Below are 72089 nucleotides of genomic sequence, written 5' to 3' on the forward strand. Positions count from 1 at the left end.
GCAGGAATGGCTGATTTATTTGTAGTTGTGTTAGAATGTGCACATGGGTAAACGAGACGTTATTTTTTAATTGTTTCGATGCAATAATTTTTTATTTATAACAAGTGTTAAAGATATGAATAAAAGTTTTTTTAAAAATTGCTGAATACTAAGACTTAATAATTGTAATCAGGTTTAATTCATCTTTCATCTTTTTAAAACAGATATTCATTGATTTATGATTTTATGAAAAGTTGTTGCACGAACTGCAACAACAAAGAGATATAACTCTAAAATTTTGGTAAAGCTTGTGTTTTTTGATATTGAAATTAACGGAAATTTTCCTCGTGAATCAAAAAAAAAAATCCTTTTTACAGGTAATATAAATTATTATTTTACAAATTCTTACTATGGATTTAGCTTTATCCCCCCCCCCCCTCCATCCCCCAAAAAATAAGAAAAACCGACAAAAATTATGCTCTTTTTTTCATTAATTTTGATAGGTTTTACAGCTACATTTAAAACAGTGTATATTCAGTTACGATTGTAAACTTTATACATGTATGCGTAAACCATTAGAAAAGATTTCAGCTACTTTTATCTATATCCAAGAATATTTTAAAATATGCTTATGCTTTCAACTCCAATTCCAATGGAAAAGATACTAGTAATTCACTTATTTATAAAAAGAGCTGAAATTAAGAGTAATTAACTATTTCACGCTGGTATTAAAATTATTATACAATTATCATTGCAATCTGACTTTATAGCCAAATTGACAATTGTATTGATTTATATGGGTGTAAAATGTAGACGGGAATCGTGAGTTAGGGTGCGTAGTTCTTTAATTAAACTTACCGCAATGTAGTTTTTCTAACAAAACATAGATTTCTAAGAGAGAGGGTTCGGTATAATCAAGGATTAAGGTTAAAATGTATAATTTTATAACCAACGACAAGATGACCAACAGGTTTTTTAAACATGTTGTGACGAACTCAACACGCGTTTTACGATTTAAAGTAAAATTTAACAAATATAAAATATTTAAAATTACAGTCAAAATTCTTTAAACACATAAATATCCCATGGCAACATTTTTAGCTTGGGTCTTTAAGACTTGGTTGCATAATATATACATTTACGTGTATATATACGTTCTACCGGCACTCATTTTAAATACCATTGCTCCGTGAATATGATTTTGTATACCAAAACTTTTGAAGTGTTTTAAACTTTCCATAGATTGTATTGGTTGATACGTGCTCAAAATCTTTGCCATGGGTTAATCAAATAAAAAACTTTTCTAAGATGGTAATTGCATTTTATTTATATCTCCCTGATTAAAATTTTACAAAAATGGATTGAAGAATCTTTAACAATTGTACATGAACGTGCTTTAAATACATTCTATGATGTGTTGCTAAGGAGAAATTGCTGTTACCATGGAGATATGAAATTGTAATATGAACTTAATTTGCAGAAAAGTCTCAAAATTTTAATTTATTGTAAAATTTATTTAAATTATTGAAAAATGAGAAGTTATGTGATTTACGACTTCAGGAATGTACATATTTTCTCTTTTTATTCATAAAAACATCCATTTTTGTTGCTTGGCAACGAATAGGAATCTCAAAAAATTATACGTTTCTGAATTCATATTCTAAGAAAAAAAAAATCCTCTCCTTTAATATTATAAACATACGATGTCTGTATTAGGTCCATCATTTGAGTAATTGGACATTGAATAATTTCAAAATTAAGGAAAATGCTAATCAGCAAAAAAGGTAAAACATGTATATATACCCATATCTATCATACAAATATCTGACATCATATTTCTATGTCTTTGATTTTGAAAGCACTTAAGATGTTTATCTTGAGAATAAAAGCAATAAAAAAGAAATTCCTCTATTAATTACATTTAATTAATGCCCCCAAAGATAAGGGATTTTTTCGTTAATCCAAGATGAAAATTGGCTAGTTGCTAAGGAAATTTCTTAACCAAAGTTTCCATAGTAACCACGTAGCAAAACATTTTTTATTTTGCATACATGCTTCATGGTGCAAGAGAAAACTATTTGTGGAAAATCATCAAATTCTGAGAACCTTCATATAACACCCTTTTCATGATTTTTACACGGAGCTGTACTTAATTACTTATTACTAAGTAAAACATAACTATTATTTTTTTCACTTTTCAAACAAATATTTTGAATCAGAAATGCCTTTCGTATAAAATAAATAAATGTATGAACGAATTGAAGGAATCATAAATTTATAGCTTCTGAAAAATACCAAACTTAATGTCTAACTGATGTTGCTCAAAAACGATTTATAGTCATAGAGCTTTCAATAATAAAGTGAAGATATTTAATATGAGGAACTCACTCAATTTGTTTTCAATATTTATCATGTTTTTTTTATAGAATGCATTCTCTACTGTTGATTCTGGTATTTGGTTCACTTTTTTCCATCGTTAACACTGACAAAGTATCACCACGACCCAGCCTTAAATCCTTCAGAGACGACTATGACAGTGTTGCTGAAACCTGTGTGGCTGTCGGATACGTAAAAAACCACTGCAAAATGAATCTGGACAGGAGTAAGATGCTTACCCAGCTACATCCTTGATATGATGAATATGTAATGAGCTCACATGTTCAATTTGCCATTTATATATATATATATGTACTTTATTTGTTTTTAGAAAATACGGTAATAGCATATGCATTTAACTCCAAAGCCAAAAAGAAGTGCTTGGGAGTGTAGGTTTTTGATTGGACAATAATGACGCACATGAACAAACCGGCGTATACCTCTCTGGTCTTGGATGAAAAAAGGACATATAACAATTGCCACAACAACAACTATGGTATCCATATGTCATGCAGTAAAATGGCTGTCGTCAGAATGGAAGCAGGAGATAAGGCTTGGATTGATAGCTTTGGATCATCATCTGTTTACTTCTTATATTCCTCTTTTTCTGGTTACATGTTGTAAATGCTCAGTAGAGATATGCAGTTAAAAATTAAAATGTAATTTAATATAACAAATTTGTTGTCTATCTTAGGTTCTACCAGAGTAATTTGAATATATAAGACTGACAATGTAATTGTAAATATCCATGTTTATATTCTGATTCCATTGCAAAAGGAAAGTATGCTGTCAAAAGTATTTTTTGCAATATGAACCATTTAGCTGCTTTTTTTATATATTGACCCAGCTAACGTTTTCCGTGCAAATTAGACCCCACCTCTTTATTGTAGCTCTAATTATGCTGCGTTCAGATAATGAATGAATGTTTTTAGTTTGCGAGTTAATAGCGTGTAAATAGCAGAGATTTGTCACGTAGAAGATTCCATCAAGCGCGCTAACGAAAAACAAGAATTCTGAATGAATTTTATTCTATGCATCTCGTGTAAATATATTCGAGGTCTATACCAGCTTCCATTTGGATAAATATTAGAGAATGTTTTTAAAAAAAAACTCTCCCTGTTTTATGTCATTTTAGCCCTTCATTGTTTGGGCGATCCATATAGAATTAAGGATAAAATTTTATAGTCGTTACATAGAAATGGGGAAAAACGGCAAATTTCAGGGGAAATTTATGCAACACAACGTCAATCCACATGACTGAATTAATGGAATGTTTGGATGTTTTGCTCATATCTTGAGTTATCTAAAATTTACTCAGGTAAAAATGAATATTGAAAATTCATGGCGCTATTCCTCTAACTGTTTCTAATTACCATTCGTAAATCGGTAGAGTTCTAAACATTCAAAAAGCTTGTTGTCTATTTTTACTGTTTTCAAATGCGGAGTTTCAAAAAAATACCTGTATTCCTTTCTTTCATTAAGTGAAAAACTTCTATGGTCGCTGAAAGAAATTATTTTTGTAATATACAATTTTACTCATTTACTTTTTTGCTATATTAGCATGATACATGTATTTATGTCAGAAATAAAACTACAGTATGCGACTTCACGACGTAAGCTTCACAACGTATTAAGTCCAGACGTCTAAAAAAACGGACAGAGTGGTATAAAAAAAAATAGCCTCCCCCCTTTTTTATTGCTGCATAACATAATGATGATACTATATACCCAGACAATGAATTTTATGGCATATTTATGTATCTACAACCACTTTTGAAATACTTTTCGTGAAATTTGGGAAAATTTCAGAAAAAATATTTTTTGTTGCTGGTATCAGATGATATAATTGCAACATGTTACCAAATGATAAGGTAGCACGCTAGGAATAAAATATATAAAAGCTGATACTAAAAAAAAGGATGCATCGTCATTTTGTGTTATCAAGTATTCAAAACGAAAGGTAAGAAAACGTTTTATACTAAGAATTAATTAAGAACAGTTTGATTAAGAAAAAAGATGGTAACTTTGTATGGAGTATATTTAAGAAATAAACAACGTTATTCAGTGAACATGGCGTTATGAATAGCAATTGCTCTGCTGGCATATTCCATGATGCGCGCTAGCGCATCATGGAAAATATGCCAGCAGAGCTATTGCTATTCATAATGCCATGTTAACTGAATAATCGTTGTTTATTACTTATATTTGCATTCTTTGATTTTTTTTTTCAAGAGTATCAGAGGAAATCCTGACTTACATAAGGACGCAGCTTCTTGTCTTCAGCAAAGAAAAACATACAGCTTTAAAATCAGTAAATCTGATTAATGCTCCTTTCCTCTAATAAATCACAAACAATTTATAAAGTATTTCCTTCTCAAACACAGTTATCTGAATACAAGCAGCGCTGCCATCACATTTTTGTTTTGATGCAGATGTGACGTCATCGATCAACGTTATTAAAACCCTCTGACAAAAATCAATAATTTAACACTATGACGAAAAATGAGAATGCTTTTATAATGATTATTACTCCAGAATGCTTTTCTATAATTCTTTTTTAGTTTTTCTATTTATTTTTGATAGCTGAAATCATTCTTGAAATAGATATACTATAGTTAAAGAAATTTTCTCTTTCTGAATGTTATTACCCAGTGTGAAGAGTTCTCGTTCTTTGTACAAATATGCATGATACGAAAAAATAAAAATCTGGCAGTTCTCTATAATTTTAAAAAGTTTTATTATACAATTAAATACATTGACCAAAATTGAATTTTTAAAGATATAAATCAGCAATTTCAAATATTCTGAATTTCCTTTTTTCAAAGAATATTATTAAAAACTTATTTTTATTCCTCTTATGAAACATTTCATATATATACTTCTCAACACGGCGTATAAGAGTAGTAGAGATTGTTCTACACGAGTATGATAGAGCAATTGCACTCATAGTAGAAGCAGTTGCGTCTATAGTCCTACGATCGCAGTTGATGCCTAGGTGTTCATAGTGAGAGAGAGTAGTGGATATATGCAAATATAAATTATTATGGCGCTATACGTAATAAAATGTTTTGGCATTAACTTATCACTAAGTAAAACATACCTAATAATTTTTTTTTTGAATTATATTATTATTAGAACTTTTTAGAATCAGAAATATTTTCATATAAAATAAATAAAAGTATAAACCAACTTAAGGAATCATTAGGTTATAACTATATTTTGTCTGAATAAGACTTTTTTTCTCATATCTCTTCATATTTCAATTACTCTGAAAACTACCACAATTAATCTTTGACCGACAATTGACATGATATGTTTCTCAAAACGATTTATAGTCATTGAGCTTTCAATAATTAAAATATCGAATAAGATAAAACTAATCTTTTTTTTCCCATTGCTTATTAGGAATTTTATAGAATGTATTCCCTAGTGTTCATTGTGGGATTAGTTTCCATTTTTGGCATCATTAATACTGACAAAGTTTCACCCCGACCCAGCCTTAAATCCTTCAGAGACGACTATGACAGTGTCGCTAAAACCTGTGTGGCTGTTGGATATGTGAAAGACAACTGTAAAACTAACCGGGACAAAAGTAAGAAATTATTGGCTGCAATTTTATGTAACACATAAGCATTGATCAAAAGTAATTTTTACATGTGCATTTAACATTTAAATTTTAGAAAATATGGTAATAGCATTCAATGCCAAAGCCAAAGGAAGTGTTCAATCAGTAAGTGATGGTAATATTGTCATGTTTGGAGAAGTCGATCTGAATGTAGGAGGTGGTTACAACGCGGTTAAAGGAACTTTCACCGCTCCCAAATCGGGAGTGTACGTCTTTGATTGGACAACAATGACGAACAATAACAAAATTGCTCACACCTCACTGGTCTTGAATGGTAAAAGAAGGGCATATAACCATTGTAACAACAACAACCATCATATTAACATGTCATGTAGTAAAATGGCTGTCGTCAGAATGGAGGCAGGAGATAAGGCTTGGATTGATAGCTATTCAGGAGCATCATCTGTTTATCACAAATACTCTTCTTTTTCTGGCTACATGTTGTAAATGCGAAATAGAGATATACAATTAAAATTAAAATGTAATTTAGTAACAAATTTGTTGTTTATCTTAGGTTCTACAAGAGTCTAATATGCATTTATGTTATATGACTGTGAATGTAATTGTAAATATCCATGTATATATTCTGATTCCATTGCACAAGGAAAGTTATACTATCAAAAGTATTTTTTGCAATGTCAGAAAAAGGGCTAAAAAAATTTCATCAAATATGCTGAATAAGCTTGAACATTTTGACTTGTCCGGGGTTAGCTTAGATATACATAGGAAGGTGAAAGAAACTACGTTGCAAGAAATCATGGTAATAATATACACATTGTTACAAACCACGGCTAAAATGTATGATCTTCTCCCATTCTGTTACGCAGACTCCGAACCGTGGTTGCAGACGATGTTTTTACATCACTTATTCCGTCTCTCGGGGTGACACAGGATGTGATTGAAAAACGGATAATTACTTAAAAGTCTTTTTATAAGTTTTCGATTGGCATTTTTTTTCTTTTTCTTTTTTTAAAAATGAAAATCAGGCTAACTGTATTTTTCTCAACTTTATCAGTATGAATAATACAGTATTAAAGTACAAAAGTCTATCATATTGCAGAAAAGAGAATTTATTCTAATACTGACATTTTACCTAAGTCATTCAAAATTAATTATCTTCTTCACTCTGTTCATCCGCAAATAAAATATTTCTTTTCTGAACTATAATTGAAAAGAGACTAAATTCAAAATAAACAAAACATTTATTAGTTAAAAGTTATATACCCAGCTTAATACAAGATATTTCAATGGTTTTTTTTCCTTTATATAATGTACAATTTAAAGTTTTGTATACAGACTTCCTCAACAGACTCCGGTGTTAAAATCTTGATCTATATTTAAGATTTAATGTACAATTCTTAATATATTCTTTAATTTTACTTCTAATGTACGAGGGGCGTAGCATCGCTTTTGAAAGTGGGGGGCCAGCCAGAGATTTTTTTTTTTACTTACCTGAAAAAGTTGACAAGCCAAAAAAAAAAAAGGGAAAAGTTGCCAAAAGTCGAAAATCCTATTTCGTGGGGAGGGTGGGGGGGGGGGGGTTAAGGTAAACTTTTTCTCAGTGTTAACTAGGCCTACTTTCATTACCAATTCTAATACTACATTTTCGGTACATCACTAAAAGTGGGGGGGGGGTGCAACAAGGCTTTCAATTAACATTTGCTATAGTATAAATACGCCCCTGAAATTATTATCATCCTTTGAAAATATAGGTCCACCACTGGTATGTAAGGTAGGAAATGACTAGAGGAGTTCCGAAACGTCCACTGTAAACATGGCTGAGAAACTTCAGAAAGGTAAACACGTGTTTCATAAAGATATATATTTTTCCTTTGATAATTTCTGATATGTTGTTTCATTTTTAAAATTTACGATACTAATAGATTCTCCAAATTCCAAAATAAATAAATATTCCAATGATTTGAATCCTCACAACGCATCAATGTGTAGTGGTAATATTTAGCTCGAGTTTCCTCGATGAACAAAAGACTTAGTAAGTTTAGTATTAGTAAGTTTAGTATTAGAGTTAACGAAAACTTTCTTATATGTACAAGTTGATTAGAAAATATATCATGAAGATATTTAAATGTTTGTGTAATAATAAAGTTAATAGAAATAATTTATATCACACGATTTTGAAAAAAGGAACATTCTGACATCAAAACATTCATATTAACTGATTAATCCCATTTTCAGTATAACATCTGTTATACTAGTACAAGTTGATATTCATTTTAAAAAATGAATAATGTCAGCTATCTAGGTCTTATCAAGGGTGAACAGGCATTTACCCCAGTTTTTATTCCATGTACACCCTGAGGCTGAAGAATATATGGAATACAACCTCAGGCCAGTGGCGTAAATCCTGTCCATTGGACATGGATCTACCAAATGAAAATAAATAATTTGCAATCACAATTAAGGCCAATCAACTGTTTGGGCTGTTGAGAAACTTACTGTTCATACTAAAATGTATTGTGACATCAATTTAGATTGATTTCATCATAGAGAAGTTATATACATGCATTTTGACTTAATTTAGCAGGAAACCCTGACTAAAGTCTGATTCACAGAGATACATATTATATCCCTATTTACAGAGGAGTTGATGGAGGATTCTGAGGAGGATGAGGAGTGGGAGGAATGCGATGAGGACACGGAGGACAGCCAGGTCACATGTCTCTTCTGTTCCCAGACCTTCACCTCCCCCGAGGTCACATTCACACACTGTACGACCTCACACGACCTTGACCTCGTCAGATGGAGCAGACAACACGGAGTAGACTGTATACAGTATATTAAGATGATTAACTATATCAGACTCAAGGTTTGTGTGTTATTTGGTATTTGCACATTGAATGGTTATCAAGTTTTCTGTTCATAGAGTTAGAGAACAAAGTCTTTGAAATGTTGAACTTGAGTCAGATACTTTGCATAGATATAATTTGATTATATATCCCAAGTATAATAGATTCCCAGACAAGAAGGTAGTTAAAGAAATCACTGAAATTTGAAATATTTGACACACATACCTCATGTACTTGTAAGACTTCAGTTAGATTGATTGTATATTGTTTAACGTCCCTCTCCAGAATATTTCACTGATATGGAAACGTCACCATTGCTGGTGAAGGGCTGCAAATTTAAGCCTATGCTCGGCACTTACGGCCTTTGAGCAGGGAGGGATCTTTATCGTGCCACACCTGCTGTGACACAGGGCCTGGGTTTATACGGTCTCATCTGAAGGATCGCCCCATTTAGTCGCCTTTTACGACAAGCAAGGGGGTACTGAGGACCTATTCTAACCCGGATCCCCACGGGTACTTCAGTTAGAACTGTTCTTATAAATGTTTAATAATTTTTTACTTTTTTCCTTCCAAATTACAGAAACCTTCACCAGCAGAAGTCAAATCCTCATTCACACAAGGTACCAGGCCTTGGGAGAGCAATGAGTTTATGAACCCAGCAGATCCAGAGGATTTATTACTGCAGTTTGGTGTGAAGTTTCAGTGAAAGATACAATACATTAGACACCTTGAATCAGAATCATAAAATCAGTGATATAACTGTTTTACTTTTCAAAAAATGAAAAAAAAATGAACTATTATGAACTAGCTATTTTAATGCTTATCTTGAAAAAAAAATCCATCAGTTTTGTTAAACACTTAAAAAAATGAAAAATTCTCTCTGTTTTGTTAAAAAACCTACAAAAAATATGTATACCAATTGATGCTATTCTTATATATGCTGTAAGTTTAGTTTAATCTCATTTCTTTTCTCCTAGTAGTTTTTTTGTATAGCCTCTTCCAAGTATAAGTTTGGAAGTGTTAATTAAATGTGATGCAGTATGTATATTATATCAAAAAGGAATTGTATTTTTTATAATTTGTAGACATTGAAGATGAAGATGATGGTGGCATGTGTGGAGTTATGGGCCCTGGAGGCAGTATCACTTTTGATGGGCCTCCATTAAATATGGAAAAATTAACCAATCAAAATGCTCCACAGAACAGTTCTTCGTCAGAGATGAATGGTGTCAGCCAATCAGAATTGGAGGCCACTTGTGCTCGTCTTAAGGGCGCAGAATGTCGAGTTAAACAATTAGAGGAAGAATTGAGCAGAGTTTTGGGTGACTTTGAGAAAGTGAAGTGAGTTTTAATTAGCAGAATAAACTCAAAAAAGAAATGGTTGCTGATGTATAGATCAAATATTTGTCTCTGATCATAACATATATCTTTTTGTTATTTATAGAAAGCAGTACTTTTATAAGAAATTTGATCAGATTACTGAGTTGTCAAGAGTTTATACATTGAAACTACACTGTAATCATATATGTTTGCCCAAAGGTTCAAAAGTGAACTCAACGGAAGAATATTCAATTTTGTGGTTAATACTGTATAACGGGTATTTTTTACGTGCTGCTAATTTTTACTAATTTTTACGAGTTTTATAAATCCGTAACATTTAAACGCGTAAAATTTCACAGAAGTGAAAAACGCCTCGCCTAAATTTTCAACATCTTATTATGAGAGTATTACAGTGTTATCACTGCCATTTAGCTAAGTACCAGGAGGCTATAGAATTAGTACTGACAACCTTTGGTAGATTTGGGGACTTTTTTTAATTGATCATAAATTAAGAGCAGACAAGGAAATCTTAATGCACAAATTATACAATCATCGTCAATTACCTGGTTACTCTTACGGGACGCATATATAATTTCTAATAATGGCTTAATTATTACAGACTGAAGCCTTCAAATTATATCCTTTTTTAAAGACTTTTTACTTTCTTCCTTTTTATTTGCTTCCAGTAAAAACTTGGACATTTTAGTACAATGTAATCCGTGCCCCATGTAATTCTGTCAACTTAATCATGATGGTTTGAGTTGTCTCTCTTTGTTTCCATTAAAATAAAGACAGGCACGTGGTGCACAACAATAATTATACTAGACGCGTGTATTAATTGGAAACAGGAATAAATGCAGGGCATGTGATATACAAAGGTATTTAAATGAATAAAATTAAACATATCATCATTTAATGATCAACACTTGTTATCACGGGAACAATTTCGTTTTTATTTGTACATCAGGTCGTCTAGACACATTTACATGTTAAAACATGTATTTGTATGTAAACGCATTTAAAATGCTAAATCATTCATCTGGAACTTCACCTCCGATGATTTTAATTTTTACGGACATGCTCAATTCGTAAAAATTTAACGCGTAAAAAATTAAATCACCCTACATGTATTCAACCGAATTTCGCAAAAATTCACAGCAGTAAAAATTACCTGTTATACGGTATGTATATGACTTTTTTCACATTTTATAGACCTCAGACTGATCTATAGAAGAAAAAAAAACAATCGTGGATTTATTTTAAATCTGAACATTTTAGGCAACACTGGATCTTCTCATTTTATTTGCAGAAAAGTCACCCAAGATCTGCTGATGTCACAACCCAGCCAGCCAATCAAATCAGAGAATGCTGTACAGATGTTGACAGAGGATGAAGATGATGTTTACTTTGGATCTTACGCACATTTCAGCATCCATCAGGAAATGTTAAAGGTATTGTTAAAGAGTCATTCAATTACACAACAATAATAGTTCAGCACATTTGGGCACATCAGTTTTGTAGGCCAGTAAATTTGTGGACACACTTTTTAATATAGTTTACACTGTTTACAATAATGTTGCTTTTAATATGATTATAATTTAAAGCAGACATCAATATTTTGTTGATACTTTGTGTAAGGTAATATGTGATGTGTTAAATTGCTATAGTTTTCATCCAAATTTTAAAGGAAAACCCTCGAAAATTAAATTAATTTTTCAATATTGAGAATCATTGTCCAAAAATTATAAAGATATTGTTAACAGAGACATGTTCATCTTTTCATGTACATTTTTGTTTCTATGCAGGACAAAGTGAGAACGGAAAGTTACAGGGATTTCATGTACAAGAATCCTGACCTGTTTAAGGACAAAGTGGTGTTAGATGTGGGCTGCGGGACTGGTATCCTCTCCATGTTTGCTGCTAGGGCTGGTGCCCGAAAGGTCATTGGGGTCGACCAATCAGAAATTGTTTTTCAAGCAATGGACATTGTCAGGTTTGTTGTAAAATGTGGGACATTACCCTTCAGAAAGTACCGTTTGCTTGGAAATGTTTTACCATGATTTCATTTTCATCCGATTTGCTTGTGTTTTAATATCAATGAAGCTAAAAATTTTAATGCAAGAATTTAACAGAAAAAAGAGTTACCTCCCTTTTAACACAGCTTAATTTTTATCTGCAAAATGTTAAAATGGAACCAAGTGGATTTATAGTGTTATGGCTGTGATGCTTGTATTTGTAATAAATACATTTGTATGTGCAGTGCACTAATTTAAAAAATATAACATTCTTTTATGACATGCAGAGAAAATGGGTTAGAAAACATTGTGACTTTGATCAAAGGTCGGATAGAAGATGTGGATTTGCCGGTGGATAAAGTGGATATCATCATCTCGGAGTGGATGGGATACTTTCTCTTGTTTGAATCCATGTTGGATTCTGTACTTTATGCCAGGGATAAATATCTACAGTCTAATGGAGTTGGTAAATACATGACACCACTATATTAAAATCCCAAGCATATGATTATATGCTTGCAGACCATCTACATTGTAGTAGTGCAAAAATCTTTGTGTTTGGAGTGCTCATTGTTTCTTTCAGTCACTTACATATTCACTGTATTTGTTGAGTAAGGCAAAAATTATCTTAAATTCCTCTGCAGATTTTAGTACAGTGTATAGCAAAATTTTGAAAGATAAACAACTATTCTGTTTATTAAATTAATGATTAAGTAGTGTTAAAATTCTATATATTCATGAATCTTAATTTTTTTCAGTCCACCCAGACAGGTGCACAATCGTGTTAGCAGCACTGGATGACCCTGACCTTCACACCAATCATGTGACCTACTGGGATGATGTGTATGGATTTAAAATGACTTGTATGAAATCTGAAGTGATCAAAGAAGCTAGTGTGCAGATTGTCAAGGCAGAGAAAATTTTGTCGGATCATGTGATTGTCAAGGTTTGTTTACCTCTACTCTTTATTTGGATCTGTCTTCCTTATTTGAACTTTCATTAGGACAAGTACGCTGATTATTTTGAGTGTTGTTCAAAAACACAAGATGGTATCCTTCTTAGCCTTAATATTTGATTATAGTAAATACTTTGTGCAAAGACTTATTCTAACTTCAGTGCTGATGCTGAATGTAATTGTAAGGTGTATGTCACTGTTTCAGTGTTTGATGTGACATGTGCACAAAATAATGTGAGCATTTCACTGCAAACAGAAAGTTTATCAACAAAATTATAATATCACATATATATATGTAGCATTGTATGATTGTAAAAGTTGTGTCTGTTTTGATTTGATCTTAAAAATAAAGAATTTTGATTTGAGTTCTCAAATGTCTCTTAAATTAGTATTTTGTAATTCTGTATAAAAATATCAACATTTATATATTGTAGGACCTAGACACCTGCACATGTTCTCTATCAGATCTACAGTTTTCACAAGACTTCATCCTCACTGCTACAGGGGAGGGACAAATAAATGCAGTCGTTGGCTACTTTGATATTTTCTTTCATAAAGGTTGTTCTAACAAGGTAAGATGGCTTATTCTGAAATATTCAAAGCCCAGATTAGATAAAGAACAACAGAGTTCAATACTTCTAAGGAGTGCATAACCAGAAAACGACTGTATAAGGGATTTGTCCTTAAAAATTGGTATTTTATTTTTAGCGAGACGTAATTTTGGCAATTTTACAATACTCAGTATAGAAAATATTAGAAATAAAATGCAGTTGATTTTAGGCGATCTTGAATTTTGGCAATCTTAGCCCCCTTGCCAAAAATGTCCTCTCTAAAAATTCTCCTGATAAGGTATTTCAAAACATGTGTAACTGGAAGTAGGACTCTTTTGTAATAAAATATCCTGGTCATGGCACCAGTTGTATCAGCTAGGAGAGGAATAAAAAGTGACAGACAAGACTGATTTGATCCTGGGATCCCTGAATCTTTTGACAAGGTGCTCTACTGAGCTACTTAGTCACTTGAATTCAAACCTGTTTGCCACACATGCCTACTTCTACCACTTTAAAATCATGTAACAGTTAAAATTGAATTATTTCATTTAATCCTCTGTATTTTTGCAATTAGAGGTAAAAGCAGTGTTAGATATTTATATTTTCTTTTACCTTGGAGAACTGCAGCATAAAAAAATAATTTATGTAAAGATATCAGTTAAAAATTCTCCATTATTTAAAGGTTGTATTGTGCTTCAAGTTGGATTTGTATGTTTGTATTGTCAAATGTATTGTTAGATATCATGTGATACTGTCAGAGACTTAATTGCAATTGATCACCAAGAAATCATTCTATAATTTCAGGTGATGTTTTCCACTGGGCCTCAGGCCACAACCACTCACTGGAAACAAACAATATTCCTTCTAGAGAAATCATTGAAAGTCACTACAGGTACATATTGAATTGCAGAGTACTGTTGTTTATTAGTTATGACACGTACAAGTCAATTTAAATACAATAGCCTTATTGGCAGAAACAACATTTCCTTTGTGTCCATGGAAGTGTATTGGAAGATGTTATCCCACATTTATTATTTATAGTTCTTTAAAATGTCGTTCATGTGTCTGGCCAGTTACGTTACGTTAAATGTAATCCTACAGGGTCATAATTATGCAGAATCAAGATTCGTTTTCTCTGTGGTTAGAAAGTGACAAAATCATCTTGTATTATCATTGTATACATTTTCAATGCATTTAAAGAAGACAATTTCCACACCAAAAAAAATGACAGCATACATAAATTAATCTCATGCTAGAAAATGTACTATATGTGCAATGTAGTATATATGTTTTGCAATTCAAAACTTTTTCTTTTTTTTTGAATAGGTCAACAGATCAAAGGTCACATTGTTTGCAAGAAGAACAGACGGGACCCGAGATCACTTGTGATATCATTGACATTAGATAATGTCACTCAGAATTTTTTAATGCAATAAATAAAAAAATTTTTTTGTTTCTTCATTACCTCAGTGGTCTTGTTGCAGTAGTTTAAATAGAGCATCTGTGCTATAGTCATGATGTAAGGAGTTGATCCTTACATTACAGGTTTGAATCCCACTGTAGAAACCGCAGACCCATATTGCAGTGGGTGCTGGCACGTTAAAGATCCCTCCCTGCTCAATGGCCCTGAGTGCCGTGTATATGACAAAATTTGCAACTGTCCACTGGCAAGTGGTGATGTCTTCATGAGTGAAAAATACTCCAGAGGGATGTTGAACAACAGACAAACATCGGTGAACATCTCTTTTAAGTGATAACATATGAGTATCCATTATTGCCGAGTGCCCATTATTGCAGATTTACGTTTGGTACTTGCACGTTACATTTATTGAGAATTTTTTTGAGAGAAAGTTTTAATTGTCCACAACAATTAAGCATGATTACATATGCAGGAGATTATGTCCTGGTCATATATATAGACTTAAACCTGCATGACCTCTATTCCATACTGGAAGATTTACTATAATCCTTGATCCATTTTGTATGCGTACTTGTGAAAAAATATTTTTTTAGTTACCCAAGAAATGTTTATTGATATACATGCACATGTGTATGCAGTTGAAATGATCTCAAACATAAATATTTCAAATGCTTGGCATAACAACATATGTTGAAGTGTGATTCTTATTTAGATGTAGGATAGATATTGGATTATCAAGTTGGAAATGTTTGGCTCTAAATATGTATGAATCATGAAGTCCACTTTTGAATTGAGAATTAATCTATTAAGTGCTTTGCAAGACTCTTAGAATGTCTCATAAAATCCCTATTTTTTTCGTTACTATGGCAACAAATCAAAGACTAATAAATATTATAATGTATCTCTATGCAGATCTTCAAGAAAAAAGTCAGAATTCAAGGTTAACTCCCTTTCTGGAGAACATATTTCTGTCCTTAGACCAGTGTGACTCATATTTCACATAAAGAGTGTCTTTTTTTAGGTAAAAGGTATGCAGTGATAACCAAATAAAAGATTTTACTGAACCAAAAATTACAATCCCTCTCCCCTTTCAACAATGTGAAATGTTTTCTGCATAGAAAATTATTGCCATCTGAGGGGTATCTAATTAGAACTTCTTAAGCTTGAATCAAGATAAAATAATCAAAAACTGTATATAATCAAGAGTATTGTTTTATTATAAAGGTAGCAGATATCAACAGTAAGTAATAATTTATGTACATTAACAATAAAGTGAGACCAACAGGGAAAAAACAAATTATATAAATAATACAAATATTGGATTTCCTTCTTTGTGAATAAATTGTTAAAATATTTCATTTATGATGAATGTAAACATGGATTGAATTTCATCTTATCAGAATGAAATTTGGAAACTTTACATAGTTTCAGATTCATAAAACTTGGAAAGAAGTTTAGAACCAGAAATAATATACATCTTTACAAACATGCACTTTCAATTTGGATAGGCTTTTCAAACTATCAAATCTTCAATTTCTCTTTAATAACAAAACTATATGAATGTACAACTTCAAAGAGATGTTCTGTTGCCATCATCTGTGTGAAATGTACATGTAATCTGAAAAAAATTCAATGAAGGCAAAAATATGCATTCTTTCGACACAGTTGCAGACAATAATGGCCTAAATATGGCCTAGCTACAATGCTAGTGTTGAGCAAAGTTTCATTTTCTACATGTAATTAATAATATAAATAGCACATGGAAGTGAATGTAACATCAAGAAACATATTCAACAATGATTAAATACAACCAATAGTAACCATGGGAACAAACGTAAACAAGATGAGTACAAAAAATAGTAAATATTTTAGAGCAAGTTCTTTGCAATATATATAAGGTTTCAGATCTGATGCAGGTATATGACGTTAATAACTTATTAATATAAATATCAATAATATATTACCCATTTGTAAATAAAAATAATCAATTTTAGATATTTAACATAGAATTCAAAACCCCTTGGAGAGAAACCAACCCTGCAAAGTCCACAATAAATAATAAATAATACGAAATTCTGTGACTATTAGTCATAACATATCATCAAATTTTAATTAAACAAACCAATATATTGAAAGTTGAGTTTTAAAACAAAGTACAGCAAAACTTGTTTAGTACGAACACGGATATTGCGAATTTACGGATATAGCGAAGTCATCTTGGATCCCCAACTATATAACTTTAATGAATTTCTTGTATGGTTATAACGAATTATGGATATAGCAAATAGTATCATACAGGTCTCAGTGACTTCGTTATAATCGAGTTTTGCTGTACAACACACAGAAAATATTTTTTCAATATAGAACTCAATTTTCACATGCCATACTTTATCCCATAGCCATATCATAAACATTTTGTTTTTTGTACATGAAATATTATGCATGAAATCTTTCATTGCACAGATCTAGTTTTGAACAGTCATTCTCTGACCGTAGTCAATAAGAAAATAAACTTACATACAATAACTTCAGCATTTTATCAATTTGAAATTGCCAAAAATAAATATTGAAATTCTTTGTCTTGCTGATGAATTCGAATTCATGTGTAAGTTTCAACAATGAACTACTCATTACATCAAAAATATTATCAGTAACACTTAAGTTGCATGTCCAAAATGAGATATGTATATCATTTTAACACAACAGCACCCCCCTTATCCCATCCCCCCCCCCCAAAAATTCCAAAATTTTAAGAATTTTGTGACTTTTTAACGAAATGAAGGGGGTCTATCAGCCAATATTCTTATTAAGTCCTATTCTTTTGCTTAAAATGCTAATATGTAGAAAAAAGTACATACTGCATTATGTAATTTTTAAAAAAGCTATCTAATATTTGCGTTTATCCATGTTGGGTCGTAATATTAGGGTACATTTGGGTATTTGGGTTGGCAATGTTGTCTAATATTTGCGTTTGTCCATGTTTGGACGCAATGTAAGAGCACATTCTATCCAGATATTGGGTCAGCCAGCGATTTTGTCTAATATTTGCGTTTGTCCATGCTGGGTCATAACATGAGGGCACAGCCTATCCAGATATTGGGTCAGCCAGCGATTTTGTCTAATATTTGCGTTTGTCCATGTTCGGTCATAACATAAGGGCACATTATATCCAGATATTGGGTCGGTGAAGTTGTCTAATATTTGTGTTTGTCCATGTTCGGTCGTAACATAAGGGCACATCATATCCAGATACTGGGTCGGTGAAGTTTCTAATATTTGCGTTTGTCCATATTCGGTCGTAACATTAGGGCACAGTCTATCCAGATATTGGGTCGGTCCAGCATGGCCTGCCACATTGAAATCTCCTCTCCATGGGCGTCCATCCAATCCACTGGCTTTCCATAACTTTTACCTGAAATATAAGTTTTACTTTAGAAACAAAATTGCAACAAAATAAAACTAACTAAATGAAATCAATCTGATTTTTTTTTTTTTCAAAACACAACCTGACCAATATTTAATCTAAAATGGTCTTTGAATTTGTCTAAGAACACATATGACCTTGACATATTTGCTTTGAAAGTCACTAAATCCTGATCCAATATCAGACAATGATCCTTATAAAGAGGCTCGAAGTTGTAGGACATATGATGCAAAAGAATATCAAAGACAAAACATCTTTAACATACCCCCCGCCCCACCACATTCACAGGCGCAGACTCAACAAAAACACAAAATCCAACTCACCAACACCTAGATTAAATCTGAGTCCCCCCAGGAACTCGTTGCTGCTGAGTTTGTCGTGGTCCCACACAGTGAGTTCCAGACATCTTTCCTTGAGATCAGACTTGGACACGTCATCAAACATAAACGTGTGGTTCCACTGCGGGTTACAGTTGCGTTTGACCACGGATGTCTTCTGCTTCAGGCCTTTCTGCTTGTCTGGCAACAAGTACCTATATCAAATCACAAAAGTTAATTAATTTTGTTCATAAATATTTTTGAACCCCATTAAACTTAAAAATTGATTGAAATGTTACTGAAAAAAATGCACTGATAGAACAAGATGTGTTTGTGAAACACTATTCCCCCCATGGTAACACAATTCTGGAGTGGAACGTAGACTGAAGTGGAATACACTTACACTTGACGGCACAATAGTTAGGGGCTAGGTTAAAGTTGACAAAAGACAAACAGATAGACGCGACAAAAAAAATATACCCCCAGGATCTTTCAATCCAGGGACATAAAAGTCCTTGAAAAAATTTATGGTTTTGAATCATTTTTCACTTCATTAAAAGACAAGTCTCACATCACCTGTCATAATTACGAGGAAGAATACATATCTTATCACCTTTTGTCAAAAAAAAAAAACTACTTACCCTTTAACAAAAGGATCAGAAAAGCCACTGCTCCTGACAGCACTCAGGTTTCTGGCCTCTTTAATCAGGACATGGAGTTGACCCTTTGGACCTCCGACCTCTGATCTTCCCCTCTTGACCTTTTTCTTGGAAGGAGATGTCACTGTGTCCTCTTTCCTGACTTTTTCTGGTGGTACAAACTTCATGCTTAAGAATAAGTCTCCCTTGTATGTTAGATTGGCAGTAGGCTGGGACTCAATCTAGAAAACACAGGGTATTACATATATTTTTTATTTTCGATAAATAAAATAAAATAACAATCATCATATCCCTCCGAGGTTTCTATCTAAAAATAATTTTGCATTTAAATTTCAGTAACATGAATTTGATATTCATAACAAATGAAATCAAAAATTTACTTTTATCGACATCAAAGTGTACAATTATGCATTCTGTTTAAATAAAATACCCCACCCCCCTTTTTTTCTCTCCCAGCAATCAACAGATAAAGATGATTTCTTTTAATGTAGCCTATAAAATGCGACGTTTTTTTTTTATAAACCATGTTATATCATCATACAGACCACATTCTGATATTGAACTGAAAACAAAAGTACAATGAATTCCCAATGGAATAATTATTTCCAATATGTTGTGCAGTTCTACAACCTCAATTATGTCAACAGAGAAATTTATTTACAATGGGAAACATGCTGGTGTCAATTTCTCTCTCAGTAATTATACAATGAAATCTATAGAGATGATGCATTTTACAGTATTTCATTTGTCAATGAGCTGAGTATATGCTACGTACGGTGCACAAACAAAAGCATTGTTACGTAATAATTCTCACAATGGTATTGTCTCATTGTATTTTAATGAACATGTACAGCTCAAACCCAAACTAAAGAGGCTATAAGCAATTAACAAAAGCATGCAGCAGATGAAAAATAGGCACAGTTTTTATCACAAGCATGCAGAACTCGATATCAAAGAAAAAAAAGTTTTTATCCAATTCAGGATCAAGCTTTTACTCTGTAAATGGTTTGTGATTTTCGTTTTCAACAAATGCATAATTCATAACGTTGTTAAAAACTTCATAGTACCAGTAATGTCCTTTTTCCTTTCTACAATCATGGTATTGTTTCAATTTTAAAACAATTTGTGTTTTGTGGTTTGGACGAGATAATATTATAACAATGTATCATTAATGTTCTTATACAACATGTACCATTTCAAGTTATCCACAGATTACAGAATGAAAATCTGCAAATATTTAAGCTGGGCCCTAAATATAAATCAGAAATATTGTTTTTTCTATCAAGTTTCCCTTCTTCTTTTTTTTCAAATCTTGATTTTTGTGGGGTCCAATTTTTGAGGTTTGAGGAAAAAATATTGGCTTGTGAAGATTTAATTTTGTGGTTAGAAAATGTTTCTTAATAGTAATGCATATGAAAATTTAACATTTTGTTGTTGTCATAAATCTGTAGGTGTCTGATTATACCTCAAATTCAATGTAAATTAACCCATCCCCCCTGAAAATTAGTAATTTCAAAGCATCTACATCCTCTTGAATTAAATTGTATTAAATGTACATGTATTACTAACTGAGCTTGACTTATTGTATTTAGATATATTTTTCCAAATTGTAATTAATTATTTCTTCCTCTCTATATATCCCCTATGACCTTTTGATACTAATGTATTCATGTATGTCCTACATGTAGCTCTTGCATAAAAATCATAATTTTAAAAAAAAAAATTCTACAAAAGAAAAGGTATCATTTCATAACTAAATACTCCTACCCTCTCTTGAAGTGGGTACCACTTGGCTGAAGAATCAGAGAACCGAAAGTAATCAAAGTTGATGGTGACCTCTCCCAGGAAGTCGTTGCGTCCGAACCGGTCATTGTGCCACACCGTGACCCACAAAGTCCTGTTCTCCAGCTCACTCTTAGAAATCAAGTACTGAAACAAAACACATCAAAAAGTGTAAAATGTTCACTTGGACCACCATTAAATACTGGACTAAATTTTACTTTACTGGAAAGCTGTTTGAAATCTGAATATTTTTAAAATAAAATTTAGAAATCTGAATACCCTTAGAGTCTGCTCAAACACTGGATTTAAGGTGTTCTTCATTATGCGCGTCTTCCTTTTTCCTCCTCGAGTTTTGTCAGGAAGTAGGTAAGTTTTGACATATCTGAAAATTTTGTAATATGTTAAATTTTTCAATTCAACAATTTTCTTCCACATAGTTTGCAACAAAATATTGTCATTAATATATAGTTTTTTCTTTGCAGTTAGATTTTTCTAAACCATGCCTTGCTTGCAAGATTGAAATGCATGATCATACTATGATTTTTTTCCAACTTCAGTCATGTCTAAAATATTATGAAAATGGCAAGAAATTTTTTTCCACCATGATTGTATAAAGTATAAAACTTGGTTATAGGTTGGACCTCAAATTCTGTATCCTAAGTTATCATGCTTATAGCTTTCGAGATTCAGAAATATACTATTACTGAAAATTTTTCTATGAGATTTATAAAAGTTTCATATAACCAAGATTTCCTTCGGAGTTAGTTTTTCATAACAGACTGTAACTGTAGTATACATTCAATGTCTGGATGGGTCAGGTGTACGTACGGATCGGATCTGTTCCTTTTGGTGTCGGCGGGAGCCAGACCTTTACATTGTTTGATCTGTATCTCCAGTGTTCCAGTCCTGTAGTTATACTCCAGACCAAAACATATCTCCCCTGTAACCGGAATCTTCCCATAATCCACCTCACCCGCATTGCTATAGAAACTGAGGATGCTTTCTCGACTATCCTGTAAATATTAATGAATGAAACAATTATTAGAACTTTCCTTATAAATGAGCTTAACAGTAGAAATTTTTTTATTTTATATTCAATAGAACTATCTAAAGATTTTTATTATTAGAACATTTCTTTTATTATTGAGCTAAACAATAGAAAATGTCTTTTATTTCTAATAGTATGTGTATTATCTAAAGATTTGTTCATGTTCTAGATCTCAAGATATTCATTCTATAGTTCAAACTCAATTTTTGAGATAAAATGTCAATTTTTAAAAGCAAACATTGAAAGTTGTGTAACTTGCTCAATACATGATGACTTACAGCTATTGTTGATAGGAGGTTTCCACGACTACTGGCGCTAAGGCAACGATGGGAGGCCACCAGGTCATCAATGTCTGTGTCCTCTGATGAACGCTGAAATTAAAAAAAAAAAAGGTCACAAGTCATTACATGACAGTGCAAAAAACAAAAAGTCTTTGAGCCAATGCGCAATACAAATTCCAGTGCTGTGAATTTAAATTTGGTATGAATAGATGCACGAACAAACTGCAACTTTTATGAAAAAACATTTTTTTCAAAACTAAATCTATTTAATGGGTTCTTGATTTCACTCAACTAATTTCTTTGTACAACTTCAATCTACAGAGTTAATAAAAGGTTTTTTTTTCCCGAAAATGCCTGCAGGAAAATCAATATATTGTCACGGACATCTATATTTAAATCAACACTGATTTAACTATGTCACTGGATTAATTATTTACTGAAACCAATCCAATCATCTGTTAATATTCTCAGTGCAGAAAGTTTGTGCAGCCAGAAAAAGGAGAAATAGGATATACATGTAACCGTAAAACAACTAACTACTTCAATAAAGAAAGACTTCACATTGTTACTTTGCTGTCTCCATTTGTATATGAATAGGGATACCTTCAGATGCAGCTGCTGGTTTGCATCACAGAACTGAAGATGCTTGTTGAGTATTTCAGTATCCTATAAACTTTTGGAAGTTTCCCAATCTCTAGTGTGGAGTTATTGTGATTTGTTTGGGGGCCAATGTTCATGGGGAAGTACAATTTACTTATCTGTAGGGAGTTAATTATGTCAATTCATATGTTAAGGGTGACCCCTGAAATCCACAAATATTGGCCCTAACAAACTTTTATTCCACATTAGACCTAGATTCATAAGACTGTTCCATTTGTGGATGAATTATAATTTTACTTACATCAGTTTGAAAGGTTTATGTATTTGCATCAGTACATGTAACAGTGGTTGATGTACTTATATGTCAGTAACAGTCAATGAAGTACCCATGTCAGTAACAGTGGATTATGTACTTACTAGTATATCAGTAACAGTGCATGGTGTACTAACATCAATTACAGTGGACATTGTACTTACATCAGTAACTGTGGATAAGGTGGATGAAGGCACTGATAGTTGACTGATTGTACTGTCGGTGCGGCGATGCTCCGGAGTGTTTTCTGTAGAAGCACCACTGACATGACCGCTGTCCTCAAAACTTCCCGACCCCTCTGAACTTGCCCTAGGAGACAGGCGGGTGGTTCCTCCTTCTGCTCTCTCTGACAAAACAAATTCAAGGTTAAAAAAATATACCATACAAAACATTTAATTAATTCTACCAAGTGTGCCTTGGGAGTTTCAGATACAAAGTATGACTGCCTTTGAAAAAGATAGTTATAAGATTTCAAAGGAAATGCCTGGATGTTTTCCTTCCCAAAAGAAATGTTTCTGTCCACAAAGCCTTACATATCTAACTAGACAAAGTATGAAAATATATTTCAAACTGTTCTTTGGCTTTAACAAATACCTCTAGCTGATCAAAAATATTTTATCATATTTACTATAATAGTCATTTCTTAGCATATGTACTAAAAAATGTACTAAAGAATTTTTTTTAATCTAAATAAAAAAAATACTGGTGTGCCTAGATTTATCAATTAACATGATAACCAATGCTCTTGCAATACAAAAGAGACGAAAAGCTGAAACAAATGAAACAAGAGGCCCAGGGGCCACAGCGCTAAGCTGAGCACATCAGCTAGGAAAAAAACACATATCAGATCAGAACTGAAAGTTAACTTAAGTGGGGGGGGGGGGGGGGGTCTTGAATTTTAACCCCCAAGGGGATCATAATTTGAACAAACTAAAATCTACATTACCTGAGGATGATTCCATATAAATATTACTAATCATGGCTTTGAAGTGCTTGAAAAGAAGATTTAAAAAGGTTTCCCTATATATTTCTATGTAAAACTTTGGTCGGCCATTTTGGCCCCGCCCTACCCCCAGGGGTCATGACTTGAACAAACTTGAATCTACACTACCTGAGGATGATTCCACATGAGTTTCATCTTTCCTGGCCCAGCGGTTCTTGAGAAGAAGATTTTAAAGATTTTTCCTATATATTCCTATGTAAAACTTTGATCGGCCATTTTGGCCCCGCCCTACCCCCGGGGGTCATGACTTGACCAAACTTGAATCTACATTACCTGAGGATGATTCCACATGAGTTTCATCTTTCCTGGCCCAGTGGTTCTTGAGAAGAAGATTTTTAAAGATTTTTCCTATATATTCCTATGTAAAACTTTGATCGGCCATTATGGCCCCGTCCTACCACCGGGGGTCATGACTTGGACAAATTTGAATCTACACTACCTGAGGATGATTCCACATGAGTTTCATTTTTCCTGGCCCAGTGGTTCTTGTGAAGAAGATTTTTAAAGATTTTTCCTATATATTCCTATGTAAAACTTTGATCGGCCATTTTGGCCCTGCCCTACCCCCGGGGGTCATGACTTGAACAAACTTGAATCTACACTACCTGAGGATGATTCCACATGAGTTTCATCTTTCCTGGCCCAGTGGTTCTTGAGAAGAAGATTTTTAAAGATTTTTCCTATATATTCCTATGAAAAACTATGATCGGCCATTTTGGCCCCGCCCTACCCCCGGGGGTCATGACTTGAACAAACTTGAATCTACATTACCTGAGGATGATTCCACATGAGTTTCATCTTTCCTGGCCCAGTGGTTCTTGAGAAGAAGATTTTTAAAGATTTTTCCTATATATTCCTATGTAAAACTTTGATCGGCCATTTTGGCCCTGCCCTACCCCCGGGGGTCATGACTTGAACAAACTTTAATTTACACTACCTGAGGATGATTCCACATGAGTTTCATCTTTCCTGGCCCAGTGGTTCTTGAGAAGAAGATTTTTTAAAAATGCCAATAATTTTTCTCTTATTCATGATTATCTCCCCTTGGAAAAGGGCGTGGCCCTTCATTTGAACAAACTTGAATCCCCTTCACCCAAGGATACTTTTGGCAAGTTTGGTTGAAATTGGCCCAGTGGTTCTTGAGAAGAAGATGAAAATGTGAAAAGTTTACAACGACAACAACGACTACGACGACAGACAACGGACAAATTTTGATCAGAAAAGCTCACTTGAGCCTTCGGCTCAGGTGAGCTAAAAAATCCATATTGAACACCAAATTGTTGATAAAAGTGCAAAAACGCATGCATGTTTTCTAATGTGCCTTTGTTAATAACTGTCCGTGCAAAATCAAATTTTCAGAAGTCCACCTCCTAGTGGAATGTTATTTGTACAGAAATCATTAGCTATTCACTGTCTCTACAAGCACTGCACAGAAAACCAAGGGAAATGCCTACTGGTTATAAACAGTTATACAAATGTATGAAAGTATTTGAACAAAGCGTTCTTACTGACCCTTACAAGGACATCAAATTTGTAAGCATTTGTGATACTGAATGAATCTTACTTTAATTAGGAAGTACTTTGAAAACATTTGCAACCAAGGGCATTGGCTCCTCTAAAAAAATTCCCTTTTTTTTTTTTTTTTGAATAATTAAATGAATCTGAATGATTCAAACTTAACATCAACATAGCTTTGAATTTTCAAGAGAAAAAATTTAATTAGTATGTTAAGCACTGCCTAATCTAATACTGACATTAACCTTGCTTAACTTTCTTCATTCTCGTTTTCTTTTATTATTAGATGTTTCTAATAACAAAGGATATATATTGCAATCAAAAGAAAAAAAAAATAAATAGCTTGAAACTATAAGAGTAAAATATAAATCATAATTAATACCTCACTGCGTTTGTTCTTATTGAAGATGACAGAGAAAAAACAGAAATCAAAACCATTAATTCCCAACACCTGCAGTACATGTAACTAGCCAACATCACAAAGGTCTTTGAATCTTTAGCATCCATGTCCAATCAAGTTGATTGATTTTTGGAATAAGTCTATCATGTTGATTATATAAACATACAATTTTGTTGGAATAGGCCTGTTCATTTTACTTAATGAGGGTACCCGAGCCACAAGTTGCGTAATTTTGAAAATAATTTGGTTTCCATGAAATGCTGATAAACAGTTGTGACTTGTTTGTAACAATTAATGAAAGGTTGCCAGCTTTTTACTGCCTTAAAAATATTCAAAGCTAAAAACTTTGTTGATGTTGCATAATTTTGAGGCTTTGAAGTGGTTAGAAGGGAGAATTCCAAGGCGGGGAAATTTAGTGTTGCGAAATGATGTGACAAATCAATTTTTCTACATGAATTGTTAAAAAGAGTTCTTTTTTTAAATAGAAATGTTCAATAAAATATTAAATTTTACAAGGTATTCTGTACTTTGAACCATGTTCTGCACTTTAAAACAATGCACTTTAGATAAATTTTAGAATAGAAAGCTTATATGCTTAAAATGGTCACTTCATTTCACACAAAGAATGATGAATTATAAAGGAAGGATCTACCTCAGCGAGGCAAGCAGAAAAAAAGTAGGATACCTGAGTGTTCCTCTATCTGAAGAATGGGGACAAAAGGAACAGTGCTGGGGTAAGAGTCAGCAGATTTCTGACCACCTTCTGATATAGGTCGGGAGAGAGGGGCAAGGGCAGGGGCAGGTGTGGGAGGAACAACCCCCTCAGAACCCTCCCTCAAAAGCCATTCCTCCATCAGAGGACTAGGTATGTCGGCAGGGACATCCCCCATGACTTCCCCGGGAACATCTGTCTGAAGCCATTCCTGAACCAACTGTTTGCTTTTGGTTCTTTTTCTGACTTTTTCGGTTTGGCTGTTTGGAGAAGAGTCTTGCACATTGTTGTCCTCTCTGTTATTTTGGCTTTGGATGATCTGTTGCAGCAGGAGGTCCTCACTTGCTTGGGAATCTTCCTCATCCAAACATACTTCTGCTTCCAGGGAAGACACCAAGTTCTCAGTGGAGGTGACAGACTTATCAGCTGGAGATTCAGAGGTTTGTAAGGTCATCATTGCAATCTTGCTAGAAGTCAGCAACATCTTGCCAAGACTGCTTTGTGTATTATGGAACTCACTGTTTTCCTCTTTTTCATGAATAGGAGAAGATTGCAAATCATTGCTGGTGTCTTTTTTATTCAAATCTTTTACATCAGTCACTTCTTCTTCAAGATAGTCAGTAGAGGACTGTTCATTTAAACTTGGGTCTAAAACTATCACATTGGTATTTGTCAGTGTATCTATTTCACTCTCTGCTTCTACTTTGACTTTCATTTTATCAGTCATTTCAGTGAGTATTATATTTTCATCTATTCCCTCTGAATCATCAACAATTATCTCATTTTTATTTTGACTGTCAACATGCACTTCTTCAACATTACTTTCTGCACATTCTGTTAATAATGCAGTATCCTCCTCTTCTTTAATGTCATGCAAATGCACTTCTAAATCTTCATTGCTATTGTCACTGCTATTATTCTCCTCCTGAATAACACTTAGTGCATCTGATTCTGTGCTCAGAGAATCAGTTGATGTTGCAAATGTTTTTCGTAGGAATGCTCTATTCTGTGCATATGTTTGCTTTTGTGGTGACTCTTGGACACTTCCAAATACTTGCTGAAACTCATCTTTCAGTGAGTCATCTTCAAATCTCCACAGGGATGACAAACTTTCATTTTCATTTGCTTTCTGTACTTTTTCTTTGAAATCTTCTGATTCCTCACCATTACGTTCCTGACTCTGTGAACTATCATCAACAGAGAACCGGAATTCATGGTGCTCTCCAAATTCCTTTTGGAAGCTTCTAGTATTTTCTTCTACGCTGTCCTCCACATTTTCCGCAATTTCCTCAAGGTCTCTGTTGCTGCCAGTACTTGGCCTAAAAGATTTTTTCCTTCTTTTTCGAACAGGTTTTCTTTTTGGTTCACTTGATTCTAGATCAGTTACAGCTTTGTTGAAGATTTCATCAAAGTCTTCTTCAGGTGTTCCAACATTTTCCAAGCTTTCATTTGTCCAAACACTGTCATTTACAAAAGCAAAAGTATAAGTCTGTGGTTTGGTTCCAATCTTGCTGTCAGACAGAGGAGTCAGTGGGGAAAGATTGAAGCTTTCAATTGATTCAAACCTATTCTGCCTGTCATCAATGGAAGATAACCTAAAATTCTGAAAGAGTGAAGACTCCAGCAGTGAATCAAAGCTGTCATGTTTACCAGAATCATCCAGGGCAATATCTTCATCCACTTCTTCCAGATTTTTCTCCTGACCCTCACCATTTTCTTGCAATCCTTTTGCTAAAATGCTTTCTTCATTAGGGCCTTGAGCACTGCCCTTTTGAAGACCCTGTTTCTGTGTAACAGAATTCTTATTTCTCTCTGTTGAAATATCTAATTTCTGATTGGTTGGTAGATCTGTCTCTTGACTGGTTGTGTGAGCTGTTTTCTGACTGGTCACACCTGTCTCCTGATTGGTTGTGTGAGCTGTTTTCTGACTGGTAACGAGATCCATATTTTGATTGGTTGCAAGATTTGTTTTTAGATTTGTTTTTAGATCCATTTCTTGGTTGGAGTCAGTTGAGTCAGACTCCAAGTCATCTGGGTTGAACATGATTAGCTTCTTTGACACCCCAGATTCAGTCGCATCTTCTTTCGGTTTCACTTTACTAGACTTTGAATTCTTAGTATTTTTTTCTTGTTTTGAACTAATATTTGTGTTTTGTATATGGTGAACATGTTCTTGTTTTAATTTAACACATTTTCCTTCACCTCCACTCACAGACTGTTCCTGAACACTTGCACTCTTTTGTCTCTCCTTTTTCTGTGGTCTGGGAGATTTCTTTCTCCTTAGAGGACCTAAGTCTGACTGCGGCTGTGTCAGAATGGATCTGGAGACTTTCGCTAAATCACTGATATCATACACTTCAGGATCCAAGTGACAGTCTCTCTCAATGTCAAACAATGATAAATCTGAAGACACATTGGAAGGAACTTCACAATCAGATGTGTCCAATATTCTCACAAATTGATGGTGATCTGGGACCTTTTGGGAGACATTTTGAGGAGATACTTGGGGGGACTTAGAAGGGGAAATATTTTTAGATATGTCTAAAGGAGAGTTGCCCAACTGCCCCTCTCTCACCACACCTACAACAGAGGGATCACACCCAGGAGGTGGACCTATGAAATGAAAACATGCACACATTCACACATAATATTGAGAAAATTTAAACCCAAGGAAGCTAATGAATAATAAATCAAAATGTTGTAAGGAAATATTATCATTACATGCACTTTAGGCTAAAAGTTAACTTCTAAATTTTAGATTATATAATTTTTTCTGTGTTGCAGACTACATCAGGGAAATTAATAGTTATATATGCATCAGCTTACTGTTTAAATCACATCACATGTAGAAAATCAAAATTGAAAAAGCAAACACTTATTAACCAAACAGCATGAACAGTGAAGAAGTACAATAGTGAATACAACACCAGTTTAAAACTAAAATGACTTACTTTTCGTCTTTCTTTTCTCCACATAATTTTTGGACATCCGTCGAAATCGAACTTTGGATAGTTCTTCTACCACATAATCTTCAGCACCACTACTGCTCTCCCGAACATGAGAGGATTCTGTACCACTGTAATCCGCAGTACTCATCCGAGACGTAGAATCTGTGTCAGATGATTCTCTACTAACATGATTGTCCCTCTTTTTAACAGGTAAAGGTGAATTTGCATGAGATGAAGGAATACTGTCAAAAGAGTAGGGGGAAGGGGATCTCCCTGGCTCATACCTTCGGGGATCTACGTGGTGAGAATTACTTTGGTGGTTTTGATTGGGAGTTAATGAAGGACTTGTACTTTTCATGGCCATTATCATTTCTGTAGCAGTCTGTTTCTGATTACCTTTGGGTGACTTGTTTTTCACAATATCCTCAACAACTTTTGATTTCACACTTGGTTTACTTACTGACGGTGGTGGTGAGTTTGATTCATCAGAATGTACATCTACTTTAATCTGCGTCTCTGTGCTGCTTTTCGAAAATGGAACCTCGTCGGACACAAGTGTTTGAACCGAATCATCAGAAAAGTTCCTCTGTAAGTTTTTATCCTTTGAAACATTACTTTTGTTAATATCTGTCCCAGAGCTTGAGGCTGAGATATTTTTACTGGCACTATCGACACTATCCCCTTTCCCACTGGGCAAAGACTTTCGGACTTCCTCTTGATTTTTCTCTGTGTCTGTTGACACTGAAGAGTCTGAATCGGAATCAGATTCCTCATATTTTTTAGATGTCACTTTTCTCACTGTTGAGTGAGATTTACTTGAAAGCTCTTTGGTTTTGGGCACTCTAAAGGCATCAAATAATTGGTTAAGTTTCCTTTGATCCGATTCTTGTGGGAATTCAACCCTGTCTTTCTCATGTTTCTTGTCTTTTCCCTCTGATTGCACACTTCCGTTGGATAAAGGTTTTCCATTCCTGATTTCGTCCTTTGTTCCACTGGAGTCCAATATTTCACTGTCACTACTTGCTCCTGAAATATGAATAGAACATTGTTAACAATAATCTAAACTCATTACTACACTTTCTTTTTAATTTACATCTCTGTGGTTAGAATAAAGTTGATACTATAGTAAACCCTCACAACCTCTTTATCAGTGATTGCATATATAATGTTTAATAGTATAGATATGTCAAGATTAATCTCAAAATGATATTCAACAGTTCAAAAGATCTGGAAAACAAAACACACTAAAAAACACAATACATATAAAATATCAATATAATAAAATAACTATTTTTTCAACTATTTTTATTGTGATTCCAATATAATTAAAACTGGCTCTTTTTTTGGCATTACTCCAAATGATCCAATAAAACAACATATTGTATCAATTTAATTAATAATATCTAATTTAAAACTACATTTTGTGATTCTATTATCATTAAAATGATTTTCCCCAACAGTCCAAATGATCCAATATTCTGCCTCTGCAGCAAGCAGACATAAAGCAGACATATTTCCAGCCCAAGAAATATACACAATAATACAGGAAGAATGCAAATGACACCTGTCAAGAAAATAACGATACTGGTGCCAAAAAGAATGTTTGTTACAAAGTGATCACCATAGGCCAGAGGGGGAAGTGAGGCCCCTGGTGATCAATATCAGGACTGCAGACTCCAGGGTTCTCCATTATATGCTCTGGATGTCCTCAATGACAGTAAAATATAAGCATTGCTTGGGCAGCTGTCTGGTAAACATACAATGCATTCATCACTATATTGGCAGAAATCATTAGTAGTATATAAGCAATATTTTATTGTAATGCCAATCTCTCTTGGTGAGTATTAAAAAAGTAGTCCTTTGTTATTCAGTGTCTTAATGCATTTTTTTTTCTTTACATCTTATATATCTTTTTCCGAAATAGGGATTCCTTTATTGATGAAATTTTGTCTAGCAAAACTTTATATAACAAACCACAGACTCAGCTGGGAAATACAGAGAGAAAACAAATCAAAAGTGTATATATATATATGCCATGGCTTGATTCCACAATCTGGAGACTAAAAACTTCTACTCCTCAATGACTCTCTGGATTATTTCAATTGATCAAATCAAACATATAAATGAATTATTCATCACTTTCCATCAATGAATATCTACCCCCCCCCCCCCTCCTTTTTTTTTGGGGGGGGGGTGTTGGGTGTTGATTTTTTCAGATATTATTAAAACCAAAATGAATGAATTTTTCAAAGTAAGTTGCATCAAATATTTATTGATGTCTTGCTTTTGATGCATCTACACAAGGTGTATCTAAAATTGAAGTATATAATATTACCAATTCAACATATTTTCCTCTTTATCATTTTAATCAATCAAAATATATATATGTGATGAAAATTAATGGTCAATTTTCCATGTTGCAAACAGACTTACAATCATGAAAATAGAGAGACTTCATGAAGAATTAAGAACAAACAAATTTGTACTGTCACACTAACATCACCATCAATATTGGATGCACACCTGATTAAACATGCAAATTGAATCGAGTCCAGGTTGAACCTTTTATCAGATTATTGATGAGCTCTGGCAATTAATTAACTAAATTAATTTACCTTGTGCCTCCTCTGTTTTGGAGGCATGCGAATGACCAAATTGTCAAAAACAACACAGGAATCTTTGTAAGAAAAAGTTTTCAGTTTTTAACATGCTTTCTTCATATCAATAATTTCACACACGACAAATTATTGCACAGAAATTCAATTCAAAACTTTCCCTTGAATCCAACTAAGATTAATTTAAAAAAAAAAAAAAAAACAATTCCATAATGTAGGAGACAGCTATAGATTCCATGTTTTAGGGTGATAAATTATCCATCACTTGGATATCAATTTTTTGTTCCTCTTCATTAGACTATATAATTCCCATCTGTAATACTTCATACAGAACTTATTATTACAGGCGAGTCAAGGATCAACTGCTTTCCATATCAAGAACACAAAGCTGCATATTGACGTCCTCAAATGGAAAGAGAGCCATTCAATTCTTAGAGCATTGCAGGGCCATATGCATGAAGCGACCGTAAAACTATATACTAATAGGACTGAAACAAATTTATATATATTTGACTCTCCAAGAAACAAACTGCACATTTATATTATGTAAGTATATACAAAGGCATTGGCCTTCTGGTTATATATATAAAGAGAGAAAAACAGATCCAATATTGTCAACAGCAAATTCAAAGACTCTATTTTCATCATGGATGAACAACTGAATACTTAATGAACAATCAACTTTTTTTTTCTATTATCTCAAACCATATAAAGCTCTATTCATTTATTATCTATTTCTACCACATTTCAAATCACAAGATGACTGAACACTTCCAAGAACAGAATTTTGCTTTTAATAGTGGCAATTAACCTTTTAGATTTAAGTTGAAAGAATTAATTTTGAACAATGCATGTGTTCTCTTTGTCCTTTAACTAAGAGTGTGACATACCATTTTTATCATTTTTAAAATAACAACATCTATCCATTGTTTAAATTCATATAGGGTCTTTGATAGTGTTTTCCAACAGCAGCTTCTTGATTTGATACAAATATAAAATAGAATTGATGTGAGTTTATTATATACATGCAAAGACCAATTGACTGAATGATTCATCCATTTTTTATTCACTTATTTATTTATTTATTATTTGCAATCTATTTTGATTTTCTTTAAAAACTTAATCAAGCTCAAAACACTACCTTTAAGAAAGATGAGACATGTCAAATGAAATCCTCTGGTTATACTTAGGTCAACAGCTAAAATCAGGTGAGGATTGTACAATAAAGGTACTTCAATCTATAACTACATAAATTATTTTTTTACTCTCATGAAAATATCATTTTAAAGCAAAGGATATTTGTTAGACATTGGCACCCCCCCTTCCCCCCTCCTTACACACACATAATAAATGAAAGGTCTTCAGATCACCAAGGTTCAAATTTCTAAAATGCAATGTAAACAATGTGTCAAGAGATCAAAATGTAGGTACTCAAGGAAAGGTCATGTCATAAGGAATGCACAAATGAAATATGAAAGATTTAGCAATAGCTGTTCAAAATTACGGCAGAAACACCGTGTATATCCCAACATACGGGATGTATACTATGTTGTGCGCGGGGTGTATGCTTCCGAAGCGAGAGAAAGGGGGTCAATGTAGGTTCTTTGTCCATTTTCTCAACTTACAGATATTTTTCGCCAGAAAGCATATGCCTACGGAAGAAAGCATTATCTAAGGAGTATATGGATACCTATGAATCCACTGGAAACCTTCTAGTTTTATCAAACACCTCAACACAATTCCGAGGATCGGAACAAGATTGACTCTACACTGTGTTTATGATCAAATATCAGAAGAAAGCTTTGCTTTATCATCACTTTTATATTATTATTAAATGCATGTTTACTACATAAACGTTTGTACAAATTGTCTGTAAATAAAACAGTTCGTATATAAAGATATTGACGAAAAATCAATGTTGTGTCCGGGGTGTATGCAACATGTTGTACGCGGGGTGTATACCCCATATTTTTCTTAAAATTGTTAGTGCGAGGTATCTATGGAAATATTATTTACACAGGTTTGTAAGCGACAGGTAGTGTTGATAAAAGACCTTAATAGTAATGCCAAACGAAAAGGTAAAGTCCATAAACATACTGAAGTATGAAACAAATTAACTAATTTAAAAAATTTTAAAAATCAAAAGAATAAAAAAAAAATAAAGATAAACTATCATATTCAAACATAAAAGGCGCTTAATGTGCAAGAAGCGATTGTTATCTGATTTCATGCTACAGTGTAGATGGTGCAATGGTCTAAATCTACATAATCATAAAATATCTAATCTCTCCAAAGCCCCCCCCCCCCCCTCCCTGCATTGAGGACACTTTGTCCTTTCTTTGGATTATTTTAATATAAATATTTCGCCTGTTAAATATAATAGAAACACTACATGAATGGTGTATTATGCATAAATCTCTTTTTTGTTTCTGCAAATTTTATTTCATCAATACATGTATTCTTAAGCATTTATGACAGTGATGTAGAATCTTTTTTGTAGGGGGGATACCTGAAAAAAAACCTTGACATAAGTTCACTAGCTAAAAAAAAAGGGGGGGGGGGTATCGAAACTCAAAACTCCTATTTCAGAGTGGGTTAAAGGTCGCATCTTTTTTCATTAACAATTCTCCTTTTTTTTTTTTGCTTAAACATATAACATAATCATTCTTCAACAATGCTGCAATTAACAAAAAAAAAGGGGGGGGGGGGGCTATTTGACTTTCGATGAACATTTTCTGTAGTGAAAAGTTGTGTTTAGAACAAAAGGGGGGATATTACGTGTTAGTATGATATACAACATCAATTTTTCTTTCAATTTTTGCAATATGTGGACTCAATTTTCCTTATCTGAAAAGAATATATATTTCACAAATCACAATAAACATGTAAAGCCAGCTATAAAAATGCACATTTGTAATAAGGAACGACAATTTTCTGAGGGCATGCACCATTGAAAAAAAAACTGTTTTGGGTACAATTAATTACAATTTTACGTTGACGTGTAATGAATACCAATTAATGTTCACCCCTCTTCTAATTTATTATCGAAAGTTATCCCCCCTCCAATAAAAATGACCTAAGCCCCCCCCCCCCCCTTTCTGGGCCCATTCCTAAAAAATATGTACTCAGTAAAATACAATGCCTCAATTTAAAACAAATAGTTTACTGCCAAATATGAGCTCCTGGGAGCAAAGTACACAGCATATAAATACTACATGAAGGAAAAAAAAATTGCGGTATTTATGACATTATGTACAAAAAGCTAAATATTTTCAATAAAAGGGGTGTGGAGATAACGAACAATATTTAATCTCAAAGTCCATAAAATAATACAAAACAAGAGCAGAGCAAACACGGTCCTACGAAACATCAGAGGTGGGATTAGGTGCCATGGAGGAGTGAGCATCCCCTGCTGACCGGTGACACCCGCCATGTGCCCCCGTCATGATCGGGAAATAACGGAAAAATCCGTCGTCAATTCCATGTATAAATAATGGACTAACAATTAGTAAGAAAAACGTCAGTCAGCATTTGACTCAATGATAAATTGTATTTGCTGACAAGGTTATTGGATCGACCATAGAACTTACGAAATGATGATTTTAAACGAGACTGCTGATATTCTTGTTTCATCAACTTGCTTGTCAATAATTTACCTCGTTTTAGAAATTGTTCATACGTAGAGCATTCTCTTGCGTATCGAATCAACTGAGATATATACACTCCTTATGCAGTATCATGTAATAAATGTTGAAAAAGGTTAAACAGAAATTATGAGAAAATGTTAAATGTTCAAAATGATGCATGAGTGAAGCATTTATTAAGGAATACAGTTAAACAAAGCACCCTGTACATTTACTTCCATGTCCATGCTACGCCAAAAGTGCGATGAACATGTATCAATTTTTTTTCCAGTAAATCGAATTCATGAACCTGAAGTTGTGCTATTACAAAACTGCATTGTGAATTAAAAATAAATACAACTTTCACAAAAGTCAATTGTTAAGAATTTTTAAATGATATTTCAGACAATGATACTATAGAGTAAAAAAAGGGGTATACACCCCACGTACAACATGTTGTATACACCCCGGACACAACATTGATTTTTCGTCAATATCTTTATATACGAACTGTTTTATTTACAGACAATTTGTACAAACGTTTATGTAGTAAACATGCATTTAATAATAATATAAAAGTGATGATAAAGCAAAGCTCTCTTCTAATATTTGATCATAAACACAGTGTAGAGTCAATCTTGTTCCGATCCTCGGAATTGTGTTGAGGTGTTTGATAAAACTAGAAGGTTTCCAGTGGATTCATAGGTATCCATATACTCCTTAGATAATGCTTTCTTCCGTAGGCATATGCTTTCTGGCGAAAAATATCTGTAAGTTGAGAAAATGGACAAAGAACCTACATTGACCCCCTTTCTCTCGCTTCGGAAGCATACACCCCGCGCACAACATAGTATACACCCCGTATGTTGGGATATACCCGGTGAGAAAGGTTCCAGTTGATTAAAATTTGCAAATGTGGGTTAAACTCCAAAGCCAATAAAGGTCAAGACGTCAACAACCAAGAGATAACAGTTACATAAAAATTTGAAAAATAGGTCAAACTCCATTCCAAATAAGGTCAAAAGGTAAACATTGTTGGTACCTAAAACTAAACCTACACTAAATGCATGGAAATTGCTAATGGATATTTTTTTAATCTTGAAATGAGGATCAAAAATCCTGTCTCTTATCTGTATACATTCACAGTGACACAAAAATGCCGAGGTTTGGAAATGTTGACAAACATGTCTGTTCCCATGGCAACCAAACTTAATAAGTAAACAGAAAGACATCAGAGAGCACCATTTCATGTTGAAAGGTGGTAATTTCTAACCCTATCCAGAAATCTCATCTGGTGGCTAAAAAAATAATAATGTAATGTGTTATAATTGTGCAATTTTGTATCGATTTTCGTCTTTTGAGACGAACCATTATCTTGACTCTTCAGCCCAGACTTGGAGCTGTTCCCTTATACAAACAAATCTTCCTCAGCTCCTAATTCTAATACCCTACTAATACCATTTGGAAGTGGATCCTTCTCTTTATGGTGTTTGCTGGCATCACTTTAATTGGTTCAGATCAATGTCCATTAGACCTGACCTACAACTATCTTGATCCAAAACTCAGTATACTTTAATCTCATTGATCTAAATATTATACATCTTGTCTTAAAGCCAAGTATATAAAGTGTATATTACCTATATTCCTGTATGAAACTAGTTAAAGCAATTTATACATAAACAGCCAAAAGATGAACATGATGAACTAGAAATAATTGTCTGTAAAATTAATTTCATTTAATGACAATGTTAAAAAAAGTAGAGAAGATGCCATTGCATAAATAGATTGATCAACAGTCAGTAACTCAAATTCTTAGATAGATCTGCAAACTTAAAGACTCCTCTGAGATAACACCTTTTTGTTATCTACTCCTCGAATCTCTAACTATCCTACAATTTACCATCAATTTCATTTCCTATCTTAATGAATATATAGTGTGGGTCAAGTGACTTGATGCTATACATAAAAAAGATTGTCGAAATTAAAAGAAATAGCTCATCAATGAATTGTGTAAGTCTACAGCCATCCAAGAAATCACTGTATGAATGAAAAGGCTACATATTCCAAATCTGAGGCCAAAGATCAAACTACATACACCACAGGGTTCCAACTACATCAAATAAATATCTTTAACTTCAACTAAAGATCCTAATATTACATGCAAATTGGTTGATGAACTATACAGAAATTTAAAAAAAAATGATAAAAATAGATAACCGGGTCAAATGAAATCCACAACACTTATCACATGACAACATTCATGTACCTTGGGTGGAGGCTGATGAAGCCTCTAAAATGAGCATTCGGAACCTCTCCAGCATTATCCCTGTCAGCAACACATTACAGTTGCTGCTAGGACTGTCAAAAACAAATGGCAAATTTTAGGATCATTATAGTAAAATGTCAGTATTGAGTAGATATTTATAGACAAAAAAAAGTAATATTGACATCCACATCTTTGTATACAATGGATTTCCTCAAATTGTAATCACATGGTAATATCCAATACGCTTTTTCCACATATGTAAAGCATACCCAAGCAAACAATTATTATTTTTTTTTAAAACTTCTTAATTGAAAGTTATTTAAAAATCAATATTGACACAAAAGTGAACAGAATCCTCCCGACTGACATAATCCGACATATTGATAAACGATCTCTGCTTAATACAAATAATAATAAACCCTCACATTCAAACAAATGTATTGGAAAACTGACATAACCCATCAGCTAATAAATACTTGCTGTAAAGGATATAATTCATGAAGTACAATGCTTGCAGTCTCGCTGGAGTATGATTTACTCTGGTGGTTCATGGAAAGTTGAGTGATCATCTTTCTAGTAAGCTAAAGACAAATTAGGTCACATTTTTCTCCACCAAAAAATGATGCTAGTGGGCTAAAGCAAAATTGTAACCTCAGGTGCAATGATTTTTTTAAAATTAATCTTGGTATGATTATCTTTTTGAATGAAATAAAAGACAGATATATTGCTCTGCATTTCAGATTTGTCCCTAAGAATTGAAGTAGATGGGGACATTTGGAAAGTAGGAGACTTGGGGTCCCTCTCCTAACTGGGAGTTTGGAGGGAATACCACAAGAACTGGGGGATTACATGACATTATAAGTGGGGAAATTCCCCAGCCCCCCTCCCAATCTTTGGGACAACCCTGCATTTAACTCTTCTTGACGAATGACCTTGGATCAAAACAATGGTACTACCCCCAGGTCAAAAGCAAACTTTGTGTTTGCTTTATTGATTCATTATTTCATTAATATTACTGATCATGTTTATCTATATCTCACTACAACAGTTATGATGTACAGTGGCTGCAACGTTATTGTTTACAAACCAATTGTGTAGAGTCGTTAGTGTATCGTGCGTGATCGTTCGTGTAACATGCGAGATTGTGCGTGTATCAGACTCAATTGTTTGCGGTTTTAATTGTGCGCGATCGTGTAAATTTCGTTTTCTTAGATTTTATCGGAATGTTATTTATTAAACAAGAGGTTTGCTTGTTTTTTTAAATTTATTTACATCGAAATAAAATGTATGAAGCACAATTTGCATAACTGAATACAGAACGAACTAATTATCACTCATTAACAAGCAATATAGTAAGTCGTACAATATTATGTTTCGTCATATTAAGTAGCGTGACCTATATTGTGATAAACCGCACTTAGATGTTTAACGGTTTTATTCCTCTGATTTTCATTCTTGTTTACAACTACATGTAATTGTGGTCAAGATATTTTAAAAATCAATACATCAAAAATAAATATTTTTACAATTAATTAAACATTTTTCGATCCTTACATAAATATTTAGTCAGCGAACGTACATGTACACGACACAATTTTCGGGGTTTTTTCTGAGTGTTTATCGCTGGAGCTTACTTTTAATTGACTTTAAAAAAAGATAAATAATAACCAAGTTCATTTTTAGAGATTCACAAAAATTGAATCAATGGAAACATATGGGTATAACTTGTGATTTAAGTCATTTTATGCTGCCATTTTTTTTTTTAATCGTATCCCCCTTTCTGCATAGAATGAAATCTAATTCAATCAATTTTTACGGTCCACCTACATGTGCATCTTCTGATAGAATGAAAAAAAAAAACTGTTTTCTTAGGTCGGAGAATTACCTAGTAAATAATTATTTATAATCTAAAATAATGAATAAGTCTTACATGTCTTTAGTTACAGACTGAAATAACCATTTTTGCTTTGTTTTCATTTTTCAAAGTCTACGAAATAATATTGATAATTCTTTGAAATCTTAAATTAGTATTGAGCCGTATTTCGCTTTGAAAATATTGATTCCTAAATATTTTGAACTATTTTGAGAGAAGAATTGTGCGTTTGCAATCGTGTAAGATCGTGTAACGTGTGGAATCGTGTGTGTGAAGGATCGTTTGTGTAACAGGTTTAATCGTGCGGAATCGTTCGTGTAACGTGATCGTTCATGTAAGTTGTCAACAATAACGTAGCAGCCACTGTAAAGCAAAGAATATCTAACAATGACCCTCAACTGACCTATATAATCCTGACATACTTTCAAAGTATAAGGAATATAAAAGATAAACACTGATTTTACAGAATCATTTTTTACATTTCTGGACCAGACAGAACTTGAATACATTTTTGTAGCACAATGTTGACCTTTGACCTACTCAAATGACCTTGAGTCAAGGTCACAGCTCATGTTTATGTTATAGGTAATCTCCAAAGTCTATGATTGACTTTCAATGGTACTCTATATATCAGGAGTACAAGATAACTGCAAGTACAGGATATGTATATATTGTATACTTTTTTTGGACAGTGACCTTGAACTTGTAATGGTAACTAACTTTGAATCCAGTTCATATCACATATAGTAAGGTTATTAGATGACCTTTGCTAGAGAACAAGCTTCTAAATTTTCTTCTAAAAAAAGTACAAAATCATTTAATCGTAAATAATTTTTCTTTTATGTCATTATGACCATAAACTTGTCCTCATGAGTATCTTACAATATTCAGGCTAAGGTTTTCCTACAAAATTGATTTAATTGTGACAAAAGTAAGGAGTTGGTAGCATGTACATGCTATCTGTTGATGACATGCAACTCAAGAATTGCTACCTGATATGGCCAGTCAATTAGCTAATTGCTTCAGGACTCTCTCTCAGTTAATGTGTGTGGTGGAATGTTAATTAAGAACCGGTCTTAAAGATCGAACAGGTGTTTTGTGGTTTGGTTTTACATGTAAGAAATGATAAATAATTCATTATTTAATTGTCAATTGTAATATCATCCAATTTTCATAAAAACTGGCTTAATTACTTTTGCCAGACAGCTATTTGCCAATGGACATTCTTAAGCAGGACCAAACTTCAAGCTAGAATTCTGTTTATTATTGGTATTCTACAGAATCATGATAAAATGTTTGCAAACAGAGTCCATATTTGTATTTGTATGATTAGATCACCATTAATACACAAACTTACCAGAAAATTTCACAAACAGTCCACTTCACAGAACTACTGTTAAATTCAGTACAACAAAAAATCAAACTCGGCATTCAGTAACACATTGTATTTTTTCAAATAAACAATTCACTTTTTCGTCTACCAAATCACCACAGAAATTCACAGAATTCACATCCATTCAATGTGAAAACAACCACAAACCTGGGTACAGGATTAATTCACTTAACACTCCTCTAGATCTGGAAATACATCCTTGAGTCCAATATATTATATGGGAGTCCTTGATCGTCTGAATAATATCAAATGTCCAATGCTTATTCCGGCCATTTACCCATGGTCACAGTGCCTAATTACGAGAAATTCCAATATGATCACCGATAAACTTTACCCTGGAGGAATGGACTATATGGAACAGGTAATTTAAGTCCCCCCTATTATGCACATAAAAGCAGACAATCTAGTACATTCTAGTATGTTCACCAATCAGTTTTATATTCTTTGACAAGAATATCGAGCTGGGATTTCTTCTGACACCAAAGCTATAGCTTTTCACAAGGCAGATAGGCATAAGAATTTTATTTCTATATCCATTCCATAAAACGTATTCAAGACCCTTGCTATCCACTTATATTTTCTGCTTTCCAGAGCTTACAGCTAGACACAATTTCATCCTCTAACAAATTCTTCAGAAGAAACATCAGGCATTGATAAAAATCTATACTCTTTACATCATTGTTGCTTCAAATGTGTATATTCCTGTCCCTAGGGCCTTGTGAGAACTTTTCACTCATTCACAAGTAGTGCTAACCACAAACAACAAAGAGAAAATCTTTTCAACTCAAACTTGAAAACAACAAAACTCTATACTGTAGACCTTTAATGTAATGTGGTTTTTCCCTAAAAACAAAAGACTCGGAGATCAAAATCCATATTGAGCCTAGAATGTGAAACATATTACACAAATCAATATACACATAACACCCATCCAAGGCCCCGACAGACATGGTCCATTTTAACTGCTCCACATAGACTACTGAAAATATGCACCCTTATCTAACAGTCTTTCCTCACCAATAAATTCTTAATTAAGCACCTATCTGCTACAGTACAGTGATAGACATTAAGACCTAGTTAATTCCCATGCTGAGAACTCATTGAAGCACAGACTGGCTCAGGTTATGATAACTGGTACACAGAATTTCTGAGGCTCTCAGAGCAAGAAGACCCAGTAAAATCAATTAGATCTTTGTCTTTCTCCATAACTGTTCCATCAAATTAGGCTGAGCTTCCATATGCCTGCACTTGACGTTTAAAGCACCCTTTTGGGCCAATTATAGCAAAAGTTGTTTGTAAATACCAATCTACATGTCTCAACATCCCATCAAATAGCTGTATATAACGATATATTTTGTTAAATTTTGTCGTTATAGACTTTTCCAGTTTCCCTTTACCTGGCAAGATTATGAAATATTCATAGCTAACTCACAGATCATTTGAACAATACAGAAACAAGGTATAAATCTAATATAAATATTGAACTTGTTCCAATAAATTAGAGTACTGTGTATCCCTTACTATTGTGACAATTCTCATAGTAAATATTTGTTAAAATCGAAATTCATCAACATTTATCTTGGGAGAAAGAAATCAATGATAATGATGAATTGTTGACACTAAATATCCCATACTGATGGATTATTTATCTAAATATTTTATATTTTTTAGAAGCTTTTCTGCATTATTCATACAGAGAGGATTTTCCCCCAAGTTCAATATCACTCCTTCCTCCAACTCCTAACCCAAAAGGCAAAAGGAAATATTTCATTATTAGCAGCTAAAAAAAATTAACAACTAAAAATTTAAATTTTGCAGATTTGCACGAGCTCATGTATACAAATTATAACAGAAATCTGCCAATTAATCTATTAAAAAAACAAACAAAACAAATCCCTAAGGATTATAAGCACTTTGTATTTCCCATCCAAACTATTTATTAAGCCCCCTCCCCCCTCCATCCATTATCTTTTTTTGAACTCTTATGGACTTCAGACTTGAAATTTAGCTTATCAGATAAAATTTCCATGTTAAAGAAACAGCATATAAATAATCTATTCCAGACAAGAGGAATTTTTATTGCCCATATCTACAAGCAGCTAATAAAATCTTCACACACAAAAAGATGACATTAATCCTCCTGCAGACCAATTCCGTAATTGAAAATCAATTGTGTCTGGATTCAGAGTAAATGAAATCATAAGATCAGCCTTATGTTACAAATTCATTATGACTTGTTCCACGTTCCACATTAAAATTAATAATGGCTTTTTCAAGCATTGACAAGCATATTCACTTAACAGTTCTAAAGACAAATTTATTTAGCATGTTTCAATTATCAAACACAGAAGTTTGACGTGACATGTTACATTTTTTAATGAAGAACGATTGGCCATTGTTGTTGAATGTAAAAGAAGTTTAATACAAGTTCAATTCATTCAAACTGAAATTGTTTTTTGAAAAATTTTAAAATAGAAATTTTAAAAATTGTAAACAAAATGGCAAATGCAACAGTCTCAAGGACCCTTTAAATAATTATCACCTGGATAAGTATTAGAGGGTGTATAGCTGTGATGTGATAGTCAACATTTAATTTGTAACAATATGATCGAAGCCTGCTGCCAGCAAGTGCACTGGATACTTTCATTTAGAATTTTAAAAGTGACATGCTGCTTAAATGACAACCAAATATAGCAAATATTTAATCATTTAAACTATTTTATAAATTTTCTTAAAACTGTAAACTCCAATCTAAGAGGGATAACTCTTCCTATCCCTCTACTTTACCAGCTGTTTCACTTCACCTTCAGTTTGTGTTTATATCTGTTAACATCCCTGTCTGCTGTTTCATATCACTGTTAAGTTGGTCTACATCACTGTTAGTAGTGAACAGCCTTACCTTTGAACACGGACATTTTATGGATGGAGGCTTTGACCAGGTCTGCCCCTGAGGGCCATCGTGAAAGCTGACCAGAACTCAGGTCCCCCGTAAAAAATTTCAGCTGCCTACAAATGGATCTTGGAATTTTATTTTTCATGTTTATTGGGAATATGTAATTTCAAAGTTATTACAGATATTTATATAATATCTGCAGTATATGTTACATGTAAAAAACTGGGCTTCAGAGCTTTCTATTCATTTAGAAATAAAACTCCATATTATATATTAAGTTACAATGTGATTTATTGTTCCTTGTGATGTATTTAATATTGCCCATTGATTGCTCAACCTATACATAAGCATGTTGTTTATATATAAAATATCTTAAAAATTATCCAGAATATTTCAGTTTCTGAAGTCACCCTTTACAGCAGACAAACCTTTGTTTATAACATAGTACACAGAGCCACTGCCCCCTGAAGAGATTCTCCTTACACATATTGCACACTCGGAAGCGACACTTGGGACACAGATCTCCGCGATTGAAGAACCTGCCGAGCTCCGCATGACATCGCGCGCACATCTTGGAGAGATCGTCACCCGCTCGTAACACGCTCTTCATACGGATAGCCTGGATCTCTGCCTTCAGCTGACTGTAAAAGTACACACAAAACTATTAATATTCTGAAACGATAGGTTGATCTGATTACTTGATAATTTATTTCTCAATAAATTTTAACAGAGACAACCCTGCATTTTAACTAAGCAGTATCAGCCTGCACATGCACTGTTGTACACATGTGGATTAGCAATGTCAGAAATACAGGTAAACTTCGGTATCTCGACATCGGATATGTCGACAACCTGGGATATGTTGGCATACGTCTATGGTCCAAGCATTTTTTACTATATAAATGATTTGCAAAAACTCTGATATGTCGACCTCGGTAATGTCGACTACTTCACTTATCTCGACGTATATTCACAGTCCCAAGAGCAAAATTTACCTGGTATATGTGACATTTCCATTAACCTAATTGTTTGTCATAAAATTACTGTATCAAAAGGTATTCACACCTTTCACACCCATGTTTTGACTACATACTGCTCTGTAGAAATGTGTTTGTAGAGGAATCCCAAGCCCCCTCGGCGTCTCTAATACGTTAATTGTTTAATTTTCAGCTTGGGTAATATCATTGATAAATCTTCTCGATTCTGCGTAAATGCACGTTTATTTATGTCGAAATACAACAAAACCTAAAACATTTTATTAAAAAAAAAGTAACTGAATAACAATGAACAATATACACATTGAATTCAATCTAATTTAAAAATTGTGGTAAAAATGCATTCAACAGATTTCAAATCTACGACATGCATCCGTCGTAATATGGATGCATATTTAACATCGTTGAGTTTGTTAAATGCACAATTCCAATGAAACTTTGGTATGAAAATAAAATGAAAAATTAATGATGAATGATAATGAAATAAAAAAAGAAGTGAAATGAAATGATTTAAAAAATATACGCATTATTTTTTCTGTTTCTCGGAAGTCGACTTTCTATCGTTCCGGTTTGGAATTTATAGAGTGCATTTCGTATCCTGTTCTGACAGACCTCGAATGCTGGATGGAAAACGGTTTTTAGTAAAATGAGAAGATTTCGGTAAAAAAGAAAGCACTTCATAAATAATTTTGTGAATAAATTTTTAGATTTTTTAATAAATATAGAGGGATAGCTGAAACAAACGAGCTAAAGTCTAAATGTAGACATGTAGGTACCTGTAGGTACGTCTGTTCATGTCTATGGTTTTACTTTGAAGTAAAATAAAGGACATCAAATCTCAACTCTGATATCTCGACACCTCGGATATCTCGACATTTTCCGACTGTCCCGTTGATGTCGAGATAACGAAGTTTACCTGTATATGTTTCTCCAATTCTTCATATACATTAATATTGAAGATCCTATATATTCCATCTAACTGGCAGTAAATGATATTGCAAGCATGTTTAGGCAAAAAAAAATTAATTTCTTGGTTCTCAGGTCCTCCCTCGTCTCTTCCAAGGGTGCCTCATTGACCCTTTTTATTGCTAAATCAATAAAATAACAAGAGGCCCATGGGCCACATCGCTCACCTGAGAAGCTTTGACCATTCTGTTCTTTACCAGATTTCACCCTTGTTATACATAATGCATCCCCACCCTACCCCACTGATCATAATTTAGACATTTTGAAATCTACACTACCCCATGATCCTTCCATGGGCACATATGTTTCAGCTTTTTTGGCCCAGTGGTTCCTGAGAAGAAGATTTTCAAAGATTTTTTATATATTTCTATGTAAAACTTTGATTTCTATAATGGCCCCGCCCTTCCCCCGGGGGTGAATTTAACAAAAATTTACACTACCCAAAAGAATGCTTCCACATAAGCTTCACTTTTTCTGGCCCAGTGGTTCTTGAGAAGAAAATTTTCAAAGATTTTTTATATACACACTCTGTTTGTATTATTTGAACAATTTAGAATCTACATTATACCAGGATGCTTCCACATAAGTTTCAGCTTTTCTGGCCCAGTGGTTTTAAAAAGATTTTCAAAGATTTTTCCTATATATTTCTATGTAAAACTTTGATTCCCCATTGTGGCCCCGCCCTTCCCCTGGGGATATATTTGAACAATTTTTACACTATATATTACATAAGAGCTTTTCTGGCCCAGTGGTGAGAAGAAGATTTTCAAAGATTTTTCCTATATATTTCTATATAAAACTTTCATTCCCCATTGTGGCCCCGCCCTTCCCCCGGGGGTCATGATTTGAACAATTTAGAATCTACACTATACCAGGATGCTTCCACATAAGTTTCAGCTTTTCTGGCCCAGTGGTTCTTGAGAAGAAGATTTTCAAAGATTTTTCCTATATATTTCTATATAAAACTTTGCATTCCCCATTGTGGCCCCGCCCTTCCCCCGGGGGTCATGATTTGAACAATTTAGAATCTTATATAATGCTTCCATATAAGTTTCAGCTTTTCTGGCCCAGTGGTTCTTGAGAAGAAGATTTTCAAAGATTTTTCCTATATATTTCTATATAAAACTTTGATTCCCCATTGTGGCCCCGCCCTTCCCCCGGGGGTCATGATTTGAACAATTTAGAATCTACACTACCCCAGGATGCTTCCACATAAGTTTCAGCTTTACTGGCCCAGTGGTTCTTGAGAAGAAGATTTTTTAATGACCCCAAATTTTTGTTTTTTGACGAGGGGATATGTCCCCATTTTAACAATTTAAATTCCCCTTTAGCCAAGGATGCTTTGTACCAAGTTTGGTCAAAATTGGGCCAGTTTCTTTTCGAAAATTTTTACAAGAAGGATGAAAGTTGCTTGATATATGTGAAAAACAAAGAATTTCTTGAGCCTTCGGCTCAGGTGAGCTAAAAACAACAAATGACCTTTCATTTTTTGAGGTTTTGTACAATGTAAAAAGCTGCCTTATCATGTTTTGGGGGAGAGAAAAAAAAATGCCTCCCTCCCTCATCATATTTCTTGAAAAAAGGCCTGAGAACCAAGTAATTAACTTTGCATGGCCTTACATGCACATGTTTATGACCAGAAATACAAAGAAAATCACCAACATTTGCATATTATTCAAATGGGATAAAAATGTATTAGCATTAAAAAGTGAAATGAAAAGATGCATAAAACTCTGATGAGCTCATTTTTACAAATTAAAGAAATATATAGTGGACATGGTGGAAAAGTAACAGTAAGACTGAGATCAAAAGTGAGATCATGATTTACAGCCATGGACCCTGGAAATAATATGCCTGCATGCCAATGGTTTTATAACCTTGAAACTTTAGTTTGTTTTACCTAGCAAAGACCTTGATTAGTTGGGCATATTTTCTCATATTTAGTCAATAACCTGTGAAATAACAGTCATGATCCATCAATGATCATAAAAGAAATTATGCATGCACAGGACAGTTAACGAGTTAAGCATATAAAAACAATATGTATATTAAAATTTACTACATTATAAGTATATTAATTCCGTACTTTAAATTTTATTTTCTGAGCTGCAACAACTTTCATTGTCTTTCATCTTTACCTCGAGAAATTCTAAAATTTTGGTATCACGAGTAAATATTTCAACAACTTAAAGTTTGGTGTTTAAAATGAATCAGATTCGGATGGATGCATTATGTGCCACGTCGTACCCCTAGTAAAAAAGTTCAAGGTTTGTGACAGTGCTTTCAAGCGAGTGCATGTAAAAGTCCTTAAGGTGTGAAGGACACAGCATGTATCAGTGTGTATAATGTTTAAAAACTTAAAGCTTAAATCTACCTGTTTGAAAAATGGGTGAAAAGTGCATATTTAATCCTAAAATTGCCACACAAGAATTTTTCTACAGGCAATGATAACAAATTTGTTTTCAAACCCTAGAAAGCCTAAGGACAAACTGTTTACCATTATACACTGTGAAATATTTTTTGGTTGATATATAGTCTGTCAAGTATTTTCATATTTTTTTTCTTCTGTTTTCATGGTTTTTGATTTGAAATTATTTCAATTAAAGTCTGTACTCCAGTATACAATATTTAATATGATTAATCTAAGTAAATTTAGATGGCAAAGAAACCCTGGTGTCCAAATCATATTTATATATTGACTTAAATTTCCAGGAATGTAACTTATAATATTGCTTATTTAATTCAAATCTCTTAATTGATTAAAACATTGATTTTTTAATCATTTAATGATTAAATCTAAGACTTAATATGTATATTAATTATCTAGCTGATAAAGTTGCATCCCCTCCCACCCCCACATCCATCCCATTTCCACATTCAAACACAACATTTAATGTTGCAATTCCTCATCACAGAAATTATACAAGATTTGAGGCATTTTAACCCATCACTGAATCCATTAACACAAACACTTGTATGTGTATCGGCTGTGACATCCATTACGACACAGATGTTTCTACCTACACTATAAAGTCACCTACTAATATCCTATTGGTTAATAACCAAAAAATGAGCTTCGATTTTTAAGACAAACAACTTTTTGAAAAAAAAAAAGGCCATAATAAATAAACTTTTAAATTTTTTTAAAAAGATGCGGCTTTTATTTTACATTTTTTATTTTTTTCAATTTTGATTTTTTATTGACCTGGTCAATTTAATTTTATTACAATTAAAAGTCATAGTAAAGGTTCAATATCTCTTACTTCACATTATCACCAATCTTTTTCAACCAATGACCCTTGTTTAAAATATATACGCATGCATTACAGCAATTACCATCTTTTCAGTTGTCAACATCAATTCGAAAGTAGAATGAAGATTCTGACAGATAAGACGAAGAAAAACAGAAATAAAAAAAATCGAGGCGGGGGAACATCTAGGAATATTTTTATTATGGCCTTAATGCTGCATTTTTAATTGATCATTGTAACTCCCACCCACCACCCCCGTTTTTTCTCACCACCAAATTCATGATGTTGATTCTGAGAGTGTATATGAACATCATTTTATGCACATTTGATTTGATCATTTGAACATATTTCATTTCGTAAGAATTACATAAACGGATTCGGCAGCAGGCATAGCCTATATAAGCCCTCTCCACAACGGATGCACATTTGATGAATACAGTTGATTTGAATACAATACTACATTCAACAGTATTGTTTAAACAGCTCTAAACAACCATATAAAATTAAACAGATCATTGTCACATGTATACAACTGATGGACTACTTTTTGCAAAGCTCCTCCTCCCTCCATTTGGAAACCCCCCCTCCCCCTTTTCTAATACTGGCAACATTTCATTAACACACCAAGTTTTTATGATTTACATACATGTTTGAGATAGAAACTGCTGAAATTCTTCTCAATGTCAGTATTAATTTCATAGAATCTGTAAAAGTATAATCGAAAAACAACATTGTTAACTTTTCTGAAGGTATGCATGGGTGAGAACTCTGTTTAAACATATATGGTTTCAATCTCCACAGAAATTCATCCACTGACCAGATATATTTTACAGTGCACATCCACGCAAAAATCTGTTTCATGAATACATGCAATCTAATTAAAATTAGATATTAGATCCGCTCGAATACTCGCTACACTAACATCTAATGTAATTTTATTGAAGCGAATAAGTCTAGAGGTGTTCCAAATTTGATCTCTGACATGACCCTCTATGGGATGTTGTTAGATGTTAGTGTAGCGAGTATGTGACGGATCTAACTGTAACATCTAATTTTGATTAGATTGGAATACATACAAACAGTAAGCTCTAGAGATACGCACCAGATTTTTTTGTCCTCGGTTTTGCGGACCATCTCGTCCTTCTGGAGGACTCCGAGGATCGTGTCCTTCTCCTCCTGGGACAGATTGTCCAAATTTAGTAGCTCCTCCATGATTGGAGGAAAATCAACCCCCTTCAGGGATTCCAGCCAATCAGAATCTGTGTTACTACATCCTTTGAAAAGTTTATAACTATCCAGTGAGACGAAAAGTCAAGTTGTTCTTGTAGGGAAAGGGTTAACACAGGGACCACAAGTTTCTCAAGTCGAAATCAGAAGCTAGGGTTTGGTCACCAAGTGACATTGGACAGTGTTCCTGAAAAATATAAAACAAAAATAAATATTATACTTTTACTTTCTCCAGAGTTTACACATTTCATAAACATGAATAACCTCTGTCCATAATTGATAAAAGCATGTAATACATGTACCTTTGTAAACAGACCAAAATCAGAGATTTGGGATCAAGTGTCATGTAAATTAAGTTTAGAACTTTCCACTTGAATTTACATGCTCTCTGTTATTCACAACAACACACATCACTTTAATTAACTGATCAAATAAAACAAGCCTCGTTTAATAAGGTGTGGGTACATGTACGCCTTGTGAATTACATAATAATGATATTAAGTACATTTACTAAATTCATTATCTGATTTATATTAACATGAACAATTAAAGGTTATGCATAATCCAATAACTATTGTATAATAATACAATCACAAATCACTTATAATCCTGCGAGTTATTCTGTTTTAAAGACTGAAGCATTTAATCCAAATTTCTCTACCTTCAAGGAATTCAATTCCACCCATCCTGTTGTGATGTGCTTTTAAATTCCACCCTTTCAGTTTACTTGGCACTTATCATGCTTATTGTGCAATTCAAAAAAGGGCACTGACATTTTAAATGACATTTGATTGGAATTTCACCTCAATTTCCATAAGATAACAATGCTTTAAATTCAAATAAATTCAAAAATACGTTCTGCACATATTACATGTATAATGTCATTTGGAGTCATACCACCAGAGTAAGTGAATGCATATATACACTAGAAAATCCTCATATTACCTTATCTACAGGTGAACAGGTGATCTAGTATACAAACGTAAACACATACCTCTAAAGCACTGCACCACCCTCAAAAACTGTGCATCAAACTGCACTTTACACATGTTACACCACTTAAGCCAAGGTAATTTTGTTTTACAGGTTGAAAAGTTTTTTCACCTCATGTCTTGGGACAGAATTATACACAGATCAATACATTTTCTGTCCTGTAGATCTGAAGTCAGACTTTTTCAGATGTTATCGCATTCTACAATGTGTCACCACCTGTTGTGTATATCGCCTGTGGGTCACTGTGTATCGATACACATTTTCCACTACTGTAACAGATGAACTTAAGTATCGGATGGGCTGTGGTACAAAAAATGTATCTAGATGTGGGGGACCTGAATTATAATCACCTCTGATGTGTCAATGACTTATTTAATTAACTTGTGTCCCAGTAACCTAAAGATTAACAAGATTACGCTGAAAATTAGTGACAACACTGCATGATACTGAGCTATGTACTAGCAACATCATACAATTTTTTTAATTAGTCAAAGAACTCTGAAAACTGCATGATCTATTTTTACAAGTTGAAGCTACTGTCAGTATTGAAGCTAAAAAATCCATTGGTCCATGAACAGCACGAAGTGAAAACAGAGCCTCTAAAAACATCACAAGAGATCAGGTGCCATGGAGGAGTAAGCATCCCCTGTCCACCAGTCACACCCACCATATGCTCCTTGTCATGCTGTGGCGGGGGAAAAAATTTCATAGAAAATTCCATAAGAAAACAATGCCCTAACAATTTGCATTAAAAACATGAGTCAACAATCAACACAATGATAAATTTTATAATACAGCAGAGTTGCGCAATCTGAACAAAACCACATAAGCACAAAACTGTAGAGATGAATACAGATAAAAACAAACATAAAGATGTAAAGGAAATGGCATACAAATTCCTATCAATAAAACTAGCATAAACAAATCATTTTATAAACTCAAAATGTATGTTCTTACCTCAAAAAGCAAACAGAATTCACCAGTCCAAACTTTCTCCCACCACAGAAAAATTTAAACCAATTAGGCCACGCAAGCAGTTTGACACACTTTAAACTCCTTTTCACTTATGAAATTGTATCCCTATTGTCAAGAAATAGATTCAACTTTTATAATACAAATTTTGCAATATTTCTCCCCTCACAAAATCTGTCATGCAAACATCCATGACAGGACTTCACAGACAAGAAATCCCTTTGAGAACAGGTATATACACACCAACCTTATAAGTAAACAGGTGGGATTTTTTCAATGGATAGACTGTATCTAAAAATAGCCTGTATTGTCACACCTGTCCAGTGACCCGAAGTAGTTACCTGCAAAATCAGGGGAAAAACCATCAATAGGGGGGTGCCTATCAAGAAATTTAATCTTAAACTTGTATAGTTCCTGGGTTTACCTTTAAATACTCCATCTAATATAGACTTCATCTGTTCTGTTATTAACTTATCAGGCATATTTGGAATGTGCAATACATGTAAGAATTATCTTGTGCTTATATAAAGTTAAGATTGGCTTTTACATTAATCTACTCAAAGGTTCTGCATTAAAGACCTAAATCATATACATGATATACATTTACAAATTCATTGAAGCACAACACTGATAAACAGCTTCTTTCATTTACTAAAGTAAGTCAACTGATTTTAAAAACAGGATACACACATGCATTTATGGAACCTTAATTATCAAAGGTGTTATATGATGCAGATCTGAAATACGTACACTGAAACTAAATGACTTTTTGTATGTACTAGGTAAATCAAACTAAGAATTCATGCCTTATTAACAGGTTAATATAGGGAACATTGCTATGAATCAATTTCATCCACTGATTCTTAAATAACATACTTTGAATTTAATGCATGGCAATGCACTGAATTTTAAGTAAAATGAAATAAATTATACAGGTGTTAATTAAAACCCCAAAACATTTTTTTTTAATTAAATAAAATTAAAGGTATGAGCAAGTATACCTGCATGCAGAAGATTGAAGTTACACAGGTACCCCTATCCTCAAACCCTGCAAACACAAGATCCATCCATATCCCTTTAAACCTGAAAAATAAAATCCAAGATGAATTCAATATATTAATTATCCAACAATTGACAACATATCAATTGTACGTTCTACTTGAGTGACCATAACACAACAAGTAGATCAAAAACACAATAAACCTGCACTTGCAAAATTCCTTTCTCGTAATCTCCCATAAAAACACCTTCAAGGGGAGATCACCTCAACTAATCTACAAGGGTAATCTCTTCTTTTTATTTTCATCACTGTCAAAAACAGTGACACTAAAAAGAATTAAATATAAAAGGACATGTCCTTAAGCAGATATTGGTTTGTAAGTGTAGGTGGAGCTTATACAGACCGTATAGGCATTTAAATTCAATAGCACAATTTCTAGTCTAGCTGTCAGAATTTCTGTTCAAGCTTACTAAATGCAAGATTTATTTTCGTGATAATTACAGATTTATTCATTGATGCACATAGATGTGTAACACAAGACAAGTTCCAATAATTTGATTTATCGGTTACAGACCTGTATCTACTTCAAAACTGATTTCATATGTCACAGACATGATAACACTTTGTACTTTAATTACCTTAACCTGTTCTGACCATTTCTAATATGTAAATCCATTTACTACTTATTTTAACAAATAAGTTACAAAAATATAAATTTCATTAATCATGTTAACTTTTTCAAAACCAATAAACTAACATCCATATAGTCACCAATTAAATTCCTGCCCCACCCACCCACAATGCACTCCTCTTCCATCTTCCCATAATTACTAAATTAAATACATGCACATTTGTATTGTAAGGACTGGTAAATCTAAACATTCAAAGAGTCCATATTTGTTAATCAAGGATATCTATATTTGACATTTTTTATTTTTCTCATGCTGTCCTTTTTTCCTATATTTGCAAAGATTTTTTATATGAAGAATTAAAATCATCCAATTTCATTACAACAAGGATATGCAATATCCGCATAAATATGTACACATAATCAAAATTCTAATTTCAACCAATCATGTCATTTCCTCAGAAACTTACTGCTTTCACCTGTAAACATGTTGTTCTTTTCAACATCAATACAATCTTCAAAGGCTTTTAAAATAAACATTTTAATCTACATCCTTTTCCATAAATTTTTCTGACCTTTCAAAAGAAATAGATTGGCAATATAATCTGCACTTTATTGAATTTTCTTTTTTTTTTTTTGGCAATTTATTTTAAAATAAATCATTGGGAAGTGGCATTTAGAAAAAATAAATAAGGAAAAAGAAATTTTATTTTAGTACCCATGGCAACAAAGTCTGTCGTAAACAAAATTTAGTATATTTATCGTCAGTAAGTAAAGTCTACCTATTAAAATCTGACAGTATGAATGTTGAAGAATATTGAGAAGTTTTTGATGTTGAAAGAATTGTTTTTGCAACTTATGACAAAACCATTTAACAGAATCAAAAATTGATCAAGTTTTATCTAAATTTACATGCCTATTGTATTCTACTTGTGTAACAACTTTAGGGTTATATACATGTACATCAACAAACCATTTTTTCCCCCCATTTTACATTTAATTTACTATTAACTGGATTGCTGCTACCCTTACAACAATTCAAAAGTTTTGATCTTTAAGGACGAAATTTTTTAATGGCAACAGTTGGTTGTAAATGGAACAATTAACACTAAAATGTTTACACGTCTTGTAGTAAAGTAGGAGTGCCAGAGGTCACGTATAGGGCTACTGAAATTTGGTCCTTTGTACAATCTGAAAAAAAGGTACAGCAATTCACAAAAACACAACAAAATTAATCAAACTATGACTTAATTTGTGTCAAATAAAACCATATAAAGAAGTATGTACGTCTAGACGTATTCTATTCAACCAGGCTAATATGTCACTGTACACAATTTTGGGAATATGGAAATTAAACTGGTGCTATGATAATAAGATAAAATTTTAAAAAATGAACCATCATTTGATCATAAATTAAACTGAGAAAAATACTGTCACCTACATGTAATGATGAAAAGATAGCCTTGCAGCTAAATTTGGTTCAGTTCAATTTAACCCTTTAAGCATTCTAGATGGAAAAAATGAGTAGTATTATAGTTTTGAGAGAAAACAATTATGAATTGGGTCAAGTGTATATCTTTGCTTTTTACTCTGCCATAAAATAATTTGATACATGAACAACTTAAAATTTTTATCAATTTTAAACTCTCACCTTGAATATCTTTATTATAACACTATTCTTGTAGACGAAGCTCTATAGTCATATTCCAAACAACTTTCTACAATAAAAATGCAAAATTATTTATGGACAATGGACAATCCCATAAGTGTGTTACATATGCAACAATTAATTTCATCATGAAATGATTCAACAATGCAGTCAGCTTACATAAATTATATAATTAATCAATGCTTAAATTGCATAGTTAAGCTGCTACTCCTGCTAACGATACAAATGGAGTTTGCAACATTACTGCATATACATGTATATATACTTTAAAGCAATGACCTTTCATTTCAGTGTGCATAACATAATAATAGTTTTCCATAGTAATTTCATTCACTTGACTGCCCAATTGTAAAATTGGTTTTGATTGCATAAGTGTAATCCAACTCCCATTTATGGACATATTTAGTTTAATATATATGATGAACAACTTTAAATAAAAAAGATTCAGAACCAAAATGTTAAAGAAATAGATTTTTGTTAAATGTAACATTCGTATCTTTACAACTGTTTTAATCTATTTTGGGTTATTAACACCCAATCCAGTCATGAAATCACCCACTAGTAAATATATTGGGTCTATCAGGAGGAAATGTGTTTATCTGACTGGTGCGTTGTGACATTCTTTATAAAACATCAATATTTTACAGTGGGTCTGTGCCCAGCTGTTACCACTTAATTGTTGCCTGCAGTATTTGTTACATTAACATATGGGAAGAGGGATGATTCAAGTGTGGGCTCTTGCTATGCCAAATAAGGCAAAGAGAGACTTGTTACTTTAATTATAGCAATAAACATGATAAATATTAAATTACATTTACCAATATGACAATACAACTTTAAAAATTGACATTGAACTATTTCATTTTTCAATGACAGGCCAATAATTGGAAGGTGATAACTGTGACGTCATCACGGTCAAATATGTAGGTGCGTAATGTTGCTTTTCATAAGAAAGTCTGACTTGAAAGTGCAAATTTTTTCTGTATATCACATACAAAAATAATTTTTAAAATTTAAATACAAGAAAAAAAATAACATTTTTAAGCAATATATGTTTCATGACACAACATTGCACAAAGTTGGCACAATATACTTTAGAACTGAAGAACAAATTTTCGTGGGGATATTAATAAAATTTTGTTGATTTGTCATCTTTAATAGTTTCATGGGCATTTAATTTCGTTGTTTTGAATTTAGTAACTCTATATACTTTCTCATATAAAAATTTGTGTGGAATTTAATTTTGTTGAACAACAAAATAAACAAAGACAAATTCAATGTATTCAGTGGTGGATCCTGGAATCTTGAAAAGGGGGAGGTGAGGGCCAACCAGTTTGGGGGCACTGTATGAGCCCACATTAACACAAAAATTTTACTTATTAAATCTTATAAGTATTTTGGATGGGGGCTGAGCCCCCTCAAAATCCCCCAGTGGTATATATGTCGATTATGTTTAAGCAATTAGCTCGATCATGGCTTAATCAATCGAGTTATTGATAAAAATGTGAACTCTTGTGCACAACAAGGACATTGCAACGCCGAGACCCAGAATGCCCATGTACAAATATTGTGGACCTGCACACATTTCATGAGAATAGGGAGGGGGGCTCAGAAGCTGCATGCTGTTGCATATTGATTCTTACATGTACGTACAGAAATACTGATTAGATAATCTAAATTAATCACAATATGCTCGTATACAAATATATCTCTTTTGGACAAAAGCCTGGGATACCTAAGGAGCTGACTCAGCATCCCTCTTCCTACATGTTGACACTTTACCACACGCGGTTCCAAACAAAGCTTTTGATTGGTCTTTCAAAATTGGCGCAAAGTGTTGCCGAAATATCGAACCCGATCTATTTTCTGTACCATGTGCAATGCTCATAGAAATCGAAGATCTTCTAAATACATGTATTAAATATTTCAAATTTGAAATTTCTATGCTTGAGGAAAAAAGTTTCACATGTAAGCTTTATTTTTAAACATGATGAAAAGGGCATTGGAATGAATAACGTTAGTAACTTTATTCCTTGATTTATCTTTAAAACGATTGAACAGGTAGGCCAGATCGGAGGAAAGGGCACATTGAAGTCCTAATCGAGCGGCGAAAATGATTGGATCATTGAAGATATTTAGGGGCACATCTGTAACCCTTCTTTCTTTTCAACTGCTTCGTGTACGACAATGTGATTCTGAAGGGGAGAAGTGACATTTTTTTTTGTTTGAGTCAGATTATTTATTTTCATTCCAGATGGACAGTTAATTCGATCTTTTTCATCTTTATTGAAAAAATGCCCCCCCCCCCCCCCCCCCCCCCAAAAAAAGAAAATGCCCTATAGCTAATTCCTAAACTCTATTTCTGGAGGGAGAGCAACACTAGAAAAGTGCATATTATTTATTTTCTTTCCAGTCTGGGATGTATAATTCATTTCCAGTACTAGTATTTTATTTGTCGGTGGGGGGGGGGATCTTTTTCTTTACATTTTGCCATGCAGCCCGCGCCCCCGCAGAGTCAAACGGTCGTCACCTTAGTTGGTAAAATACCCCGGACCCGCTCGATCCTTTTTTTTTGCGTTAAAGCCCGAGATAATAAGCACCGCCTTCAGATTTACTTGGTCGGTGGGAATAGCTTGCATAAACCCATTTCGATGCAAATTATTTCAGTTTGATTAAAATTAATTAAATATCTGTATTGCAAACAAGTCATTTAAAAATAAATTTTTGTCTCATTGTATTTCAATAAAATAAATCAAGATTGTGTATATTTTTACTAATGAAAATTGCATATGTGAAATCTTGTTTTCACTCGTAAAAATTAAGAATGATTCTTGTTTATAGACGCGGTGAAAAATTACGATAAAATAAACGAGAAATAAGATGGTAACACTTTTTGCATGTAATGGATAACTAAGGATGAAAACAAAATATAAGAAACATCTATAAGTTTGTCTGGACAAGTATTAAAGTATTAAGAATTTCTTTTCTTTTCCTTTTTATAACCGAACATTTCTTGCTTCGTGGGTTGCATTGTTACCCCTGTTCAAGGTCACGGGTGTTAAAATAGTTTTGAAAGAAATGCACAATCATGTTAGCAATAATTTAATATTTTGTTTTAATTTGTTAATTAAAATTATAATCTAAATTAACTTAAAATACACATATACTTGTATGTAGATTTAACTTTACAAAAACATCGTTATCGCGAATTTTTCACAATTGGATACAGAATGTACATTTGCTAAAAATAGGACCACGCGACTTTTTATGCAAATGGCAAGTTACTGTTACTTTTTGACCGTGATCGAAGCTCTAATTGTTACTATACTTGTATATATTAACGATAATCATGAATAGTTTTTTAAGATTTTGAAAGGGACAGACAATTAGGGATGAGTATTTTACTTTTGAAATTATACCTGTATTTCATAGTGAATATTAATTTTTATTTACATCGAACTCAAGTCGTTACTGCTGTATATGTGACGTACAACATACCGTAGATTTTTTTGGTACAAAAAGTCGGCCTGTGAGATTTCTGCTTGTTTGATATTACATGTAGATATAAGTCTGAAATGACGACATTTTACAATTATCATTAATTACTATTGATGTTTTTTATTTACGATGTCGAATTGTACTACTTTTATGATGAACAGTAGACCATCAAGCTGTACAGGTAATACCCATGGACTTTCTGTGTATACTGTTTGTGTATGGTGAAAGCAAATGTGGTGCAGACCGCTGGAAACGCTTATCACCATACACAAACAGTATACACAGAAAGTCCATTGGTATTACCTGTACAGCTTGATGGTCTACTGTTCATCATAAAAGTAGTACCAAGAATTTAAATTTATTTTTTTTTCTACTGAAATTTCAACAGGGAACATTTGCTTTAAAGGCCGAGATTTTTAACCGTGCGGTTTTCTCAGGTAAGGGGAGGGACTAAATTTTACATGCAGCAAATGTTCCCTGTTGAAATTTCAGTAGAAAAAAAAATAAATTTAAATTCTTGGTAATGCAATATACGTTTAGTCCACAAGTTACTTACTCTCTAGACTAGGGAGTTTAACTATAGGTTTTTATTTTGGATCACCACTAATTTTTTCACATCTGTTTCAAATTTATTTAAACATGCGATATACTTATTTGGCAGCACGTACATGAGATCATATTTCATATTCACTGGCATATTTTTTTTAATAAGAAATAGTATAAATTTATAATCAAGTATTTATATATCATCTTTAACTCGAATTTCTGAATGTTGGTAGTGACAAGAAGGTTTGATTTTTTTCAAAATGTCAATTTAAAACTATTTTAAATTTATTTTATCTATTTAAAAAAAAAACAAACAATTTTTTTCCAAAAATATATCAGATTAAAAGAATAATTATTTTTGCAGGATGAAACTCTCGATAGTTTATCTCCTTTTGATGGTGAGTTTTGTACAAGCAAAAGAAAAAAAGTTGCAGCGTGAGAAATTAAAAGACATCGTGGATGACATATCGAGTTTGATCAATGCCTGTAAGGCTGTCGGATATGTTAAGGCCAACTGTAAAGTCGACTCTAAAAGTGAGTGATACATTAACTGTTTTATGTTAAATGTAATAAAAATATCAGATGTATATAATCATAAAAAACATTGTAGTAAACCGCAGGCTCAAGCCAAATTTTAATTATGAGACGGTGACCCCCTAACCCTCATCCCCTCCGTTTTGAGAACAACGAATGCTTCGATATTCTTCTTCATTACGTCCATTTCATTATAAAGGTTGAAAGACATTAACATTAAAAAAAGAGGCTCGTGGACCACAACGCTCACCTGAGTAAATATTTCCCTGCTTTTGGTGTGGCCCATCCTACCTCCAGGGATCAAGATTTGAACAAATGTATATATACATACCACATGAATATATGCTTCCATATCAATATAACTAATTTATGGCTTTGTATATTCTATTTTTAGTTTCTAATTTAATTACATGATTTTTGTATAAACTAGATGTACTGTGAGCGATGAGCTCACTAAATGATACCCCCGCCTCCATATACTAGTAGTTTTAATGGCAAAGTCCATGTTTTGCTGTGGCTGGAAAACCCAAAGTATGTGTCAGATCAAAAAGTAAAATAGGAGGTGCACAATTGCAATCTGTAATAAAGATTCTGCGAAAGTTTCATCAAATTTCATTCAGTGGTATGGGAGGAGTTGCGGGTAAGAAATGGGTATCCCAAAGCGTAACAGAAGGACGGAAGGACAGACGTACAGACGGACGGAATAAATGATTACTTTATACCCTCCCGCTTTTCAAGCGGGGGTATAACAATTATATTGATGTTTAAAAAGGTTGACTCACAGATCTATAAAATAAAAATTTGGTGTGGCATTCCTCCTTAAATAAACCTGAATCGACACTTACCGAGTATGCATCCAATGTATATTAATTTTGAAATGACTTATTCTGATTTTATGGTTCTTGGGGGGGGGTATCGTAACATTTTTTCCTAATATATATATTTACGTTTATTCTCATGTTAAAAATCCCCCATTGTATCTACCAATTCACTTCCAGGGGTTTTGATTTGAACGAACTTGAATCTTGGTTACATGAGGATGCTATACATATTATATCAATATGATTAATAATGCATGGATTTTCTGTTCTTGATTGGACACTATATAAACTGCAAGTTTTATCCCCCATGGCATGGTGCCCCCACCTTGTCCCGTGGGACATGACTTGATCAAACTTGAATCTACGTACTTACTTGAGGAAGAAATATAATATATAAGAAGGATATTATTAAATATTATATAAATATAATATATAAGAAGGATAATAGACAGTACATTTGATAGCATTGGTTTGTGGGGATTTGATTTCGTGGCTGGAAAATGTTCAGTAGTATTAATGCATATGAAATTTTACATTTTTGGTGTAATAAATTCGTGGGCCTCTAGCTCGATATCACGAACACAACAAAAATTAACCCCCACCAACAATAAGTGATTTCACTGTATTATAAACACGTACAAATCAACCAAAAATACATATATATGTAACAGATGGAAACTACGAATTTATTAAACACAAAAAAACGTTGCCTATACATGACTATATTTGATATTTAAAGGTCAAGCACGGTAAAAATAGATCTTAAAAATAATGTTTATAATTCATTAAAAGCATTAAATGAATGTTTATGGTTGTGTTTGTTTAAAAAAAAAAATCCAGATATTAACGCAAAATACCTGTTCAAATATCTTTATTTATAGACATGGGCGATAGAGTTATCGCTCTTTTTCATGACGTCATCAGAGACAATTGCTGTATAGGCGCTATTCTATAAAACAACAAATAACTGATTAAAATGACTAGTTTCAACGCTATACCGTGTTATTGACGGTAATTTCGAAGACATACTTGAGTTTACAGATTTAACCAATTATATATGAACCCATTACGAAGCAATCCGAATATGTTAGGCCTGCCTGTACATGGATATGTCAACGAAGTTAGATTCCGAGAATAATGAAAGTAAAACGGGAAATTCTCCAAGAAGCAATGATTTTTATTTGTTTTATGTATTGAAAATGAATTAAAAACAGATATCCAAAAACGTTCAACATGAAAATCGAAATCTTTAGGACATAATTTGTATATATGAAGAATACATTGTTTTGTCCGTTAGATTTCTAATTAATAAACTAGTAGACTCGATGAGTATTGATAGTCAGCCGTGTAAACAATTATTAGCAAAGTTAAAAGTAATCGGCAAACTCTGTGGCCGGTTGTAGTACCCCTAATTTACCCCCAATCGTACCCCCCATTTCAACCAATTTCCGAAATCTAAATACATGTAATAAATCTAGAGAAACCTGGTATAGACATTACGAAGGAAGTTCAAAAATTACGCGTTTGTTGCACAGAAAAATCAAAGTACTCAGAAGTACAGAGAGCCGGGCTCATTTGCAGAGTAGAATCATTAAGAATTTCTTACATGAATCATACGTTTATATTGTATTAACATATAAAACGAGAAATATTCATAACGGCAAATATAAGGAATTAATTAGGCTTTGTATCCATCAACGAAATGTCTTTGTAATAACTTGAAAGTATTCGTTAACCTATATATGTACATTTTATTTTCAAACATCGAAATAAGTCTACTTTCATTATTTTGACTCTGCAAAGATCGCCGCTAGGGTCCCCATGTGTTTACACTCATAGCCCAGACCAGCAGCATTAGCCTGTGGCTATATATAGCCACCGTCTAAAAAAAATATATAATTTAAAATTCTGATGAAAAATCAATTTAAAACTATCAATATAAATGATAAGACACTTACAGTAAGTTTCGATCCTAATACCACTGTCCGATTTTGTCAGAATCAGAATTAATCTGGTACCGCAACTGAAAATAAACAAACAGGCCAGTCTGGTTCCCTGTCTCCTGCTTCTCTTCGTATACATGTGTAGAGAACTAAGATAATGTAACACTGATTATCAAAAATCCTTACACTAATGATCTATGTTCTTTGACTTAAGACAGGAGTTTTCAAAGGTTACTAAATATGTTTATTTATTTAGATAAAACTTCGTTTTATTCTTGTTGCTTTATTTAGCGTTTGTATTATCTCAAAAGCGGTTGAGAGTAAGGAATATATTTTTACACGTAAATTTAAAATGGCGACTATGGGGTTGACATCCTGTCTTGAACAGGATCACATAAGCCGGCAATTGCTCTTTGAGCAATAAGTCCGGCTAAAAATTGATGACATAATGAGGAAAAATCATGAAATGTCACATTTAAGGGTCATTGATACTCTGACAAGAGAGATAACTCTTATTGACATAAATGTCTATTATTCCTTTATAGATTTGCCAAGTTGAAGTGTCTTTTTTGTCCAATTTTGCCCCGCAAGCTATGCTATAAATGGCAGTATTTTGCTTATAAAATACATTTCTTTTGGAAAATCATGAAGGTTCAAGCAACATTCATATGAGTGAGCAGAGGGTTTATGAACCTTAACATAAACGAATCTTTACTTAATATGGTCTTCAAAATTTCATATCAAGGGCGTTATAGTAAATTTGATCACGTACCGACTTCATGTCATACCACAATGAAACTCTACAAATGATATTTTATTTCTTATATTTATATTTTACGTTTTCATTCATTTTACAAACAAATACACTGTATACATATAATAGGCATTATTTAGACTTAGATTTTGAAATGCAACGTAACGTTACTACGACGTTATGTGACGTCACAGTCGGAGCTTTCCAAATTGCACGTGCAGTTTGCTTTCGATACGCAAGAAAGTCTGATCATGTGACCGACTGCATGTCATCGAAAATTGAATTTCATTTTTTTAGTATTGTCATACCGGTATAAGGAAAGACATTGGCAAATGTAAATATTAAAACTTGAAATTTTTTGGCGGGTTTGATTGACACATCCTTGCACTTTCATTAATTTTAACCTTATTCTTAATCCTTAACTAAACCTTTTCTGTATATCATTTTTTAGCAGTTAACCGTGTGCCTTTTTGTTGTCAAATTTACAGATACATCCGTCAACCGTGCTGTCGCTTTTGAGGCTTCCTTAACAAAAAGTCGGAATTCCTTTACTGGCAGAGTTATTTTTGGAAAAGTAGCTCTAAATGCTGGCCATGGATATGACGGGTCTACTGGAATATTTACAGCCCCTAAGACAGGGCTCTATGTATTTGAATGGACGACAGTTGTTTGGCCTGGAAAAGTATCTTATACATTATTGAATGCTGGCGGACAGAAGAGGGGGAAAAATTATTGCAATGATACTGGATCATCAAACGATTCGGAATCCTGTAGTAGAATGAGCGTTGTCAAGCTGAATTCAGGTGAAAAGGCATGGATTGAGACTTACAGTACTACAGCTTTACATCAAGCAAGTTCGATTGCTTGCTTTATGTTGTAGAAGAAGAGCTAATTAAAATTTGCAAACACAAGATATGTTTTTATTTTATGAAAAATTGGTGTCAGTAAAGGGAAAAACATGTAATGTACTAGTATTAAGTTTTCAATTAGCATACCATAACATACTGAATTAAAATAATTATAACTGCGACTCCTCTTGAATATGGTTCCTCTTTCATGCATAATTTTCATAATTTACAATACAATATAATCACTTAATAGGATCACCAGGCCTGGGGGCTATAAAACTTAGACGAGCTCACTTTTGATCTCAGTCTCTTCCATAATTTCTTTGAAAAAAGTAAGACTGAGATCAAAAGTGAGCTCATCTAAGTTTTATGGCCCCAGGCTAGTATTTTTTTTTAATCTTGACCCCATTCAAATCAGGCATGTTTTTTTATGAAGCGCTAGATATGGGAAAATCTATTTATGTGCATCTACAAGTTTTCAACGAAACTTAGCTATCCGAGTGGGGTTCGAATGCACAGTGGACTGGTTCACATTACAAAGCAACAACATACATACACATTGTACATGTACGAAAACTATACATCCCTGATATATTTTATATAATATTAAAAACTCAGTCACATACCAGTAATTTTGATTAGATCTGATGTATTGATCTTTAAAGCCCATGGCCATTGCACATTTATATGATTCGGATTAATTTGCTGAGCATTATGGGAAAGCAAACTACAGGGAACAGACTATAGTTTGCGGAGCATCATTTGGGAAAGCATTGGGAAAAGGATACAGTTTCGGTAAATCTCCATGTCCAAAGTGAAAGCTTTTCTAAATTTTTTTTTCAAAAAAAAAAAAAACGTGTTCTTGAACTTCTTTCTATCTTGAAAGTCATATCGAATTTTGAACGTGTTTGATTGATACACTCCCATGCGAAACAAAACATTTATCCCTTTCATTTAGGAATCGAAAAGCAAAACAATTAAAAAATTTATCTAACTTTGTTGTACGCTAGTTAAGTTATTTTTAAATCCTGAGAACAAGTCGAGAATTCAAATTTTAAGGATGGACAGACAGACAGGCACACAGATGGACGACAGGTGATCAGAAAAGCCAACCATTGGCTCAAGTGAGCTAAGTCCTAGCTGTAAATATGCATATTCACATGCATTCACACCACAGGTACTTGTGGACAGGACCCCCACCCCACCCCCCGATATTAAACCCCGGGGCTTATTTGACAGTTTTTTTCACAATTTATATTTATTACACTTATTCAACATGTTTGCAATTGGAATAAATCATCAAAACCCAAAAATAATCGCTCAACAAAAAAAATGGGGGGGGGGGGTCCTGTCCACAAGTACCTGTGATTCACACGCGCTAAGAAGTACATAGTGACAACCAACAATGTTTGAATGCCTTTCAAAGTTTATTGAAAAAGCATATTATGTACTTGTAGTATAATATATTTCTTCTATACGACTTAATAAATACATTAATACTATTTTATATCAAATAATTAATTCATGAAAGTAGGACATTAACGAAGGTTTAATGAGCGGCGCAGTCGTGAAAACAATCCTGGCTTGTCTTTCTTTTGCTGAAATGAAGAGGAAAAAATGCCAAGAAAATGTTTAGTACAAAGAGCATTAAGGATTATTCACTTCAATTTTTCTATCGGCAAACCAACTGTATATGCAATGAATTTAAATAATCAGATAATGAAGAGAAAAAAAATCTGTGAAAATATTCACAATAGCAGTAAGAATTCTTTTTCTCACAACAGGATATAGAATTGCCAGCCTATTATTTTAGATATCGAAATGGATAAAATAAAATTAATGAAATTATAAATAACATCGATACCTGTTCATTTGTTCCATCAACACGGCGGAAAAATTTTCTCCAACTTCTCCTTAATGATGATTCTTTCTGAAAAACATATAGATAAATCTATCAAGGTGCCTTTCAGCAATCCCCCCCTTTTTTTTTGGGGGGGGGGGGGGGGGAGGGGTTGTCAAGTCACAAAATAACGATGGCAATTCCAGAATAAGTTCTTTTTAAGCGGGGAGGGGGCAACACAACTGTGGATTAATGATGTGTATTGTACATGTATTAATTAAGGAAGCCCGTTATGCTAAAATTATCCCATGTTTCCCACTATTGTTGATGTCCCTGGCATACTCTCAAAACTAGACAGTGATTCCTTATATTTCCATTTCATTGTGAAATAAAATTGTAGACTTAGACGTTAAAAATATAGACTAATAGATTTAAATTACACGAGGACTTCCATGCCTATTTAATAGTCCTCGCACACTGACGTCAAACACAAAGGCAGCAGTACGAGATTTACATGCATATTTGGCCTCCTTATCGTGAGACACAGAGACAGAGGCGCACGAGAATTGCATGCGTATTAAGGAGTTTCCATCCTCATAATTTTATAGGTTCAAAGTACAAAAACTGCATTTATTTTCATTTAATATACTTTAAACTTTCCATTTATTGCAAAAAAAGTACAGGTCACCATATTAGGCATATTATTTAAGATGCGAAACATAAATAAACAGAAGTGTATGTCAGCATAAAACATTGTACATTTTTTGTAAACAGTATTGAGAAAAATATGTAAAGACTGGTTAAAATGCATAATTCTGATGCTGAGTGTTCCTAAATACTTCCTACTTAAAAGATACTTTTGAATTGTGAATATCAGGGAAACTATTTTACAGTAAAGCAAATGCCTGAATGAAGAGACCTTAGAAGGAGTTATTGCCCTTTTCAACATTTTTTAAAGATTGAATAATTAATTAAATATAGAAAATATGCATTTATTAAATTCTTTAACTAAACAATATTTATCATTACACCTATTGTAAAGCATTCTTCCAAGAGAATTTTTCTATAAGGTATGAATTTAAACTAATTACAGTTTTTGCAAAAACCTATGACATCATAGGAGGGTGGAATTTACCTTAAGCATCCTTAGCTGCTTACCTATCGACCTGCCTAATTTACATTCGGGCAGAATTATCAAGAAATAAATTCCCCCAACTTTCAAACAGTTATCACAGAGATAAAAAATTAGAAATGGAAATATTAAGATGTATACTGCGATATACTGATATACTTCACTGTACAAAATAAGCTTGGAATTAACAGCCCTCCATCTTACAGATTTAAAGTCATTTTTCTAATAAGCATGACATTTTCTTTAAAAAATTGTAACAGATTCGTACCTTTTCATTGACCAACTCCGTTCTTTGCTCACCACTGTTTGATCTGCAATAAAAGGAATCATTTTTCACTTTTAACCAAGTATATTAGAATAATTCTGTATAAACATAAAAAAAAGCATATCCAAATCTCATTTAGTTGCATGTCCTTAGTTATAGCAAACCTTGCATAATTGTTAGCGGCACTTTGGAACAGATCTTCAACGGTTTCTGAAGCTGTGTTGCTCAAAGCCTTTAAAGTAATTAAAAAAGAATAAAAGAATTATTTTAAAGAATATATTTGGTATTTAATTTTCAATTGTAATTTTTAAAGAGCATAACCAAAAATTAAAAAAAAAAAATAAATGAAGCGGAAATAGAACAGAAACTAGCACAGAATTTCCTTGGTGCGGAAAATAAAAATAAAAATTACCGGGTATTTTGTAAAGCTTCTAGGAGCAGCAAAAATTAAATTGGTATGGCCTTAGAAATATATACCTGTTGCAAGTCCAGTTTCTCTGCTTGACGCTGTTTAACTTTGGCTGTGGTTTGTGCGTCCTGCTCTGCCGTGAGTTGTTGAGACAATGGATGCTGGACTATGAACTGTCGTCTGAATTCACTATAGAGAAAAGAATAGCTAGTACAATTCTCTGTTTTGGACCTTCAGTAAGGCGTGGCGTTCTCAGGTGTGAAAAGGCTATCATAGTTTCGGTAGATGAGCCCATGCCAAAAGAAAGAGTGTTTTCAGAAAAATATAATTTTAAAACATACTCTAGTTCTTTCTATTTTGAAATTTATAACAAGTTTTTAACGTGTATGATTGTCACACTCCCCTGCACATTAAGGCATTTATCACTTACATGTATATCTCAAAATGAAAAAAAAGAAACTTTCGCATACTAGCTGGTGTTCAGTTCTGTTGCCAGCGTTAGGAAATCAAACACATCAAATATAAAATCAACAAAAAACCCTAGTTTACGAAAAATCCATTTGAAATATTCCCGCACATAGGCGTCGGAAAAGGGGGAGGGGGGCTAGAGGGAGCTTAGCCCCCCCTTTTTGCAAAGATAAACATGCATAATATAGGCATGAAAATTGGAATTTCCCTTTTTTGTTGGGTTAGCCCCCCTCCCCCTTTCAAATAGCCATCCCACTTTCAATTTGCTTCGAACGCCTAAGCTGCAAGTTGAAATTTTCAAACTGGGGTTATTTTCAAAATAAAAAAAAATCTGCAATACAAGCAATTAGAAAAGTCTAAGTGTGAAAAATAAAACTTCATTTTGGAAATAACATAATTATCATTATATACCGGTACTTACTTTTGTATTCTAACGTTTCTAGCAAGTGCCCGATTGATCAAATTCCTCATGTTTTCCTCTGCGGTTTTGTACAACAACTGTCGGATATAAATGTACATGTAAATAAACAAAAAATAAACAGTAAAACACGTTTATAGCGAACTCGATTATAATTACTAGTAACTGATGCTTACAGCGGAGATAAATTATATTGATTTCCACTGGCTAATAAACAGATTTAACGAAATACGTTTATAAAGGAACAAAGTCGTCCATAACGTCCACAATAGAGAGGTTGAGATTTCAAACGTGTACGTGTACGCGGGTGCGCCTAGTAGGGGAATAACCTAAATTCTGTGTGTATTGCGTCATCAGTTTAAGTGACGTCAAAATTGCTACACGTTCGTAAAACTTGTAGAATGGAATCTACACGTAAGTGAAAACGTGTAGCTTTAATAATAAAAATAAGCCAATTTAAGTGTGAAAATGTTATTGTTATACATTATATATGATGTTTACTTTCACGAGCACTTATTTTTATCAAGTTTTGTTTACAAACTGACGACTAAAAACTTTCTAAATAGTTGAAACAGAGATACCGATCGCAGTGTACACGTACATGTTACAAGTCATAAAAATCTCAACAGACAAATTAAAAATAACGTGTACGTGTACGTCAAAATTTCTACAAGTACACGTACGCGTACAAGTTTAAGATCTCAACCTCTCTATTATGTAGGTAAAAGTATAATTAATTAATGTCTATAGTATAGGAGGTGTGTACTATTTAACTCGAGTGCAGCTGTCATCATGAATAGGTTGTGACGTAATGCAAAACTGCACACTTAACTGAAATCAAGTCGTAAATTTACATATATATATATAGTTCAACACGAAATTAAGGTATCCTATACCTCCTGAGCTTCCTTGCTTTTATCTGCGGATTTCTCGAGTAGACCTTTAAACTTGTCATTTTCAAAAAAACTCTCCATGAAAGAAGCAAGACATTCATCGGCTTGTTCTTTGGTAAAGCTGAATAAGAATAGAAATACATAAAGAAAATAAATAAATAAATAAAAAATAGATTTTATAATTTATCAACAATGTATGGTAGATATTTAAATTTTTATTTTTTTCATAATTGACTACAATAGCAAGGATCTTTCTTTCTATATAATTTGAATAATTTATTCATTAAAATGTGGAACTTAAAATATTTGAATGACTTAAAAAGGCTACTAGCATATTTATATGTACTAGCTTGATTTAACATGAAATATATTTCTTGTACAAAACGGATTTTCTTTACTCACATTTGATGCAGGAATGTACACTGCCTTAGAGTCATAGAGTTGAAAACTTTATTCAGGGATCTAAGCAAGACCCTCAACTGGAAACAATTGTTAAAATGTTTTATATGTAGGTATACTATAGATTTACATTGGCGTAGTCAAAATTTAGCACAGTACCTGTAACTGGTTACATAATATATATGATGTTCTTAAAATGTCATCCACATGTCCACACCGTGCATTGAATTTAAGGAATAACTGTCTATTTTTTTTTTATTTCATGATGTGATCAATCGAGTGGCTTGTGTGGTAATTTGCATAAACAACGTAAAGCCAAATGATTGACCACCGTCATGAAATAAAAAATAAATCTGACAGTTATTCCTTATATTTACATGTTCTTGATTCCCCTAATCGATCTGCTACAAGTCCCACTTCTGTCTCCGTTGTACATATATACAGTATATACTCTTAAAAAGTACATGTAATATTAAATCAAATAGTAATTTAGTCAGAAAAAAAAGATGCCATTGTTAAAAATTGTTAAAAATTCCCTGTTTAGTACAAACAAGCCCCCTCAACTGAATCCTGCTTGATGTTTGTTCCTTGCATTTCATGGTAACAATTAGCTAAATCAAAACCTAAGAATTTCCAAAAGATTCATAAAAAGAATTAAAAATATAAAATAATTATCTACCTCGAGTGAATTTGCCGCCATCTTCATTCAGTTTGACTTTTCACTGAAAATTATGTTGCTATAGCTGCAACGTTTATGATGACGTTTCTCCCATTATGACGTTTTTTGAACTGTGATGTCACATAGGTGGATTAGTTTTACTTACGTCTCTGTAGCCTCATTGTGACGTCACGTTAGCGCAGGTTTTTCCGGATAGGTGGATTAATTTTTAAAATAACACATAAACAC

At 33.2% G+C, this 72089-nt stretch overlaps 5 protein-coding genes across 5 annotated transcripts; 3 read left to right on the forward strand and 2 right to left on the reverse strand.

Annotated features, from left to right (window-relative positions):
• The first annotated feature begins 4287 nt into the window (after positions 1 to 4287).
• LOC134238639 (cerebellin-1-like) lies at positions 4288 to 6445 on the forward strand. Its single transcript, XM_062720793.1, has 3 exons — positions 4288 to 4315; positions 5761 to 5947; positions 6036 to 6445. The coding sequence occupies exons 2-3, from the start codon at positions 5773 to 5775 to the stop codon at positions 6425 to 6427; spliced, it is 567 nt and encodes a 188-aa protein (XP_062576777.1). The 5' UTR covers positions 4288 to 4315; positions 5761 to 5772; the 3' UTR covers positions 6428 to 6445.
• Positions 6446 to 7696: 1251 nt separating this feature from the next.
• Positions 7697 to 15089, forward strand: LOC134238542 (protein arginine N-methyltransferase 3-like). Its single transcript, XM_062720688.1, has 11 exons — positions 7697 to 7776; positions 8581 to 8807; positions 9368 to 9476; positions 9873 to 10128; positions 11417 to 11558; positions 11913 to 12100; positions 12410 to 12588; positions 12881 to 13068; positions 13512 to 13649; positions 14433 to 14520; positions 14955 to 15089. Exons 1-11 carry the CDS (start codon positions 7755 to 7757, stop codon positions 15062 to 15064), a joined length of 1647 nt encoding a protein of 548 aa, XP_062576672.1. The 5' UTR covers positions 7697 to 7754; the 3' UTR covers positions 15065 to 15089.
• Positions 15090 to 16277: 1188 nt separating this feature from the next.
• On the reverse strand, positions 16278 to 51344 carry LOC134238833 (protein piccolo-like). The gene is made up of 14 exons (XM_062720976.1): positions 51028 to 51344; positions 45142 to 45354; positions 44720 to 44826; positions 30054 to 31076; positions 28994 to 29715; positions 27076 to 28801; positions 23637 to 23809; positions 22557 to 22649; positions 22059 to 22243; positions 21510 to 21612; positions 21216 to 21377; positions 19431 to 19669; positions 18796 to 19004; positions 16278 to 18460 (listed from the first exon to the last, which is right to left on the reverse strand). Exons 1-14 carry the CDS (start codon positions 51135 to 51137, stop codon positions 18318 to 18320), a joined length of 5208 nt encoding a protein of 1735 aa, XP_062576960.1. The 5' UTR covers positions 51138 to 51344; the 3' UTR covers positions 16278 to 18317.
• A 9319-nt stretch (positions 51345 to 60663) lies between these two features.
• Positions 60664 to 65390, forward strand: LOC134238353 (uncharacterized). Its single transcript, XM_062720512.1, has 3 exons — positions 60664 to 60701; positions 60823 to 60992; positions 64999 to 65390. Exons 1-3 carry the CDS (start codon positions 60682 to 60684, stop codon positions 65388 to 65390), a joined length of 582 nt encoding a protein of 193 aa, XP_062576496.1. The 5' UTR covers positions 60664 to 60681.
• A 1405-nt stretch (positions 65391 to 66795) lies between these two features.
• LOC134238201 (uncharacterized) lies at positions 66796 to 71952 on the reverse strand. The gene is made up of 9 exons (XM_062720353.1): positions 71862 to 71952; positions 71186 to 71262; positions 70787 to 70904; positions 69894 to 69970; positions 69073 to 69193; positions 68760 to 68827; positions 68599 to 68641; positions 67223 to 67288; positions 66796 to 66956 (listed from the first exon to the last, which is right to left on the reverse strand). The coding sequence occupies exons 1-9, from the start codon at positions 71886 to 71888 to the stop codon at positions 66897 to 66899; spliced, it is 657 nt and encodes a 218-aa protein (XP_062576337.1). The 5' UTR covers positions 71889 to 71952; the 3' UTR covers positions 66796 to 66896.
• Positions 71953 to 72089: the final 137 nt, after the last annotated feature.

This window comes from Saccostrea cucullata, unplaced genomic scaffold (assembly GCF_032062105.1).
Source record: "Saccostrea cucullata isolate Sc308-1 unplaced genomic scaffold, CSIRO_AGI_Scuc_v1 ctg2898, whole genome shotgun sequence".
In the NCBI taxonomy this organism is placed as follows: domain Eukaryota; kingdom Metazoa; phylum Mollusca; class Bivalvia; order Ostreida; family Ostreidae; genus Saccostrea; species Saccostrea cuccullata.

Coding starts and splice junctions, on each gene's coding strand:
- LOC134238639 (XM_062720793.1), top strand. CDS start 5,773: ATGTATTCCCTAGTGTTCATTGTGGGATTAGTTTCCATTTTTGGCATC. Junction 5,948..6,035: donor TAAAACTAACCGGGACAAAA/GTAAGAAATTAT, acceptor TTTAAATTTTAG/AAAATATGGTAATAGCATTC.
- LOC134238542 (XM_062720688.1), top strand. CDS start 7,755: ATGGCTGAGAAACTTCAGAAAG. Junction 11,559..11,912: donor TCCATCAGGAAATGTTAAAG/GTATTGTTAAAG, acceptor GTTTCTATGCAG/GACAAAGTGAGAACGGAAAG. Junction 13,650..14,432: donor ATAAAGGTTGTTCTAACAAG/GTAAGATGGCTT, acceptor CTATAATTTCAG/GTGATGTTTTCCACTGGGCC.
- LOC134238833 (XM_062720976.1), bottom strand. CDS start 51,137: ATGGAGGAGCTACTAAATTTGGACAATCTGTCCCAGGAGGAGAAGGAC. Junction 22,244..22,556: donor ACCTCCTATCAACAATAGCT/GTAAGTCATCAT, acceptor TAATATTTACAG/GATAGTCGAGAAAGCATCCT. Junction 21,613..22,058: donor AAAAGGAACAGATCCGATCC/GTACGTACACCT, acceptor CAAAATTTTCAG/ATATGTCAAAACTTACCTAC.
- LOC134238353 (XM_062720512.1), top strand. CDS start 60,682: ATGTTGGTAGTGACAAGAAG. Junction 60,702..60,822: donor ATGTTGGTAGTGACAAGAAG/GTTTGATTTTTT, acceptor TTATTTTTGCAG/GATGAAACTCTCGATAGTTT. Junction 60,993..64,998: donor CTGTAAAGTCGACTCTAAAA/GTGAGTGATACA, acceptor TCAAATTTACAG/ATACATCCGTCAACCGTGCT.
- LOC134238201 (XM_062720353.1), bottom strand. CDS start 71,888: ATGAAGATGGCGGCAAATTCACTCGAG. Junction 69,971..70,786: donor AAAGCAAGGAAGCTCAGGAG/GTATAGGATACC, acceptor TATATCCGACAG/TTGTTGTACAAAACCGCAGA. Junction 67,289..68,598: donor CGGAGTTGGTCAATGAAAAG/GTACGAATCTGT, acceptor TATGTTTTTCAG/AAAGAATCATCATTAAGGAG.